This window comes from Zingiber officinale, chromosome 11A (assembly GCF_018446385.1).
Source record: "Zingiber officinale cultivar Zhangliang chromosome 11A, Zo_v1.1, whole genome shotgun sequence".
Lineage (NCBI taxonomy): Eukaryota > Viridiplantae > Streptophyta > Magnoliopsida > Zingiberales > Zingiberaceae > Zingiber > Zingiber officinale.
Genome location: NC_056006.1, coordinates 38,100,281 through 38,172,369, shown reverse-complemented (window position 1 = coordinate 38,172,369; position 72,089 = coordinate 38,100,281). Strand labels below are relative to the sequence as shown.

Below are 72,089 nucleotides of genomic sequence, written 5' to 3'. Positions count from 1 at the left end.
TTTGTTTGTAATATTTCATTTGCAGCTCACTATGTCTCAAGAGCACGGTGGCAGGATTGATCCGAGTGATGGAGGAGCGGCTGATCAGACTGCGATCATGCGGGCTATGCAGCAACAATTTGAGCGCATGAATGTCGTGTTCAATGAGATTCGAGATCGGCTGGATAGGCATGAGGATCGGCTCGAACAACTTCAGCAAGAGCCATTACCGAGGCCTCGGAGACCCGACCAGCGGCCACATTTTGCTCCAAATATCCCAGATGATGACTATGATGATGGGGCGAGCAATGAAGTAGTCTCCAATGCTACTTGGAGGAGGGCTAGGGCTATCAGACCCGAAAGACCAAGGCATACTCAAAGGCAACACCGAGAAAGGGAAGTCATAGATCGTAACATGGGCACCATCAAACTGTCCATTCCTCCATTTCAAGGTAAAAATGACCCTAATGTTTATATTGAATGGGAGAGGAAAGTTGAGCTAGTATTCGATTGTCACAATTATTCGGGGAGAAGAAAGTGAAGCTTGCTGTGGTGGCTTTTACCGACTATGCCATTATATGGTGGGATCAGCTGACCCTGAGTAGACGTCGAAACCGTGAGCTTCCCATCGACAATTGGGAGGACATGAAAGCCGTTATGAGAAGAAGGTTTGTTCCATCTCACTATTATCGGGACTTACATTTGAAATTGCAAAGTCTGAAGCAGGGGTCCATGACTGTGGAAGACTACCACAAGGAGATGGAGATAGCCTTGATTCGGGCTAACATTGAGGAGGACCGAGAGGCGACCATGGCTCGGTTCATTTGTGGCCTGAACCGTGAGATTGCCAATATTGTTGAGCTGCATCACTACGTGGAGCTTGACGATGTGGTACACATGGCAATGAAAGTTGAAAGACAACTCAAGAAAGGAGTGCGATCATCTTCCAAGTATGAGGCTGCGAGTTCATCCCCTTGGAAGCAGAAGTGGGGATCATCAAAACCAACTGAGAAAACAGTTTCAAAATCAAAGGAGAGACGAATGTGGCCAAGACACAACCTAGCAACAAAGATAGGGGTAACGCATCTTCCCAACCTCAAAGAAATCGTGACATCAAATGTTTTCGTTGTTTAGGATCAGGTCATATTGCTTCTCAATGCCCAAACAAGCGGTCAATGATCATATTGGATAATGGGGAGATCGAAACTGAAGAGGAGGATGAAGGAAATGAGTCCACTCCATCAGTTGAAGATACTAGTGATGTTGAGCTTGCTGTTGATAGCCAAGCTCTTGTTGTGCTAAGAGCTCTCCATATGCAAGCCAAAGAAGACGATGATGGGCTGCAAAGGGAGAACATCTTCTACACCCGCTGCCATGTGAAAGATCGAGTATGCGGTTTGATTATTGATGGTGGCAGCTGTGTTAATGTTGCAAGCAAGTTAATGGTGGATAAGCTTGGTCTACCTACCTTGAAGCATCCAAAGCCGTATAAACTCCAATGGCTCAATGGCAGTGGAGAAATGAAGGTAACCAAGCAGGTCCTTATTTCGTTTACGATTGGAAGGTACACGGATGAGGTTCTGTGTGATGTTATACCCATGCAAGCTAGCCATTTGCTTCTTGGAAGGCCATGGCAATTTGATAGACAGACCACACATGATGGGTACAAGAACCGCTACAGCTTTAGCAAGGATGGTAGGAACATTACACTTGCACCTTTGACACCTCGTCAAGTATTTGAGGAACAGATCCAGATCAAAAAGTCTATTGCAGCAAGAGGAAAAAGTGTGGCTGAGATAGAAAAAGAAAATGAGAGTGAAAATGAGAAAAAAGATGGTGGAATGAGAATGAAAAAAGAGAGTGGAAAAAAAGAAAAGATTGAGAGTTCAGCCTTGAAAAAGAAAGAAGAAAGAAAAATGAGCTTCTATGCAAAAGAAAGAGAGATCAAAAGTGCTTATAACTCCGATAGACCGATGATCTTGTTTCTATACAAGGAGGCCTATCTTTCTTTGGCTGACCATAATGTTTCTTTGCCTAGTGTTGTGATGTCTCTTTTGCAGGATTTCAAGGATGTCTTTTCCGAAGATACGCCACCTGGGTTACCACCCAAAAGAGGAATCGAGCATCAGATTGATCTCATTCCGGGAGCTTCCATTCCAAACCGACCAGCTTATCGAAGTAGTCCAGAAGAGACCAAAGAGCTTCAAAGGCAAGTTGAAGAACTTATGACTAAAGGACATGTTCGTGAAAGCATGAGTCCCTGTGCTGTGCCTGTGCTGCTGGTTCCAAAGAAAGATGGGACATGGAGGATGTGCGTGGATTGTTGAGCTGTAAACAAAATAACGGTAAAGTATCGTCACCCTATTCCTCGCTTAGATGACATGCTTGATGAATTACATGGATCCACTATATTTTCTAAGATTGATTTGAAGAGTGGGTATCATCAAATTCGAATTAAGGAAGGGGATGAGTGGAAAACAGCTTTTAAGACAAAATAGGGGTTATATGAATGGTTAGTGATGCCATTTGGATTGACAAATGCTCCTAGCACATTTATGCGTCTCATGAATCATGTGCTACGTGCATTTATTGGAATATTTGTTATTGTTTATTTTGATGACATTCTGATCTATAGTAAGAGTTTGCATGACCATATTGATAATTTGAAATGTGTGCTTGAAGCTTTGAGGCATGAAAAATTGTTTGCTAACCTTAAGAAATGCAGCTTTTGCGTAGATAGGGTTGTTTTTCTTGGATTTGTTGTTAGTTCCAGAGGCATGGAAGTTGATGAGGAGAAGGTGAAAGCTATCAGGGAATGGCCTACCCCTAGCACCATCACTGAAGTAAGGAGTTTTCATGGTTTAGCCGGGTTCTATAGGAGGTTTGTGCCAAATTTCAGCACCATAGCTGCCCCTTTGACGGAAATCATCAAGAAGAATATTGGATTCAAGTGGGGAGACTCACAAGAGAAAGCCTTCAACGCATTAAAAGAAAATCTAAGTACTGCTCCTTTACTACTTCTACCCGATTTTACTAAGGCTTTTGAAATTGAATGTGATGCTTCTGGTATTGGTATAGGTGCCGTTCTTATGCAAGAAAAGAGGCCAATTGCATACTTCAGTGAGAAGCTCAATGGTGCAGCATTGAACTACTCAACATATGACAAGGAGCTCTATGCATTGGTGCGAGCTTTGGAGACATGGCAACATTACTTGTGGTCCAAGGAGTTCATCATTCACACGGACCATGAGTCACTAAAGCATTTGAAAGGCCAAGGTAAGTTGAATCGTAGACATGCTCGTTGGATTGAATTCATTGAAATGTTTCCTTATGTGATCCAATACAAGCAAGGAAAAGAGAATGTGGTAGCAGATGCTTTGTCACGTAGGACGCCCTTATCTCTACCTTAGGGTCAAAGTTTCTTGGATTTGAGCACCTGAAGGAATTATATGTGAATGATGCTGACTTTGCTGATATCTTTAAAGCATGCGAAAAGGGTACATTTGATAAGTTCTATATGCATGATGGTTACTTGTTTCGAGAAAATAGACTTTGCGTTCCCCGAAGTTCTATGCGTGAATTGCTTGTTAGGGAGTCACATGGGGGTGGATTAATGGGGAATTTTGGAACTGTGAAAACCTTGGACATTTTAAAAGAACATTTTTTCTGGCCTCATATGAAAAGAGATGTTGAAAGGATTTGCATTAGGTGCATTGCATGTAAGAAAGCCAAGTCTAAGGTGCAACCACATGGATTTATATGCCTTTGCCTGTGCCTAGCCACCCTTGGACTGATGTGTCAATGGATTTTGTGTTAGGTTTGCCTAGAACTAGGAATGGCCGACATACTATTCTTGTGGTTGTGGACCGATTTTTGAAAATGGCACACTTTATCCCTTGCCATAAAACTGATGATGCTACACATGTGGCAAATTTATTCTTTAGGGAGGTGGTCCGTTTGCATGGGGTCCCTCGAACAATTGTTAGTGATCGAGATGTAAAGTTCCTCAGCCATTTTTGGCGAGTCTTGTGGGGAAAACTTGGGACAAAGTTGTTATTCTCTACCACTTGTCACCCACAAACTGATGGGCAAACCGAGGTCGTTAATCGAACCTTGGGAAATTTATTGCGTTCTGCCATTGGGAAGAACTTGAAAGCATGGGAAGATTGCATACCATTCATTGAATTTGCATACAATAGGGTTACACATTCTTCTACTAAGTATTCACCTTTTGAGATTTTCTATGGTTTTAATCCCTTAACTCCATTAGATTTAATTCCATTACCTGTGGATAAGATTGCTAGCCTTGAAGGTCAAGCAAAGGCTGATTTGGTGAAAAGGATCCATGACAAGGCAAGGCAACACATGCTGAGGAGGAATGAGCAGATTACAACCCGTGCCAACAAGGGACGAAAGCCGATTACGTTTCAACCTGGAGATTGGGTCTGGGTTCATTTTCGAAAGGAGCGATTTCCGAAACGAAGGCAATCCAAGCTGAACCCACGTTGTGATGGACCATTTCAAGTACTGACGAAAATCAACGACAATGCATACAAGTTGGATCTTCCAGGTGAGTACCAAGTGAGTTCAACCTTTAATATTTCTGATCTTTCCCCTTTTGTTTCAGATTCGAGGACGAATCCGTTTGAGGAAGGGGGGGATGATACAACTCCAGATCAGCTCCAAGCCAACGAAACGGGACTGCAAGTCGAGATGTACGTCCCGAACCAAGAGGAGCATGAAGGGGACTTGCACATACCAGCTGAGTCGATAACGAAAACAGAGGTCAAGCAAGTTCAACGTGTTGTGCAAGCATTGACATCTCATATCTTGGAAGGGCAGGCTATGGAGTTACAGTCGATGCCATGCCGAATGATCAACTTCATACAAGTTGACCCTAAATTGGGCCAATCAGCTGTGGAAGAATGGAATATCATGATGCAACATGTTCCTAGTCAAATACCATACTAGAATGATGGGAAAACACACCATTTTGGTTGGAATTGGTGTGTCATTTAATGCCACCTACATTTTGGACGAATTCCCAAGTGGAGAACAGCTAGAAGGAGTTTGCATGAAGACTTGCATTCATTATCTTCTTTTTCCATGCCTTGGAAACTACCATTTTCAGTTCTATATAATGTCTTGAGTAGATATCAAAGGGGGCAGCAAACATTCTATTTTGAGAGAGTTTTCCTCCTTGTTGTTCTTCAGCAACTCTGTAGGGATTACGGGTGAGCACTTGTAATTTCTCAGCACTCTTATAATATCGGTTCTTGGTTTTGTTATAACTATTGGGTCGATATTCTCCATTTTCTCATAATATTGGTTCTTGATTCTCTATAATCAACAGGTCAATATTCCATCCCTCGAAACCTCCTTTGGATGATCCCGGAACTGAGTTCCAAATCTTATTGTTGCTGGGTCTCGCGGCATTGTTCGTCAAGATTCGCATCAAGTACACATAACCATATCTACTGAAGTCATCAGTAAATGTGATGAAGTACCTATAACCGCCTCTAGCAGCGACATTGAAAGGGCCACATACATCACTATGTATAAGTCCTAACAAATCAGTCGCTCTCTCGTTGTGCCCACTAAAGGGAGTCTTGGTCATCTTGCCTCGTAGGCATGACTCGCATACCTCATATGATTCAAAATCAAATGAGTCCTGCATACCATCCTTATGGAGCTGGGATAAGCGCTTGTCATTTATATGACCTAAGCGACAGTGTCAGAGGTAGGTTTGGTTCATGTCATTTGACTTGAACCTCTTGGTATTTATGTTATAGATAGGGCTCTCAAGGTCTAGAATATAGAGTCCATTTATCATAGGTGCACTACAATAGAACATATCGTTTAAAAAGACGGAACAACATTTGTTCTTTATTGTAAACAAGAAACCTTTCTTGTCCAAACAAGAAACTGATATAATGTTCTTAGTTAATGCAGGCACATAACAACAATCGACTAACTCTAGTACAAGCCCAGAGGGCAGAGATAGAAAGTAAGTCCCTACAGCAACAGCAGCAACCCGTGCTCCATTGCCTACTCGTAGGTCCACCTCGCCCTTTGTTAATGCCCTGCTATTTCTCAGCGCCTGCACATCAGTACAAATGTGAGAAGCACATCCAGTATCTAATACCCATGATGTAGAAATAGATAGATTGACTTCTATAACATATATACCTGAAGTGGAAGTCTCACTTCGCTTCTTCTTAAGATCCTCCAAGTATACCTTGCAGTTCCTCTTCCAGTGCCCGGTCTGACCGCAGTGGCGACCCCTCCATTAGGCTTCAGTGCCTTGCCTTTGCCCTTGGCTTGGGACTTTCCTTTGCCTTTGGGCTTGCCCTTGCCCTTATGTTTCTGAACCATCAGAACAGTGTTGGGCTTAGCCTTCTTAAGGTTTAGCTCAGCAGTTCTTAACATGCTAAGCAGCTCGGGCAGTGGCTTGTCAATCTTGTTCATATTGTAGTTTAGAACGAATTGACTGTAGCTATCCGGCAAGGATTGCAAAATCAGGTCTGTGGCCAGCTCTTGGCCAAGTGGGAACCCCAACCTTTGTAGGTTCTCTATGTACGCAATCATTTTGAGTACATATGGGCCTACAGGAGCCCCGTCTGACATCTTGCACTGAAACAATGCCCTTGAGATCTCAAATCTCTCATGCCTCGCTTGTCCTTGATATAGTTGACGAAGATGTTCAACCATATCATAAGCGCCCATTAACTCGTGTTGCTTCTGAAGCTCAGAGTTCATGGTCGCAAGCATTAGACAGGACACATCTAATGCGTCATCTTGATGCTTCTTGAAAGCATCTCGGTCAGCTCGCGGGGCAGTGGCAGGAGGAGCCTCCAGAATGGGCTGCTCCAGAACGTACAGTTTACGTTCCTAAGTGAGAACTATTCTCAGGTTCCTGTACCAGTCCAGGAAGTTTGCTCCATTGAGCTTGTCCTTCTCAAGGACAGATCGCAGGGAGAAGGTGTTCGTATTTGACGTCATGGTTATCTACAACAGAATAAAAGCATAAATAAATATCATATTCTTAATCATTTAATTAGGCCTTTAACTAAATGATGCTCCCACTGAATTCTATAATTCATGTGGGACAAGATCCACATCATACTAACCCTTGAGTTAGCTTTGGCTAATACGCCCAAGACTTAGTATGATCGGTAGGTAACGATTATCAATTACATCTCTATGCAACTCTTGTTTATAGGATGAAATCCGTATTTATATTAAAACTCGAGTTAGCTTTGGCTAATATGCTCGAGAATTAATATAAACGTGATTTTGTCCTACCTTTCCAACCATTGGAAGAATGCCTATAGTTGTACTCGATCCAACCGAGTAAACTAGGAATACTCAATCTAATTGAGTTTGTACTCGCTCATGCGTTGATAGGCGGGACCAAGATTTTCCCTCCGTACCCTACCAAGATAGTATGTGTTGCTCTGCTTTGGCAGATTCAACAACATCATGTGATCGAGGTAGTGGTAGGTATCATGGCATGGTAGGCATTTTGAGTTGTCGTGATTTAGATCTAATCTAAATGATGTTGTATCATATACACGAAATAGATCTAATCTAATCGATAGAGTGCATCTTGTACATGATGTAGATCTAATCTAATCGTAAGGGTGCATCTTGTGCATGATTTAGATCTAATCTTAATCGCTAGGCACTAATTAATTACTTAATTAAACATGCATCATATACACAAGTAATTAACTAAGTTTTGTGATTAGTCATGGCCCTACTACGATCTTCTCAAGCCAATGAGAAAATCGGATGGTCAACCTAAGGTCAACTTCTCAAGCGCCTTCCTTTTGACCACCTTGTGTTGCTCGCGCCTTCCTCGTAACTCCGTCATCATATACACAAGTGCATCTCGAGTGGACCTTCCACAACTCCAATTTTTGTACATTACAACTTTGAAACTCGAGTTACATTCGAGTCTAAATCTAATTTACAACCAGAATAAAAGAAAGGCACGACGCGCAGGTCGCGAAAAATAAAATAAAAATAAAATACAAGCACGCACATCACATAACGGCACGCAGGCCGTATTATGAATTACAACACAATTGTCCAATCGAATTGGGTCTTTGGGCCATGACTATCACAAAATTAATATATAATTCAAAATTATATATTTCTGTAATTTTTCATAATTTTACAGATTTTATGAGTAAATTTTTCCCGGCGGTCCCGATTAGCGATTTCGGGCGCAATCGCGGAGCAAATCCCCTTGCGGGGTTAGGGGCAGTGCCCCTACCCGCGATCTAACCATCGCGAGTTGCTCCTAAGCGATCCAAGAGCACCTTATCCCGCTGTCCCAAAAAGATTTGGGTCGAAACGATGCCGTTTTGGGAAAAACTTCTCAGTAGTCGAAGCCTACAAGTGTATAAACACTTGTGCTTCGCTTCTACGAGAAATATTACTCTTAAAACTATAAAATCCATAAATTTACAGAAATGTACAGAAGCTTTAATTTATCATAAAAATCAAATTAAACTCGTACAAGCTTCGCACGTGGCTCTGATACCACTGTTGGGCTTTTCGGGCCGCGAACCCCGCTTTTTCGCGTCGCGGAAACCCCGAATCACCCTAGCCAACAGATCTCGTGCGAAGAAAAATTCGAAAACATACGAGTACGAGTTACAAAACTTCTAGATCTACATGATGAAGATCTTTACCCTTGTTGCGTGCCCTTTTGCGTATCCCGCTCGTCCTCGGTACGCCGGATCTCGAAGTTGTCAATGTACACAACTCTCTACACGTATCCACACGAACACACTAGGTGGAGGTGACCAAAAACCAAGGTGTGCTAGCACCTATTGTTAGTTAGAGCCCTAGAGCCAATCATTTGATGATTGTATGGGCTCATTGTATCATATTCTTGTATATTAATAAAGGCATTTGTTTAGTTATTATACTTATTTGTATTAGTGCCAAATAGACTAAGTATAATAGCGTCCTTGAGTAGAAGGTTCATACCTATATCAATCGATTAGTTGAATCGATAGTGAGATGATATAGGGAACACTACTCTAAATCATTCCTAGTCGAGTATTAACATTCAGGGACAATGTTAATACAATAAGACTAGCATGTAGGTCAGCTCGATGACTTGATCTCACAAGTCATGGATATAGAGATATCAAGCTGACACATGGGTATGCATTAGAGAATGTATACTGAATGACCCACCATGAGAAAGTATCATGGATCGTTATATGAGTGTCATATACTTTCTCATGTGGCTATTAGTATGACTATTAGTCCTTAGACCTGAAGTCACCATGGATCCTTACATAAGGAGTTATGTACTTTGGTTTCATCAAACGTCACCCGTAACTGGGTGGATTATAAAGGCGATTACTGGGTATGTAACGAATTATGCAGAGGGATGTGAGTGATGTAGATGGGATCTATCCCTCCCATATGACGGGAGCGACATCGATATTCTTGATAGAGTAAGACCACAAAGTGTATGGTCATACCCAAATGAGTCAATATGAGATATTGAGCTCATTTGATTGAGTGAGTCTACTTGGAGTTCAAGATTTAGATTGGTCAGAGGATGACACGGTCTATGCCTCACATTGATCAATCTAGATGTCTAGGATAGAAGGACACTTGTCATATATTGTGAGGAGTCACAATTAATAGTCACAAGGTGATGTTGGATCTCAACATTTCTTGTAACTTGGGTAGCAATGATGTATTGCTAGATGCCGCTCATTGCTTATGTTTCTAAAGGAGTTTAGAAACATTACCAACGTTACAAGAACCTATTGGGTCACACACAAAGAACAAGTGGATGGAGATTGGGTTCATATGATGAACCAATTGGATTGGGTTCATATGATGAACCAATTGGATTCAAATTAGACTTATTGAGTTAGACTAAATTAGATTCAATTGTTGAATGAGTCTAATTTAGATTTGATTCATTGAGTCATTTATATTAATGAATTGAGATTCATTAAACTTAAATTGACTTGAATCAAAGATTGGATTTAACTCAACAAGGAAGAAATTGGTCAATTTTTGACTTGACCAAATGTAATTTGAAACATCAAGTATGACTTGATGCCACATCATAAGGATGACTCATCCTTGCCACATCACCTCCACCTCATGAGGTATGCCACCTCATGGGGGTTACACTCTCCCCTTGGTTTTAATGTGGCCGGCCACATTAATGAGGGGGTTACAATGTGGTGGCCGGCCACACTAATGCAAAGGAGGTTTTGGTTTTGTGGCAATTGATGTGTGGTAATTATTCTATCTTCTTCCAAGCTTTCTTCCTCCTCCTTGCTGCTGTTGCCGTGGACTTCCATGGTGAGGAGAAGATGGTTGAGTGAATCCAAGAGCAAAGGAAGAGTGAAGGTCACAAAGGAAGGATACTACTAGTGAGTGTATAAGATTTCTTTTATACCTTCTTCTTTTGTTTTCCTTTCCAATCCCATTCGAGAGCTCTAGAAAGTGCTAGCACACTTGGGGCTTTCTTCTCCATCCTTTGAGTGTGGGAGACACTCCTTGTTCATGTGGATATCATTAGAGGAGTGTCTACGTTGACACTCTTAAGATCCGGCAACTCCTTGGACGAGCGGGAACGCGAAAGGGCTCGCTTCGAAGGTATAACTCTCATCTAGTGTAGATCTAAAAATTTTGAAACTCGTACTCGTAAGTTCATTCGGTTTTTCCTTGCACGGATCTACGGCTTTGGGTGATTCAGGGTTTCCGCGACGCGAAAAGCGGTTTTCGCTGATGGATTGTCGGTGTTGGGTTCGTCGGGCCGCGAAAACCCCGAGTCACCCGAAGCCATGGATCTCGTGCAAAGATTCATAAACAAAACTTTTCGAAAAACCTTTTCTTGTACGAGTTTGTAAAAACTTTAGATCTACACTAAAGTTAAGATCATTACCCTTGATGGGCGCCCCACGCGAATCCCGCTCGTCCAAATGTTGCCGGATCTCAAGACCGTCAAGCGCACGGTCCTCTAGAAGTATCCACACGGACACACTAGATGGATGTGACCAAAAACCAAGGTGTGCTAGCACCTATGTGGTTCGGCCAAGGAAGGAGGAGAGGGAGAGAGCAAGAAGAACTCTAGGAGGAAGAAGAAGGAATGAATGATAGAATCAATTTTCAAAAATGAAAATTGTTCTCCACATTCAAGTGGCCGGCCACCTTCTAGGAGGTGTAACCTCCACATTAATTCCAATTAATATGGAGACCATTAAGAGTTGTAACCCCCATGAGGTGGCACTCTAGGATGATGTGGATCAACACTATTGGTCCACATCTTGCCACCTCACTAAATGACATGGCAACAAGTGTAACCTCCTCATTTAATGTGGGCCGGCCACATTAAATGCTATGGAGGCTTGTAACCTCCATGAGGTGGCACACATTGATGATGTGGAGCAATCCTATTGGTCCACATCTTGCCAACTCACTAGTGATGTGGCAAAAAGTCAAGTCAAACATGACTTTTTCTCTTCCTTGTGACTACCAATTGTGACTCCTCACAAAATATGTGACATTGTCCTTCTATCCTAGACATCTAGATTTATCAATATGAGGCATAGACCGTGTCATCCTCTAATCAATCTAAATCTTGAACTCCAAGTAGACTCACTCGATCAAATGAGCTCAACATCTAATGTTGACTCATTTGGGCATGGCCATGCACTTCGTGGTCTAACTCTATCAAGAATATTGATGTCGCTCCCGTCATATGGGAGGGATAGATCCCATCTACATCACTCACATCCCTCTGCATAATTTGTTACATACCCAGTAATCGCTTTTATAGTCCACCCTGTTACGGGTGACGTTTGACGAAACCAAAGTACATAACTCCTTATGTAGGGATCCATGGTGACTTCAGGTCTAAGGACTAATAGTCATACTAATAGCCACATGAGAAAGTATATGACACTCATATAACGATCCATGATACTTTCTCATGGCGGGTCATTCAGTATACATTCTCCAATGTATACCCATGTGTCAGCTTGATATCTCTATATCCATGACTTGTGAGATCAAGTCATCGAGCTGACCTACATGCTAGTCTTATTGTATTAACATTGTCCCTGAATGTTAATACTCGACTAGGAATGATTTAGAGTAGTGTTCCCTATATCATCTCACTATCGATTCAACCAATCGATTGATATAGGTAGGAACCTTTCTACTCTAGGACGTTACTATACTTATTTTATCTGGCACTAATACAAATAATCATAATAACAAAAAACCAAATGCCTTAATATATATACATGAATATGATATACATGAGTCCATACAATCATCAAATGATTGGCTTTAGGGCTCTAACTAACAATCTCCCACAAGCACTAGTGCCAATCAGTATAGGCTCTAAGGCCTAATGACCTAGTGTGACCATCATGCTTCCTCTGTGCCAAAGCCTTGGTCAAGGGATCTGCGATGTTAGCCTCTGTAGGTACTTTGCAAATCTTCACATCTCTTCTATCGATAATCTCTCGAATGAAATGGAAACGTTGTAGAATTGCTGTGAACTCTGCCAGCTCATAGCAGTACCATTCAAGCAAAACACGAACCCTGACTGCGATCGATAATCATCCTGATCGGTCTGGAAGCTGGCATCACTGTAACCCTTTACAGTTAGCTCATCATTGCCTCCATATATCAAGAAATATTCTTTAGTCCTTCTTAAGTACTTAAGAATATTCTTGACCGCTATCCAGTGACTTTCACCTGGATCTGACTGGTATCTGCTCGTCATGCTCAAAGCATACGAGACGTCAGGTCGAGTACATAGCATGGCGTACATGATCGATCCTATGGCTGAGGCATAAAGGATCTGATCCATGCGGTCTCTCTCCTCTCTAGAAGAGTGACCTTGAGTCTTCAAAAGACTCACGCCATGGGACATCGGCAGAAATCCCTTCTTGGAGTTCTGCATGGCAAACCGAAGGAGTACCTTGTCAATGTATGTACTCTGACATAGGCCAAGCAATCTCTTAGATCTATCTCTATAGATCTGTATCCCTAGAATGCGGGATGCCTCGCCTAAGTCTTTCATTGAGAAGCAACTCCCTAGCCAGGTCTTGACAGACTGAAGCATAGGGATGTCCTTCCCAATGAGTAGTATGTCATCCACATACAATATGAGGAAGACAACTATGTTTTCTACAACCTTCTTGTAGACACAAGGCTCATCTTCGTTCTTGATGAAACCAAACTGTTTGATCGCATCATCGAATCGAAGATTCCAGCTCCGAGAATGGCCTCTAGCCATTTCTCGGAATCTGGTCTCATCACAGCTTCCTGATAGGTGGTGGGCTCATCCTCTATGAACACAATGTCATCATGGTCAGACAAGAGAAATGAGTATCTCTCAGGCTGACGACGTACCCTATCAGACCTGCGAAGAGGTATGTCTACTTGAACTGGTTGTTGTTCCTCAACTCTTTGTGGAACAACATCATCCACAACACTTTGTGGTTCCAGTTCAATTTCCATCGAGGCATTAGTGCTATTGTTCACATCTTGAACTTCTTCAAGATCGAACGCGCTCCCACTAGTCTTTCTAGAAACAAAATCCCTTTCTAGAAAGACCCCAGTCTTTGCCACAACTACCTTGTGCTGACTGGGAATGTAGAAGTAATATCCCTTAGTTTCCTTGGGATATCCGATGAAATAGCACTTGTCGGATTTGGGTCCTAATTTGTCTGAGACTTGACGTCGTACGTAAGCCTCACAACCCCAAATCCTCATGAAAGATACCTGGGCATCTCTCCTAGTCCATATCCTATATGGTGTCTTTATCACGGCCTTGGATGGAATTCGGTTAAGAATGAAAGCTGCCGTGTCTAGAGCATATCCCCATAGATATGTCGGAAGATCTGTGTGACTCATCATAGATCGTACCATATCTAATAAGGTACGATTCCTCCTTTCGTACACACCATTCCACTGTGGTATTCCAGGAGGAGTGAGTTGGGATAGAATCCCACACTCAGCTAAATAGTCACGAAACTCATGGCTTAAGTATTCACCACCTCGATCTGATCGAAGTATTTTAATACTCTTGCCAAGCTGGTTCTGTACTTCATTCTTAAATTCTTTGAACTTTTCAAAGGATTCGGACTTATGTGTCATTAAATACACATAACCATATCTACTGAAGTCATCAGTAAATGTGATGAAGTACCTATAACCGCCTCTAGCAGCAACATTGAAAGGGCCACATACATCACTATGTATGTGTCCTAACAAATTAGTCGCTCTCTCGCTGTGCCCACTAAAGGGAGTTTGGTCATCTTGCCTCGTAGGCATGACTCGCATACCTCATATGATTCAAAATCAAATGAGTCCAGCATACCATCCTTATGGAGCTGGGATAAGCGTTTGTCATTTATATGACCTAAGCGACAGTGCCAGAGGTAGGTTTGGTTCATGTCATTTGACTTGAACCTCTTGGTATTTATGTTATAGATAGGGTTCTCAAGGTCTAGAATATAGAGTCCGTTTATTAGAGGTGCACTACAATAGAACATATCGTTTAAATAGACAGAACAACATTTGTTCTTTATTATAAACGAGAATCCTTTCTTGTCCAAACAAGAAACTGAAATTATGTTCTTAGTCAAGGCAGGCACATAACAACAATCAATTCTAGTACAAGCCCAGAGGGAAGAGATAGATGATAAGTTCCTACAGCAATAGCAGCAACTCGTGCTCCATTGCCTACTCGTAGGTCTATCTCACCCTTCGTCAATGCCCTGCTATTCCTCAGCGCTTGTACATTAGTACAAATGTGCGAAGCACATCCGGTATCTAATACCCACGAAAAATCTTATTTCTCTTCTTCTTAAGATCTTCCAGGTATTCTTTGGAGTTCCTCTTCCAGTGCCTTTCTTGTCCTTGATATAGTAACAAAGATGCTCAACCATATCGTAAGCGCCCATCAACTCATGTTGCTTCTGAAGCTTAGAGTTCATGGTCGCGAGCATAAGACAGGACACATCTAATGCGTCATCTTGATGCTTCTTGTAAGCATCTCGGTCTGCTCGCGTGGCAGTGGCAGGAGGAGCCTCCGGAATGGGCTGCTCCAGAACGTACAGTTTACGTTCCTGAGTGAGAACAATTCTCAGGTTCCTGTACCAGTCCAGAAAATTTGCTCCGTTGAGCTTGTCCTTCTTAAGGACAGAACGCAGGGAGAAAGAGTTCGTATTCGACGTCATGGTTATCTACAACAGAAAATTTGCAGAAATAAATATCATATTCTTTTAAAATCATTTAATTAGGCCTTTAATTAAATGATGCTCCCACTGAATTCTATAATTCTTGTGGGACAAGATCCACATCATACTAACCCTTGAGTTAGCTTTGGCTAATACGCCCAAGGCTTAGTATGATCGGTAGGTAACGATTACCAATTACATCTCTATGCAACTCTTGTTTATAAAATCAATATCCGCATTTATATTAAAACTCGAGTTAGCTTTGGCTAATACGCCCGAGATTTAATATAGATGTGATTTTGACCTATCATTCCAACTATTGGAAGAATGCCTATAGTTGACTCGATCCAACCGAGTAACTAGGAATACTCAATCTAATTGAGTTTGTAGTCACACATGCGTTGATAGGCGGGACCAAGATTGTCCCTCCGTACCCTACCAAGATAATATGTATTGCTCTGCTTTGGCAGATTCAACAATACATGTGATCGAGGTAGTGATAGGTATCACGGCACGGTTAGGCATTTAGAGTTGGTTCGATCAAGATCTAATCTAATCGAAAAGGATGCATCTTGTGCACAACTTAGATATAATCTAATCGCAAGGGTGCATCATGTGCACGACTTAGATCTAATCTAATCGTAAGGCACTAATTAATTAATTACTTATTAAACATGCATCATATACATAAGCAATTAACTAATTAATATATTTGTGATTTAGTCATGGCCCTACTACGATCTTCTCAAGCCAATGAGAAGATCGAATGGTCAACCTAGGGTCAACAGCTTCTCCAAGCTCCTCCCTTTGACCACCTTGTGTTGCTCGTGCCCGCCTCGGAACTCCGTCTCGTGTGGAGCCTCCACCGCTCCAATTTGTACATTATAATTTGAAACTCGAGTTACATTCGAGTCTAAATCTAATTTACAACCAGAATAAGAGAAAGGCATGACGCACAGGCCGTGGAAAAAATAAAAATACAGCACACACAATCATATGACGGCACGCAGGCCGTATTATGAATTACAACACAAATCCAATCTTATTGGGTATTTTGGGCCATGACTATCACAAATTAATATATAATTCAAAATTATATATTTTTCATAATTTTTCTGTAAATTTAAAAGTAATTTTTACAATTTTTATGAATAAAATTTCCCGGCGGTCCCGTTTAGCGGTTTCGGGTACAATCGCGAAACGGATCCCCTTGCGGGGCCCAGGGGCAGCGCCCCTACCCGCGATCTAACCATCGCGAGGGTTCCTTTGTCATCCAACAGCGCCTAAACCCGTTGTCCCAAAACGATTTGGGTCGAGACATTGCTGTTTCGGAAAAATCTTCCCGGTGGGTTCGTTTTTAGCGATTTCGGGTGCAATCGCGAAGCAAATTCCCTTGCGGGGTTAGGGGCAATGCCCCTACCCACGATCTAACCATCGTGAGTTGCTCCTTTGCGATCTAATGGCGCCCGACCCCGCTGTCCCAAACGGATTTGGGGCAAAACGAAGCCGTTTAAAAGAAAACTTTCCGGTAGCCGAAGCCTACAAGTGCCGAGACACTTGTGCTTCGCTTCTATGGAAAAATTACTCATAAAACTCTTAAAACTCAATTTTTACAGAAAATCACAGAAGGTATATTTTTCATAAAAATACAAATGAACTCGTACAAGTCTTTGCACGTGGCTCTGATACCACTGTTGGGTTCGTCGAAGTGCTAGCACACTTGGGGATTTCTTCTCCATCCTTTGAGTGTGGGAGACACTCCTTGTTCGTGTGGATATCATTAGAGGAGTGTCTACGTTGACACTCTCGAGATCCGGCAACTCCTTGGACGAGCGGGAACGCGAAAGGGCTCGCTTCGAAGGTATAACTCTCATCTAGTGTAGATCTAAAAATTTTGAAACTCGTACTCGTAAGTTCATTCGGTTTTTCCTTGCACGGATCTACGGCTTTGGTTGATTCGGGGTTTCCGCGACGCGAAAAGCGGTTTTCACGGCCCGAAAAACCCAACACCTATGTGGTTCGGCCAAGGAAGGAGGAGAGGGAGAGCTTGAGAGGAAGAAGGAAGAAAATAAACACTTGAATGAAAAATTGAATTCTCATTCAAAACAAAAGTGGCCGGCCACTCTCCATTGTGTAACTCCCAAAATTGCATTAAGTGCAATTAATGTGAAGCTATTAAAGATAATGGCTTTGTAACTTCCATGAGGTGGCACCTATGATGATGTGGAGTAACATCATTGGTCCACATCAATGCCAACTCACCAATGAGGTGGCATAAAGTCAAGTCAAACTTGACTTTTAATCTTCCTCTCAAGTCAAGTCAAACTTGACCAAATCTCTTCTATGGTTGATCGAATCCAACCATTTGATTCAAGCTAACTTAATATAATGAATCTAATTCATTTAATTAAATTGATTCAATGAGTTAAAATCTAAATTAGACTCATTGAACACATGAATCAACTTGAGTCGAACTCAAGTTAGCCCAATTAGGATTACTCTTAATCCAATTTGATTCATCAAATGAATCTTATCGTCTTGGTTCATCATATGAACCTAATCTCCATCTAATTGTCCTAAGTGTGTGACCCTATAGGTTCTTGTAACGTTGGCAATGCCCTAAACCCATTTAGGAGCATAAGTAATGAGCGGTATCTAGCAACACATCATTACTACCCAAGTTACAAGAAATGTTGAGATCCAACATCACCTTGTGATTACTAATTGTGACTCCTCACAATATATGACAAGTGCCCTTCTATCCTAGATATCTAGATTGATCAATATGAGGCATAGACCATGTCATCTTCTAATCAATCTAAATCTTGAACTCCAAGTAGACTCGCTAAATCAAATGAGCTCAATATCCCATATTGACTCATTTGGGCATGGCCATGCACTTCGTGGTCTCACTATATCAAGAATACCGATGTTTCTCCCGTCATATAGGAGGGATAGATCTCATCTACATCACTCACATCCCTCTGTATAATTTGTTATATACCTAGTAATCGCCTTTATAGTCCACCCAGTTGCGGGTGACGTTTGACGAAACCAAAGTACATAACTCCTTATGTAGGGATCTATGGTGACTTCAGGTCTAAGGACTAGTAGTCATACTAATAGCCACATGAGAAAGTATATGACACTCATATAACGATCCATGATACTTTCTCATGGCGGGGCATTCAGTATACATTCTCTAATATATACTCATGTGTCAACTTGATATCTCTATATCCATGACTTGTGAGATCAAGTCATCGAGTTGACCTACATGCTAGTCTTATTGCATTAACATTGTCCCTAAATGTTAATACTCGACTAGGAATGATTAAGAGTAGTGTTCCCTATATCATCTCACTATCGGTTCAACTAACCGATTGATATAGGTGAGAACCATCTACTCAAGGACATTATTATACTTAGTTTATTTGGCACCAATACAAGTAAGTATAATAACCAAAATCCAAATGCCTTTATTTATATAGAATATTATACAATAAGTCCAAAATACAATCATCAAATGATTGGCTCTAGGGCTCTAGCTAACAAGAGGAAGGGCCACCCACAAGGAATAAGAGAGGAGGAATAATAGATGTTTTATTGGGTGAGTCACCCCCTCCTTCTTTTTTATATTCCTTGGTCTTAGCAAATAAGGAAAGTTTTAAACATAATTAAAACTTCTTTATATTCCTTTGCCAATGACTAAAAAGGAAAGTTTTAAAATAAAAAATTAAAACTTCCTTTTCTTCTTGTCATGGTCGGCCACCCCTTTAAATCCAAACAAGGAAAGTTTTAAACATGAAATAAAAACTTCCTTATTTGTTTCCGGTAAGAAATTTTAATTAAAAAATTTCTTTCTTTAAATCCCTTGTTGGTTGTAAAAGGAAAATTATATAAATTAAAATATTTCTTTTAAAACATGTGGATGGTTGTTAAAAAGGAAAGTTTTATCAAAAATTAAAATCTTCCTTTTAACTACAAATAAGGAAAGATATCAAACTTTTCTCTTAATCCTTTGTAGAAATCTATAAAAGGAAAGATTTAAAATTTTAAAAACTCTCTTTTAAAACCATGGCTTCCGCGTAAGGAAAGATTTAAAATTTAAAAACTCCTTTTAATATTTATGTGGTCGGCCACCCTTGCTTGGGCTCCAAGCTAGGGATGGCCACAACTTGCCTCCCATCGTGGTTTGGTTTGGCCGGCCCTAGCTTAGGCTCCAAGCTAGGCTTGGCCTGCTACCAAGAGGTGGGTAAGAAGTTGGGTTTTGGTGGATATAATACTTTGTAAAAAAGAGGCTACAATAGTGACCGCGAGGAGGAATTGGTTTTGGTCTCCTGATGAGCTTGAGCTTCCCGTGTTCGGCCTGAACACCCAACTCATGTTCATCAATAATATCTGATTCTACTAAAGAGTTATTATTGCACTACCACACCAATCCCATATTACTATATGGGCTCCTTTCTTATCATGAGTGTGTTAGTCTCCCTGTGTTTAAGATATAGAATACCCACCAATTAAATGAGTTACTGACTACTCAATTAATATCTAGCTCTAAGAGTAGTATCACTCAACCTTATTGTCATGTCGGACTAAGTCCACCTGCAGGGTTTACATGACAATCCATATGAGCTCCTCAAGTGGACATCATCAACCTAGATTACTAGGACACAGTTTCATTTTATAATCAACAACACACCATATAAATAATATCATTTCTCAACTTATCGGGCCTAATGATTTAATGAACTAAATCACACCCTTTGATAAATTAAAGAAATAAATATTAAGTATACGTGCTTGTTATTATATTATGATTAAGAGTACGCACTTCCATAATAATAGTGGTTTTATTCTTTAATATAGTCAGTATAAAAAGAAACTATTTCAAATGGTCCTGCTCAATACACTCATAGTGTACTAGTGTAATTTATTGGTCAAGATAAACTAATACCTAATTACACTACAACCACTCCAATGGTTTGTCCCATTCCATCTTGGTTGTGAGCAACTGTTTACAATTTATAAGGAACTGATAACATGAACTTCTGTGTGTCTTCTCACACCATGTTATCTGCAATATAAATTAAATAGGCAACTACACTTAGCATAAATGTAGACATTTGACCAATGTGATTCTTATTTCTAAATAAATATTTATACAAAAAGCTAGACTTTTAGTATATATTTTAACAATCTCTCACTTATACTAAAAGACTATGCTACCATACACCCTGTCATACAGTTAATTCCCAACCTCTCAACATGCCCATCAAAAGCTTTCGCCGGAAGGGCCTTAGTGAAAGGATCTGCCAGGTTATCTGCTGATGCAATCTTGGCGACAACAACTTCTCCTCACTTTACAATGTCTCGTATCAAGTGGTACTTGCGTTCAATGTGTTTACTTTCCTTATGGGCTCGTGGTTCCTACGAGTTTGCTACTGCACCGCTATTATCACAATAAATTGTGATTATTTTGGGCAAACCAGGAATCACATCTTAGTTCATCAAGAAATTCCTGAGCCATAAAGTTTCTTTGGCTGCTACATACTCAGCTTCCATGGTCGAGTCTGAAACGCATTTCTGCTTAACACTCCTCCATTCTATGGCTCCACCTCCTAAAGTAAACACATAGCCTGTTGTAGATTTACTATTGTCCCTATCTGATGGGAAGTCAGAATCCGTGTAACCCACAGGAAGCAAATAATCTGCTTAGTAAACTAGCATATAATCTCTAGTCTTTCTCAAGTACTTTAATATATACTTTACGGTAGTTCAATGTCCCTGTCCTGAATTACTTTGATATCTGCTAACCATGCCCATGGCAAAATAGATATCCAGTCTCGTACACAACATAGCATACATTAAGCTTCCTATAACTGAAGCATAGGGAACTGCCTTCATTTCTTCTATCTCTTTTGATGTCTTCGGAGACATCTCTTTAGATAAAGATACTCCATGCCTAAAAGGTAGAAAACCTTTCTTGGAGTCTTGCATGCTAAAACGAGCTAGGATCGTATCGATATATGAAGCTTGGGATAAGCACAACATTCTTTTCTTGCGATCTCTTATTACTTTGATCCCGAGAATATGTGCACATTCTCCCAAGTCCTTCATATTGAATTTCTTGGACAACCATACCCTTACTTCCGACAACACTTTGATATTGTTTCCAACTAACAAAATGTCATCTACGTATAGTACAAGAAATATCACCACGTTTCCATCACACTTCTTGTATACACAAGACTCATCCGGGCACTAAATAAATCCATACGACTGGATTACTTCATTAAACTGGATGTTCCAAGACCTTGAAGCTTGCTTCAGTGCATAAATAGACTGATTGAGCTTACATACTAGATACTCTTTACACTTTACAATAAACCCCTCTGGTTGCTTCATATGGATGTTTTCTTCAAGAGTTTCGTTAAGGAAAGCTATCTTGACATCCATTTGCCAAACCTCATAATCCATATGAGCAGCAATAGATTAGAGTATCCGAATAGACTTAAGCATAGCTACTGGCGAAAAGGTTTTCTCATAATCGATTCCCTCTTTCTGAGTATGCCCCTTCGCAACAAACCTTGCTTTGAAGGTTTCTACCTTCCCGTCTGTCCCTCTTTTCCTTTTGTAGATCCATTTACATCCAATAGCTTTTACACTATTAGATGGTCCTACTAGCTCCCAGACTTTGTTAGAATACATAAATTCTATTTCTGAATTCATTGCTCTTTGCCAAGATGCTGCATCTTTATCTTGGAGTGCTTCGTCATATGTTCGGGGATCAGGTTCATGTTTACCTGGGATCAAGTCTGATGACTCTCCCAAAAACATGAATCTTTCAGGTTGCCTCACAACCCTCCCACTACGACGAGGCACTGTTTGTAGTTGTGTATCATTTGTGATACTTGTTGCAGTTTTTTTGTGATATTTCATCTTGCACTGTTGGTACTAAAGTAGACTAAGCTTACACCCATTCCATAATTCCATGGGAGTAGAGGGTACTGATTTAGAAGTTACCAAGTTCAAAATGTACACAGCCATTTCTAAAGCATATCTCCAGAATGAATTTGGTAATTTTGAATAACTCATCATCGATCTAACCATTTCCATAAGAGTCCTATTCCTTTATTCTGCCACATCATTTTGTTGGGGTGTACCAAGTGCAGACAATTGGGATTGAATCCCAACCTCTGATAAGTAATTTATAAACTCTCCTGAGAGGTACTTACCACCACGATCAGACCGTAGTGTCTTGATACTTTTACCGTGACGTTTCTCCATATCAGCCTTGTTCTCTTTGAACTTATCAAAGCATTCAGACTTGCGGCGCAACAAGTAAATGTACCCATATCTCGAATAGTCGTCTATGAAAGAGAATAAATATTCGAAACCACCTCTCACCTGGATAGTCATAGGTTCACACAAATCAGAATGAACCAATTCCAACACATCTTTTGCTCTATACCCCTTGGCCTTAAAAGGTCTCTTGGTCATTTTTCCTTCCAAGCAAGATTCACAGGTTGAAAAGTTTTCCAACACTAATGAACCCAAGAGTCCATCGGCTATTTTCCTTTGAATCCTACTCAAGTTAATATGACCAAGTCTTAAATGCCAAAGATATGTTTGGTTCATTTTTGAAGGTTCCTTTCTCTTATTAGAATTAGAGGATGTGTTATTAATTTCCATTTGTTGCTTTGTGGGAGTTATTGGATTTAGAGTATACAAATTGCCAACTAATGTACCAGAACAGATAATTACCCTATTTTTTTTTTACAACCACCTTGTCATCAAAAGAAACAGTATCCATTCATAAATAGTTTTGAAACCGAAATTAAATTCTTTCTAAAACTTGGTACACAAAGATAATTTCTCAAAATCAAAGTTCTATTCCTCTCGAATGATAAGTAGACGTCTCCCACTGCAACAGCCGCCACTTTCGTAGCATTACCCATGTAGACGGTTATCTCTCCCTCATATAGTCATCGGGTTTCCTAGAACCCCTACAATGTATTGCAGACATGATCAGTGGCTCCTGTATCTACACACCAGGTACTAGTAGATAACACCGTTAACCATGTTTCAACTTCTAGAGAATAAGATATACCTTTATTGTTCTCTTTCCTACGAGGACAGTCTGCCTTCCAATGCCCAGACTGCTTGCAAATGAAGCACTTGCCCTTTGACTTCTTCACTCCTGCTTTTAGTCTAGTACCTAGAGACTGATTCACTTTTTTTTTCTGAGCCAGCTTGTTTCTTCTTCTTCTTCTTGCCTTTCGGCTTAGAAGTAGAAACATTTTTAGTAAAGTGAATTTGAAAAATATGACGAAATAGCCCTTCTGTTGCCTGAAGTTCTGTCAGTAGTTCCGCCAATGAATAAATCCTTTTATTCATATTGTAGTTCAGACGGAACTACTCTAAACTTTTGGGTAGTGTTTGGAGAATAATATCGACCTGGGTTTCCCCATCGATTTCAGTTCTAAGGATTTGTATATCATTTAAGTAAGGCATCATTTTGAGGATATGATCCCTTACGGGTGTCCCCTCAGACATGGTGGTTGTCATTAAGTTTCTCATTGCCACTTGCCTAGAAGCCCGATTCTGGTGTCCGAAAAGTTCCTTGAGATTGTACATCATGTTATAGGCTGTAGGCATGGACTGATGCTGATGTTGCAACACATTTGACATAGAAGCCAAAATGTAACACCGCGTCATCTAATCTGCCTTGACCCATTTCTTATAATACTCAATCTCCTCTTCACTAGAATCACTAATAGGCTCATTAGGGTAGACCTCTAGCAGTACAAACTTATAGCCTTCAGCAGTTACGACAATGCCCAAGTTTCTTTTCTAATCTATGTAATTTGGACTAGTAAGTTTGTTCTCTTTCAGAATAATAGCCAGTGGGTTAAAAGTTATCCTAAAAATCATAAAATAAGTTTTGGTTAAGACTTTAGAATAATATTGAGTGCTCAAACAATATTATTTAAATTCACCAACACCTCAAATCATCGTGAATTTTGTATACCATGTTAGTGTGGACGTATACAAATTCAAACATTTGTAAGAGGAGGTTTTACCCATTAATTATATTCTTGTCAACCTAACTTTATAACAAATAAAATTAATAGTTGGTATTCCTTTGGTCACACAAATAATAGCATTGACTCCGATGGGGAGGATACTATTAAATGCGCCTAAGTGTATATCATTACTTGATACTTAGTCCATTAAATAAGATTGTGCCCCTTCAGTTGGAGAAGATCACACGCTCCTAAATAATTTCCTATAACCATCCATAAAGGAAGTTTGATCTAGTGATTCGCAAACAAACTCATCCAATGTGGAGAGAGGCGCTCAGAGCTAACGCGCAAGTTTGTTTGCATCACTTACAAACCAGTAATGGAGACCGTGGAATTTATTTATAAATCCCTCTCCCACTTAGTTATTTATGATGAGGATTTTTAACATGCACACACACACCTCACAACAAATAAAAGCAATAAATATGGAAAAACAATTTTCCAACTATTATGACCTCTTCCATCACTGTCCTCAGTGTGTTGTCAACCCTAGTTGCTGCCATCTTTAGCCACCGCAATCGGGTCTAGTCATCGCATCTATCTTGCCACTTTTTCTTCTACGCCTCTGGTCCTCAAATAGTACCACGCCTCGCAAGGATATGATCCACGACAAAAATAAAATTTTACATATATCGATCCAATATTCCACAAAGGAATATACATAGAGTCTAGATCGAACAATAATGTAAAATCCTAAAACTAATATAGCTCCTGCTGTATTTAATAAATACAATCATGCACAGACATAAAATGGCCTCGACATGTCCAAGGGTCCAATCACACACAATCACAATAGGTCATAATAGTTGGAGCCTGCAACCACTGAGTTAATCTATTTGAACATCCTACTATTATCCTGCCTAAAATATGTATGACATGTGCATAATTAAACTAAAACTAAACACACAGAGGTTAAAACCTAGCTCTGATACCAATTGTTGGTTGCTACTCAGAATACCGTCCTAGTTCCCCTGTACAAAAATTTGTATAAGTATAGAACTATCCTAGCTACCCATGTACTCTACTAAAGTTAAATTTGGATTGCAAACGATGCTTAACATTATTAATCCAAATTTTCCTTTAGAAGTTAAACTTGGATTGGGAATGAAACTTAACATTCTTAATCCATGTTCAATCGATGTGATCTTCGTAAGTTAAACCATATTACAGAAGTTATCAAATATCTATTTCTAAGATCGGCTTCCAGGTTAAATATGGCGAGGCACTGGGCCTTCCTAGACAAAGTCTCACAGAGAAATTGGATATTTAACTTCTTACAGTAAACTAGGTTTAACTATAGAGACCTCAATAGAAACACATTATCGAAACATGAAATCGAAAAATAAAATCGATAATAAAAATGATAACTTAAAAACCGATAACCTCTTGTGTTTAGTTTTTCAAGATCTATACAAAAGATGAACTAGTTATGATGTGGAAACTAATAACTAGTTATACCTTTTATAGCTGATAATCCTCTTGATCTTCTATTTTATTCCTCTCCTTCTCTTGTACGTCTTGTGGGTGACGATCTTCCAAGATGAAATGCACTCAAGCATTCTTCTTGATTTCAAGTTTCAGCCACCAACCAATCTCCAAGGGATGCTAGGAAACAATGTCTCCTTTCTCTTCTTCTTCTCCAAGCAAAGTCTGGCCACCAAAATCTCTCCAAGAAGGTGATGTCGCCGGCCACAAAGAAGAAGAATTGGGGAAGAGGAAGGGTCGGCCACAAGGAATAAGAGAGGAGGAATAATAGATGTGTTATTGGGTGAGGAGGAATGGTCTCCTTCTCTTTTATATTCCTTGGTCTTGGCAAATAAGGAAAGTTTTAAATATAATTAAAACTTCCTTATATTCCTTTGCCAATGACTAAAAAGAAAAGTTTTAAAACAAAAAATTAAAACTTCCTTTTCTTCTTGTCATGGTCGGCCACCCCTTTAAATCCAAACAAGGAAAGTTTTAAACATGAAATTAAAACTTCCTTATTTGTTTCCGGTAAGAAATTTTAATTAAAAATTTTTTTTCTTTAAATCCCTTGTTGGTTGTAAAAGGAAAATTATATAAATTAAAATATTTCTTTTAAAACATGTGGATGGTTGCTAAAAAGGAAAATTTTATCAAAAATTAAAATCTTCCTTTTAACTACAAATAAGGAAAGATATTAAACCTTTCTCTTAATCCTTTGTAGAAAGTTATAAAAGAAAAGATTTAAAATTTTAAAAACTCTCTTTTAAAACCATGGCTTCCACATAAGGAAAGATTTAAAATTTAAAAACTCCTTTTAATATTTATGTGGTCGGCCACCCTTGCTTGGGCTCCAAGCTAGGGCCGGCCACAACTTGCCTCCCATCTTGGTTTGGTTTGGCCGGCCCTAGCTTGGGTTCCAAGCTAGGCTTGGCCAGCCACCAAGATGTGGGTAAGAAAATGAGTTTTGGTGGATATAATACTTTATAAATAAGAGGCTACAATAGTGACCGAGAGGAGGAATTGATTTTGGTCTCCCGAAGAGCATGAGCTTCTTGTGTTCGTCCCGAACACCCAATTCAAGTTCATCAATAATATCTCATTCCACTAAACAGTTATTATTGCACTACCGCACCAATCCCATATTACTATATGGGCTTCTTTCTTATCATGAGTGTGTTAGTCTCCCTGTGTTTAAGATATAAAATGTCTACTAATTAAATGAGTTACTAACAACTCACTTAATTAATATCTAGCTCCAAGAGTAGTACCACTCAACCTTATTGTCATGTCGGACTAAGTCCACCTGCAGGGTTTACATGACAATCCTTATAAGCTTCTCAAGGGGACATCATCAACCTAGATTACTAGGACACAGTTTCATTCTATAATCAACAACACACCATATAAATAATATCATTTCCCAACTTATCGGACCTAATGATTTAATGAACTAAATCACACCCTTTGATAAATTAAAGAAATAAATGTTAAGTATGCGTGCTTGTTATTTTATCATGATTAAGAATAGGCACTTCCAGAATAACAGAGGTTTTGTTCTTTAATATAGTCGGTATAAAAAGAAACTACATCAAATGGTCCTGCTCAATACACTCAAGATAAACTAATACATAATTATACTACAACCACTCCAATTGTTTGTCCCATTCCATCTTAGTTGTGAGCAACTGTTTATAATTTATAAGGAACTGATAACATGAACTTCTGTGTGTCTCCTCACACCATGTTATCTACAATATAAATTAAATGGACAACTACACTTAGCATAAATGTAGACATTTGACAAATGTGATTCTTATTTTTTAAATAATTGTTTATACAAAAAGCTAGGCTTTTAGTATACATTCCAACATAATCGAGTTAAGTTAGGGTCTATAGACTTGATGTCTTATATCTAAGTATGTAGGATCCTAGAAACACAAGAAGTCGAGTGGAAGACACAGTGAGCGAGAAGGATAACACAAGAAGAGAGTCAACAAGCTCGATGGATCCAAGAGACGAGGAGCTACGAAAGAGTACATCAGTGGATGAGAAGGACGTGCGTGTCACACTTGAGGGATGAGAAGTCAGGGAGGAAGTTTGTTGGAGGAGAAGATCTGAGTTAGGTTTGGGTGAGCTTAACTCTGGATGACTGGAGTATCACCCAAGCGACCAGAAGAGAAAATGGTTACCTTATAAGTTGACCATTTCCAAGTACTTGAATCCCAAGTGCCCAAATTCCAAGCACCTAGATAGAATCCAGGAGCCCAAAAAGGATGACCATGTTAGTGACCCATTACCGAAGCGGATTAGCATAGTTGTCACATTAGCAGACTCTAGGCATCCAGATTGCTTCCAAGAGCCTAGTCATCAAGAGCTGTTGAGTTGACCGTTGCCAACACGTATAGGATTCAACGAATCCATGCACCCAATAGCTTCTAGTCACTCGGAGAGTGCCACATCACCAATAGTCATATTCGACCATCAAACTATAAATAAAGCCTTTGTGCTCAAGATTTTACAATAACACACTCTATTCTTAATCTCCAAACTCTGTAGTTTCATTTTAAGTGGTCATGCTTCAATTTCTTTAAGTGGCTACTCTATCTTCACAAAGGAGTTGTGATGTGCATAGATTATATATACTTTTATGCTTGTTTTGACGCACATCTACTTATATTTCATGAGTATAATCTATGTTTATTTCACCATATTTCATTATAATATCATATTTCTATTTATTTTATTCAGAGATCTACTTTTTACTTGTTCTGATTGATAGGACGTGTTTTCGGAGCAAACATGGAGTAAAAAGCCTTAAAATGTGAAGTTAGAGGAACGAGCATGCTCATATGAAACATACATGAAGGAAAAGGCTTTCAAAAGACATTCAAATTGGAGATTCAATTATGGAATATGATCTAGTCATGTTCCTTGACACGTGCATATTCCTACGGAAAAAATTTGAGGGAAATAGAGCTAAAACAGAGTCTAGAGCCTCTAAAGTGTCCGACCCATGCGGAACACACATGATCATGTGAAAACCAAGATTTTCCCATGCCACAACCATGTGGATTTCACATGATCATGTCTAAAAAAGGGCATAGCCGTATGGAATTTTATACACTATAGACTAAAAGTAAAATGACCATAACTTTTTCCTCGGTTAGAGAGATGGACTATTTTTATATCAAAATGTAGATAACATCAAGATCTACAACTTTACTGAAGGCTTTAACCAGAGAAAACCAAATCTTGATGGCATAAAAGATATTTCCATGAGACACAGTTATGTAGGGCCATGCAAGGGTCAAGTCATGGGAGTGTGGAGTCCACACAGCCATGTGGAATCCACATGGCCATGCCATATTTCCAGAGAAGAAGACATAGGCCGTGTGGATTCACATCACTGTGCCACTGGACCAGAGACCAAGCAGACGTTAGCCGTGTGGATTCACATGGTCGTGTCACGACCCAAGCAAGGGTCGTGTCTAGAGCCATAAAAGGGGGTTTTCTCCCATTTTTTCTGAATCTTGGATCTTAGGGAAGGGTTCTCCTCCTTGGGTGAGCCCTATGCTTCATCCTAGTTGATCTTCACCGATTCATCCACCTACAGAGCAAGGGAACACCTCCAAGGATGCCACACTTCAAGGATAAGCATTCTCTTCTCTCTCTATCTCCATGTATTGAGTTGTAGATGCTATATTTATCGCTATGGAGTAGATTCTCTAGATCTAGAATGTAGGAAGTAGTTGTGATGTGTTGTGATGTATGAACTATGCATTTGGACATTTTCCTGTGCTATGAAGTGTTTATATCATGTTCTATGTATATTGTGCCTTGTATGTATTTGATGAAATGTGTGTGATGTCAATTCATGTAGACATGAGGAATTTGTCTCTATATTAAGGTTACTACTTGACTAGATAACCGGAGGATCATTAATGATAAAGGATACACATTCAACCGGATATATTATGCCCTTAGTGACAGAGAACATCAATACTTACCCACTTTCTAGAGTCAAAAGATCTTAACATAGAGACTAATTCTTGTTAGGGCATTCTAATTGAAGTGGATACTCCAATACTACTGTTAGGAGTAATCTAGGAACGTATGACCGGGGGGGGTTCTAGTGACAGGGATTCCCTCTTAGCCGGACTTCCTAGGTACCTCTCTACTTAATAGCGTTAGAACTTGGGTAGACTCTCTGATGCAACCAATGCGGGGGGTTGTGCTAGGCTTTAGTTAAAATCCTTGCATGAGTGTAAGCATAGAGTTAGGTAGATGAACAATGCATTGAGATATTAACTAGTATTGTAATGAAACCGAAATCCTAGCATCTATCCATCCCTAAAATCCAACTTCACCTCCTTTCTTCTCTCTATTTATCTTAACCTTCTCTCCCTCTCTTCAATCACTCTCATTAGTTTGCAAGTGCCAATGCCAACTTTTGACTATCTAGATAATTTACTTTGTGACATCTCTAGTGTTTAATCAATAGTCTCTATGGGTTCAATAATCTTTTATATTATTGATGATGTAGCCATGCATTTGTGGCTTCGTAATAAGTTTTTGGTACCGTTGCCGGGGACCGTTCGTATAAATATTAGTTGATTAGCATATGAGTTACTTTAGACATTTTCTTTTTTCCTTTTGCATTTTCTTCCTTGTTTTTATTTTGCATTTACCTTCTTGTTTTTAATTCTGCTTTTTCTTTCTTATTCTTAATTTTTCTTCTTTTTTTGTTTTTTTCTCATAATTTTTTTAGATATCCATGAACACTAACATGTCAAGCAGGCCTTTAAGATAATTTTCTGCATCCATTTCTACAAGATTTACATCTTCGATTGTGCAATCTCATATCGAAGTAAAAAGTTTCCAACTAGACCCAGAGTTAATTATCAAGATACAAGGTCATAAATTTAGAGGAGAAGTATCAGAAAACCCATACCTACACCTTGACACATTCATAGAATATTGTAATATGGTAAACTGCGAAGGAGTGTCAACGGATGCAGTTCAATTGATGGTATTTCCTTTTAGTATCAAGGATAAAGCAAGGACTTGGCTATATTCCCTCTGTCCTCAAACAATTATAGGTTGGGAATAATTAGAGCAGCAATTTTTGAATTACTTTTTCACTCCAAGAAGAACGGTTTACATGAGGAATTGCATCATAAATTTTGCTCAAGCAAATAGAGAATCATTATTTGAAGCATGGGATAGATTCTAGAGTCTACAAAGACAGTGCCCTCATCATGGCTTAGAAAAATGACTGACTCTGCACATATTCTATAGGAAAATTTCTTTCTTAGATAAGTATTTCTTGGATTCATTAGCTGAAGGTTCTTTTATGAAAAAAGTATGGATGAAGCATATACATTAATTGATCAAGTGACATTGAATCTCCAAGAATGATCAGATAAAAATTGGATGGAATTTCCCCCAAGAACTTCAGAAGTGCAAGCCATGAAAGAAAAAAGAGCATGTCACACAAAATGTAGTTCAACGTTCCAAGATTTTGGAAAATCACAAGTCACGAAATAAGGGGTTCAAATAGTTGGAGACAAATATCGATAGCATAATTTCAAAATGGTTCAATATCACCTCCCTCCGACACAGACAAGGTCTAATGAACAGTATAATGATATTAAATTGAGAAGTAGCATGAATCATGAAGAATTTCTAGAGAAGGACTTATATAGAATTGAGGAGAAGAACAATAGAAAATTAAAAAAACTCAGTTTCATTACTTTAGAAAGTGTCCAAAGGCCACAAGTATCTTTCCCTCAACAGTTGATCACACTATCACTAGACAAGCAAGTTAAACCTCAGTCACAAGCTCAATCATTCCCAGGATCTCCGCTTAGGATTCCTTTTCCACAAGGGGTAGTTGAGGCCAATAGAAATAAAGATTTTGGAAAATTCTATGATTCTAATACGTTTGAGTGCAGATTTCTTGATGTGTATAAGATGAGGAGTGTATTGTTAATGCAATGGTTAGCGTGTTTTCAGATCCATATAATGATATTAAATTTTTAGTTGATGAATGTGATGAGGTAGATCCACTTAAAACTGCAAGTGAAGTTATTGATCCTCCTGTATTTGATTCTCCTACTGAAGATTTTGATGTTGGGATGTTCTTCACAATATGTGATGATGTTATTGATATGGAAGGAAGTGTAGGGAGCTGTGTTGTGGAAGCAACATTTCAAGAATCACCCCCTTTATCGACACAACCTTCTGAGATTATGAGAGTTGCAAGACTTGAACAAGTTGTGGATCTATGCGTAGGGACTTTTGCAAAGATAGCAGAGTCCCAAGAATCACCACCTTTGGTTGTACCAACCACCTAAGCCAAAGCTAGAACCATCAATTGATTTTGAAGAAGTCACATCCACATGTTTAGAACTTTCAGGTATCTCTCAATAAAGTAAGGTTAATATTTCTTATGATCTTTTGAATAACTTTATAGAGATACCCATCATTGACTTTATTGGATGTGATTTAGTTTTTATTACTTATTCATCTTATCTTGATATGATTATGGTTCTATCTTATATAACATGCTATGGGAGATTTGCTTTTCTTTTGGCTGTGCAGAGTTCACTTGGGTTAGAAATTGGAAGCTTAGTCTGAACCGTCTTTGACCAATTGAAAGAACTTTTAAGAAGATGAAGATGGAGAGAGAGAGAGAGAGTTACTTCACATTATAGCACCTATGTTGAAATCTCTCTCCATAATAAAATCCCTTGGTAAGAGGGTGTTGAAATATCTTACCCTTCCAAGAGCGAGATTTCGATGAATCTAATGAGGTGGTTGAGTTAATGACCTTAAACAAGCACTTCTTGAGAGGCAACCCAAGTTCTTCTTTCTTGTTTTCTTTATGTCTTTAGTTCTTTCTTGTTTTCATTTCTTTCTTCATAATAAGCTCAAATTCTCTACTTAATTTTTCTTGTCTCTCTTTACTTTATAAGATTCAAAGTTGTCGAGGAATATGAGCATTAGATAGAGGAGTATTTCCAAGCATATGGCATAGCCTTGGAGCAATCATTTGGTAACTTCTCTTACTTTAAAATCTTCTCTATATTATATTTCTAGTTTTCATTGGGACAATAAAATGTTTATGTCTGGGGGATGTTTGGGTTTAGTGTAGTGTTTACATATTCCTTAGTTTTTGCACATTTCTTTTTGCATAATAAAATTTTACTAGTTGCATCATTCATTACATCATGATTGTTTGTTTCTTAATGTAAAATACTAACACACTTATTCTGATTTCATGTGATTTATTGGTTATTTATGATGCTACTATGTTTATTCATCTATCTTTTTGTATTTATGATAGCAAGAAGTGAGCAATATTTTTACTATAAGAGTTTAAGTATTGACCTTGTTTTAAGATCTCTTCACACTTTGCCTTATTTTGTAGATAGATAACTCTGAAATAGTCATGATTTATAGAATTGGACTAGTACTTATATTTCTAATGTGACATTTTAATTACATTTTGGTTACTGGATGATCTTGGATCATGGCAACTCACTTAGAAAAATCAAAATCCCTGCATTTGCATTTGTATATTTGCATATGTGTTAGTGTTACATTTTTAAAACGCCAAAAAAAAAAGAGAAACAAATCATATGAATAAGGGATAAAAAAATAGTTGTCGTGAGTGGAAACTAACAATTTACCCCTTTGAGACCGAGTTAGGCTACTGGGAAAATAAATATTATATTTCTCTTGATTCTGAGTAGTTCTTTGAGGCCTTGTGTAGTTTTAGAGATATGAACCATGTGTGTGGCTGGTAAGTGCCTATCACCGAAAGCATAAGAAATATAATTTTATGACGACTTGACTAGGCTTAGGGATTGATACTTGATGACAAATTTATGCCACTATTATTCTGAGCACGCAGAACTATGACTTAGGCCATACTCAAATAACTTTTATATCTTGTACACCAATGAAATCATTTGATAGGATTAGACAAACTTGTTAAAGATTTTGATGCACTATTTAACCACATGAGTTTAGATGCAATTTTTTCTTAAGGACAAGCAAAGATTTAAGTATGGGTTGTGATATGTATAGATTATACACTCTTTACTTATTTTGATTGATAGGACATATTTTTAGAGCAAACATGAAGAAAAAAGTCTTAAAACATGAAGTTAGAGGAATGAGCATGCTCACATGAAACATAAATGAAGGAAAAGGCTTTAAAAAAACCTTCCAATTGGAGATGCAATCAAGGAATACACTCTAGCCATGTTTCTTGACACGTGCATGTTCCTAACAAAAGAAATTTGATGGAAAATGAAGCTAAAAGAGAGTCTAGAGTCTCCAAAGTGTCCGACCCGTGTGGAACACACACGACCATGTGAAAACTAAGATTTTCCCATGCCACGGTCATGTGGATTTCACACGGTCGTGTCTAAAAAAGGGCACGACCATGTGAAATTTTCTCTACTGTAGACTAAAAGTAAAATAACCATAATTTTTTTCTTGGTTAGAGTTATGAACTATTATTTATATCAAAATGTAGATGACTTCAAGATATACAACTTTACTAAGACTTCAACTAGAGAAAACCATATCTTTATGGCCTAAAAGACGTTTTCATGAGATACAACCATGAAGGGCAATGCAAGGGTCAAGTCATGGCGGTGTGGAATTCACACGACCATGCCACAATTCCAGAGAAGAAGAAGAGTTAGGCTGTGTGGATCCACACGGCCATGCCACCAGACTAGAGTCCAAGCAGACCTTGGTCGTGTGGATTCACATGGTCGTGTCATGGCCCAAGCAAGGGCCATGTCTAGAGCTATAAAAGGGGGGTTTCTCCCCTTTTCATGAATCTTGGATCCATCTTGGATCTTAGGGAAGGGTTCTCCCCCTTGGGGGAGCCCTAGGCTTCATCCTCATAGATTTTCACCAATCTGTCCACCTCCAAAGCAAGGGAACACTTCCAAGGGTGCTACGCTTCAAGGATAAGCATTCTCTTCTCTCTCTGTCTCTATGTATTGAGTTATAGATACTATATTTATCATCACTTGGTTGTTTCTCTTTTGCTATGGAGTAGATTCTTTAGGATGTGAATGAACTATGTATTTGAATATTTTCCTATGCTATGAAGTGTTTATATTATATTCTATGTGTATTATACCTTGTATGTGTTTAACTAAATGTGTGTGAGGTCAATTCATGTAAACGTGAGGGATTTGCCTCTATATTAAGGTTGCTACTAGACTGCATAACCAGGGGATCTTTAGTGATAGAGGACACCCATACTGTAGGACCGTTAGATTCGATAGAGGGGGGGTGAATATTGATTCGAAAATACAGAGTATAAGCGCAGCGGAAAAAGTAAAATAGACACAATGGTTTTACTTCGTTCGGAGCCTGTGACGACTCGTACTCGAAGGCCCGTACTCCTTGAGTACTTTCGTTGGGCAATTCACTAGCAATTCGGATAATTACAATTTAAGTACAAAAAGATGCTAATGAAAACTGAAAACAAATACCGACAAAAGGGAAAAGAACGGAGCGTAGTGTCGGAGCTTTGTTGGCGTCGCACTGAACGTTGAGCAGCAAGACCAGCAGTAGAAGAGTTCTCAGTTTGATTCATCCTAAAGCTCCTGTCTGGGGCTTCTTTTATATGCTGTTCCAGGTGCCTGGATCCCTTCCGGGCGCCTGGAATGTGACGTAGCTGCACAAACCATGATGCTCCACGTGGCGACGACTCGGCTGGATAGAATTCGCCTTCCGGGTGCCCGGATCCCTTCCGGGTGCCCGGATCCCTTCCGGGCGCCCGGACCTCCGGGCGCCCGGTTCCACTCCGGGCGCCCGGACCACCTTGTTCCAGAAAACTCCCTTTTCCTGCAAAACAAAGTTAGTCCGAGGCAAATGTATATCCTGCAAAACAGATTGTCAGCACAGTTAAGGTTCAACAGATAATTAAAAAGAGTATGACATAGATTCCGTCTTTCCGAGACCGGAATCTAGTCACGATCTCGACTTAGATATCCGAAATGGATCTAAGCCGGATCGACGCCTAATGTTCCCTTCCCGGGAACGCGTCCTCACAGTCACTCCCTTCTAGTGACTTACCTTGCTTACCTGCCAGACGTCCGGTCAGCCCGTCGACCCGTCTGGACTTCTCACCAAGCGTCCGGTCAGCCCGTCGACCCGCTTGGACTTCTCGCCAGCTATCCGGTCAGCCCGTCGACCTAGCTGGACTTCTCGCCAAGCGTCCGGTCAGCCCGTCGACCCTCTTGGACTTCTCGCCAGCTATCCGGTCAGCCCGTTGACCTAGCTGGACTTCGTGCCAGACATCCGGTCAGCCCGTCGACCTGTCTGGACTTTTCCTGCACACTTGATCAAAGTGCAATTTTTAACACCAAGTTAAAAAAATAGTCAAGTTGACTTGGGGGAGACAAGTAGTTTTGAAAAGTATAAATTTAAAGTTAATCAAGTTTAACTCTCAAGCGTGTGGAAATTTTCAAAATAGGTTTTTCAAATTTTTATCTACTTTTCAAAAAGGTAAGTTTTTCAACTTTGATTTTTCAAACCAAAAACAAATTAAGTAATTTTTCAAGAAAAAAAAAATTTTGTCAAAAATTAATTTTTAAGGCTAATTTGATAAGAACTAAATTTTGAAATAGTTAACTTTTCAAATCAGGTTTGAAAATCAGGTGGGATTAAACTTTCACATTTTTCAAATATTTAACTTTTTGTAAATCAATGTTCAAACATATGTTAGGTTTTTAAAAAACATTTTTCAAACACACAAAATTTGAGTTAATTCTCCCCCTGAACTTGATACTTAACTCTAACCAGCTGTCTAACCAATTAGGTACTAACTAACTATCAGAAGATAGTAGCTTTCACTTGGTTAGTCAGATTAAGTTAATTATAACCAGTCAGTGTTTGACTTGACTGATGAACTTTAAGCTGATTAATATCTGAATTGTATTTAACGTCCAGACTTATGCTGATGCACTGGAATAAGCATCTTAAGTCTAGACAGTTGGCCTATGCATCTCACCCCTTTCTATGTTTATCAAACACAAGCAAGGTAAACCTAAGGTGTTGGTGAGATGCTCAAGAACTAGACCTATGGGTACATGCTTTCTAAGGATTCAAAACTAGTCTAAGGCCAAAACTGTTTTTGAAAGTCTAAAAATGGAAAGTTTGAAAACAAACAAGTTTAGCCTATAAGTTGGTAAAATCATTTTTGAAAGTATTTTTGAAAGATCCTAGCCTATTAAGATAGAACATATTCAATGTAAGTTTGAAATGCCACTAGATAAATCCAAAATATTTTACAAGTAGTGTAGCTACAAAAGTAGGTCATCACTAAGGCTACTGAGATGATGAAGGGGGTGGTCCAGATCCCAAGGATCGAAGAAGTGCCATCAGCTCAGTGTGTCGGGTGTCTCCGGCAGCTCGTAACTCGGCAACCTCTCGCCGTATGTCCCGATGAAAATCAGAGTTCTCCTGCTGGAGACTCGCCATAGCTCTCTCTAGTCCGGTCATACGGTCGGCTAGAGTGCGGGGAGCGTGTCGTGGTGCTCGAGCTGGGGGTGGTGGTGGAGCCGGTGCGGCTTCCTTTGGAAATAGTGGTAGCATGAACTCGTCCACCTGTGCGTCTGGATCGGGCTGGTGTTGTGCCCCCCTCCGCCAAGACATAGTCCCGTCATCTCTATCTATATGGATGCCGGCTAGGGAAAAGTTCCGAGCGGCTATAACATCGAACTCGGTCATATGGGCAACGTCTCCCCTAGTGACATCAATGTGCAACGAGGACATATAGGCTGTCAAAATGTGACCAAATGGTATATGGACTCGACTGTCAGTCACAAATCCAGCTGAATAGATGATGGTGGAGAAGATATGTAGGTTGATGTCAATGTCTAACCTATGAATCAGGGCATAAAGTAAGAACGAATGGAATGGGCGCATCACAGCGATGTCCCGAGTAGTCAGTGGTAAAATGCAAAGGACTACAACCCTATAAAGAGCGTAGTCCTGGACTCGAAGTTCTACTGACCTAAACTGTGTCACCGTGGGATCTCTCTCTCCCCCGAAAAAATACGAATAAATCGTATCGAGAGTAATATGTGAGTAGGGATCTTCGAACGGTAGATCCCTCGGAGGATAGCACAAAAAGGAGCAAGTAGATGGACGCAACTCTAAAAACTCTCGGATAGTCATAGGGGAAAATACGATATCAGTGCCTGCTGCCCTAGTGGTATAGGTGAGATCGTCTATTTTTACTAGGTTATTGCAAAATTCGGCACACAGACCTATGTTTATTGGACTGGTACATTCGACAAGGTTCCTTAAGTTATAGTGGCCTATAACCTCTAAAGCAGAGGGACATGACCTTAGAAAGAACGATCTATCTATGCAGGTAGTCCTAATGGTCTTATAAATGGTGGACTCAAACTTAATCCTAAGTTCGTCCTAGGGTCTGTACTAGCATTGGAGGGTCCAGCACCAGTATTTGTTCGTTTCCTACTGTATATAAATAAAAGAATATTCTAAGAAGAAAAAAATTGAGAAGACAAATTCTAATAAGATGTTAGAGAGGGGAAGTATTTTATTTACCGAGGAGCCATCGAAAAATATAGATTTGACGACCTCGGTTGAATCGCAACAGCGTCTTCACCGCAAGAAAATGTTGATTTAGAGTACTTTCGCACTGAGGTTCAAAGTGAACCTTGGCAAAAGTGAGAATTGGTGGGGCAAAGGTTGGGGGCGCCTGCTGCCCCTTATTTATAGGGGACTCCGGGCGCCCGGATTCCTTCCGGGCGCCCGGGGTTGCTAGGGCGGGGCGCCCGGATCCCCTTCCGGGCGCCCCGGAGGGGAATACCAGGGGCGCCCGCCCCTGGTTTTTGACTTTTTTTTTTTTTTTTTTTGGAAATTAGGTTTGGAGTTAAGTTTAAAGGTTGAAATTAAGTTTAAAAATAAAATTTTTGAAATTAAAATTTAGTTTTAGAATTAAAATTGTAAAAATAATTTTTAAATTTAAAATTAAAATTTTGAAATTAATTTAAAAGTTAAAATTAAAAATTGAAATTAATTTTTAAGTTAAAAATTTTGAAAAAAAAAATTTGAAATTAATTTATAAGTTTAAAATTAAAATTTTGAAATTAATTTTTAAGTTTCAAATTAAAATTTTGAAATTAATTTTTTTAGTTAAAATTAAAAATTTTGAAATTAATTTTTAAGTTAAAATTATAATTTTGAAATTAATTTTTTTAAGTTAAAATTAAAAATTTTGAAATTAATTTTTAAGTTAAAATTAAAAATTTTGAAATTAATTTAAGTTTTAAAATTAAAAATTTTGAAATTAATTTTTAAGTTTCAAATTAAAATTTTGAAATTAATTTTTTAAGTTAAAATTAAAAATTTTGAAATTAATTTTTAAGTTAAAATTAAAAATTTTGAAATTAATTTTTAAGTTTAAAATTAAAATTTTGAAAAAAATTTGAAATTAATTTTTAAGTTTAACATTAAAATTTTGAAATTAATTTTTAAGTTAAAATTAAAAATTTTAAAATTAATTTAAGTTTAAAATTAAAAATTTTGAAATTAATTTTTAAGTTTCAAATTAAAATTTTGAAATTAATTTTTTTTAAGTTAAAATTAAAAATTTTGAAATTAATTTTTAAGTTAAAATTAAAAATTTTGAAATTAATTTTTAAGTTTAAAATTAACATTTTGAAATTAATTTTTTAAAAAAAATTGAAATTAAAATTTAAGCCTTATTCATCTTACCCGATCTATATTATCAATCAGGGAATCTTATGATTTTGTGAGATGAAATTGGTTTGATTACAGACTTTTGGTTTAACTTGTGTTAGATTCAGACTTAGCTTTGGTTTCCACAAATAGGCATTCTTCGGATAAACTTCTAAGCTTGGTGAGTCACAAGGACATCATTAGAAGTAACCAACCTTTCGAGGTTTTCCGAATAGTCCTATCCACGGAACTTAGTACTAAATCTTGGTCTAACTGGTTAGGATTCGTTTAAGGGTAGCTTCGGTCAGTTCCACTTGGCCAAATGCACCAGATCGAAGCCATATCTTTCTAGACATGTGATGCTCAAGCTTCCCTAACGTACTATCATCCAAAAATTTCACCAGTACCATGATTCAAGTTAAACTTGGTCTCTTTTTAACTAATCCTAATTACCCTGCCGGGTTAGTTAGTTTTGGAGGTGTCAGCTATTCTGGAGCCTCCCCTGAATTATTGGCCATTAATTTAGATTTTGGTTTTAGGCTTGTGTCGATTCTTTTTATAGTTATAGTTAACTTGGTGATAATTTTGTTGTTTTTTAAACTGTTTAGATTTTAAATTTGATTTTGTATTTCGGTTTGGTTTATTTAATTTTATATAATGTATTTTTTCTTTAGGTATATAATATTGATTAAGTCCTACTTGCGTGGTCAAACACGCTTTCGGAACCCAAGCTAGATTGGTTGACTTGTATTGGGTTATTAATGATTTGAAGGTTTTATTTGAATTCGACTTATATCCTAGTTCGGTTTTATTATAACATGTTTTTTGATTATTTAGGATTAAGTCTAAATTTTTTGATCTTATTGTGAATTTTTCTAACATCTCTTTTAAATTGTTTATTTCATTTTTTAATGATAAATTCTCTTCCTCAAGTGTTAGATCTTGAGTTGGATTCGAATTCTTTGATTGTTCCTTGAGGTTTTGATTTTCCTCAAGAAGTGATTTGTTTTCATTTTCTAATTTAGTTAATTTACTATTTAAATAGGAAATAATTCTAAAAAAAATTTTGTTTAAATTAAAGTATACCTCATTCGGGCCTTCGGAAACGAGTACGGACTCGTGGCTTGTTTCGGGTTCAGACCCGTCTTCATCTTCCGACTCGTTATCTGTTTCGGCTTCACGGGCCATCAGTGCGAGGTGGCTCTGATGTTTCTGCTCTTCTTCCTCCGATTCGTCCGAGGAGTCGTCCCACGTTGCTTTGAGTGCCTTCTTTTTGGTTGGTTTTGGTTTGTCGAACTTTAGTTTTGGACATTCATTCTTGTAATGTCCCTTTTTGTTGCAGCCGTAGCAAGTCACGTTCTTTTGTTCTGAGGGAGAGCTGATCTTTTGAAGATCCTTTTTGCTGAAGCTCCTCTTTCTCCTGGTGAACATTTTTCTTACCAAGTTCACCAGGTGTTCTTCGTCTTCAGAATCTTGATCGGAGTCTTCTTCAAGTTCAGGCTTGCTTTTCTTTTCTTTGGAGGAACCTGCAAATAGTGCTATACCTTTCTCGGCTCCATTAGTTTGTTCGTGTAATTCTAATTCACAAAACAGCTCGTCTAATTTTAAGTTAGAAAGATTCTTAGAAATTTTGTAGGCATCCACTATTGATGCCCACAAACTATTACGTGGAAAAGCGTTTAAAGCGTACCTTATTAAATCTCTGTTCTCCAATTGGTGGCCTATTGCATGAAGTCCGTTGAGGATGTCCTTGATCCTCGCGTGTAGTTGATTCGCTGTTTCTCCTTCCTGCATTTTTATATTAAAAATTTTATTTAGAAGCAGGTCTCATTTTGTTACCTTAGCGTCGCTCGTTCCCTCGTGCAGTTTGATCAGCTTGTCCCATAGCTCTTTAGCGTTTTTGTGTGGACCGACTCTGTTCAGTTCTTCTCTTGTCAATCCGCACTGTAGAGTGTTGATCGCTTTATTTTCTGTTGACGCTTTTTTCTTGAGATCTGCTGTCCAGTCTTCAGGATCCACTAGATTCCCAGCGTTGTCCACTGGAATTTTGTAAGGTTTCGTAATGCTCATCCACTGATCGAAGTCTGTTTTGAGGTAGACCTCCATGCGCTTCTTCCAGTAAGGGAAGTCGTCCCCATTGAAGAGTGGAGGTCGCACTATGCTGAATCCTTCTTTTTGGGACATTCTGTGCACAGGTAAATAACCAAAAAAAATATCCCAAGACTTGGTCTTGGATTAGTAGTGCGGGAAGAGAAAAAATAGAAAAAAATCTAGATTCGTGTTGCACTAATTTAAATTGATTAGTGAAATATTAAGTTAACGAAACACCAGTTTTAAAATTAATTAAAAAAAAACAAAAACAATTGCCTGATTGGTGGTTGCACCAAATCAGAGCGGTACCTGCTCTGATACCACTTGTAGGACCGTTAGATTCGATAGAGGGGGGGTGAATATCGATTCGAAAATACAGAGTATAAGCGCAGCGGAAAAAGTAAAATAGACACAATGGTTTTACTTCGTTCGGAGCCTGTGACGACTCGTACTCGAAGGCCCGTACTCCTTGAGTACTTTCATTGGGCAATTCACTAGCAATTCGGATAATTACAATTTAAGTACAAAAAGATGCTAATGAAAACTGAAAACAAATACCGACAAAAGGGAAAAGAACGGAGCGTAGTGTCGGAGCTTTGTTGGCGTCGCACTGAACGTTGAGCAGCAAGACCAGCAGTAGAAGAGTTCTCAGTTTGATTCATCCTGAAGCTCCTGTCTGGGGCTTCTTTTATATGCTGTTCCAGGCACCTGGATCCCTTCCGGGCGCCTGGAATTTGACGTAGCTGCACAAACCATGATGCACCACGTGGAGACGACTCGGCTGGATAGAATTCGCCTTCCGGGCGCCCGGACCTCCGGGCGCCCGAATACACTCCGGGCGTCCGGACCACCTTGTTCCAGAAAACTCCCTTTTCCTGCAAAACAAAGTTAGTCCGAGGCAAATGTATATCCTGTAAAACAGATTGTCAGCACAGTTAAGGTTCAACAGATAATTAAAAAGAGTATGACTTAGATTCCGTCTTTCCGAGACCGGAATCTAGTCACGATCTCGACTTAGATATCCGAAATGGATCTAAGCCGGATCGACGCCTAATGTTCCCTTCCCGGGAACGCGTCCTCACAGTCACTCCCTTCCAGTGACTTACCTTGCTTACCTGCCAGACGTCCGATCAGCCCGTCGACCCATCTGGACTTCTCGCCAAGCGTCCGGTCAGCCCGTCGACCCGCTTGGACTTCTCGCCAGCTATCCGGTCAGCCCGTCGACCTAGCTGGACTTCTCGCCAAGCGTCCGGTCAGCCCGTCGACCCGCTTGGACTTCTCGCCAGCTATCCGGTCAGCCCGTCGACCTAGCTGGAGTTTGTGCCAGACATCCGGTCAGCCCGTCGACCTGTCTGGACTTTTCCTGCACACTTGATCAAAGTGTCAGACAACAACATAACTAACTTAACCTATTTGTCATTCATCAAAACCTGGGTTAGACCGTTAGTGCTACCCGCACCAACACATACAATTAGACATATTATGCCCTTAGTAACATAGGGAATAATTCTTGTTAGAGAATTCTAATTGAAGTGGATACTCCAGTACTACTGTTAGGGAGTGACTGTGTAATCTAGGAATATATGACTGGGGGGGTCACAGGGATTCCCTCTTAACCGGACTTTTTTTCGTTAGATTTAAAATATTATTGCAAAAAAGAAAAACCCTTACTAGAAGGGGGCAAGCCTGACCTTCTAGTAAACTTTATTACAAAGACTCAAGCTACTTGTCAATAAAAACTACATTACAAACTTTACAAACCTCAAACTCAACCCTCAAAAATTCATAACCCAACACCAAGATACCAACTCAAAGCACCATCCTTCCAACAAGCAAGAACCATTTACACATTACCGAAATAGATCAACTCTCCATAAGATACACAAGAAAAACTGATACTCCACAAAGAGCCCAGCAACACCCATTTCAAATTGTACCATTCAATAATGTACCACAGAAACATATGCTCCACTAGAGCTTACACATAAATTTCTAGAATCAACACCTTTTGCAGCAAAATATGAAACCTCCAAATCAGCACCATATTTGGAAACAAGCATGCAGTAAATCCCCCTTCAAACAATGAGCCCAAGAACTCCACACATTCACACCTCCAATTCATACACATAAAATTAGCCAACAACACCAGATAACTCAATAATACCCTACCTCCATACCATAAACCTTCGAGTTCCACAGCAACCACAAAAACATAAAGAAAGATTATCAGAGCATGAAAGCAACCAGACTTCCTAGGTACCTCTCTACTTAATGGTGTTAGAGCTTGGGTAGACTCTCCGATGCAACCTACGCTGGGGCCATGCTAGACTTTCTCCACACATGAGTGTAAGCCTTTCTCCACACATTTTTAATAAAGACTTATAACACTAAGGGAATAAATCTTTGAAATCCTTTTGATTCAAAGTAATGTCTTCTTCTAAACCATTCTGAATTTCATCATCTACAAACTTTTGTTTATTTTTCTCATCATTTTCTTTTTCATTGTCCTCAAATGCACTTGATGAGAAAGTCAATAGATTTTGCTTTGATCAATCATTAAGATTTGATGTTATATGATAGATTATTTCATATGCTTCATCCAAACTTTTCTTCATAAAAGATCCTCTAGATGCCAAATCTAACTGACTCTTATTTTGGAAAGAAAGCCCAATATAGAATAAGTGTACAATTAACCATCTCTTGATACCATGATGCGGACATGAATATAGAAGAGATGAATATCTTTCCCAAGCTTGATGTAATTCCTCTCCGACAAGTTGCCTAAATTGCATAATCTAATTTCTCAAACGTATGATCTTTCGTGGAGGAAAATATTTGTTCAGAAATCTCAACTCTAACTCATCACAAGTTCTGATACTTCGAGGTTTCATGGTATTAAACCACCTCTTTGCAGCACCATTAAGACTGAAAGGGAAAACCATTAGTCGTATAGTATCAAATGGAACCCCCTCATATTTTAATATATTACAATATCTATGGAATTCCATGAGATGTGAATACGGATTCTCCGACTCAAATCCCCCAAACTGATCCTGCTGAATTTTTGAAATAAAAGATAGTCTAAGCATAAAATTTCTTGCTTGAATCTCTGGTTGAACAATGGGCCATAATTCTTGGACAGACTTTGTAGCTCCATAATCTTTCAATGGTCTAAATACTATATTTGAGTGCTCTTGTTTTTCTAGATGTCTTTACGAGGTTTTTTTCTATGAAAGGTTCTATCAATTTCCGGATCAAAAGGTAACAAATCTCCGCAAAGTTATATCTTCTCATACAAAGAACAAGATCACAAGTTTTTTTTTCTTCAAAATTTTCTCTTTACTTGAAAGACAAACTAAACTGAAATGCTACAAATATAAAATGCAGAATTCGAATTGCAATAAGAAAAATTATAGAAAAAGTAATAAGAAATGTAAGGTAAGATTTTGAAAATAGAATTTCTAAGACTAGTTACAACTATGTAATAGAAAAGAAAAGAAAAGAAAAGAAAAGAAAAGTTTTATCTAACTCAAATGATTATCTCTAATGTTATAGACGTAGTTCCTGGCAACGGTGCCAAAAACTTGTTACGCAACCGTAAGTGCACGGTTTCATCGTCAGTAATAAAAGATCATCGATCTCACAGGGACTGGCGATAAACACAAGAGATGTCTCACGTAGAATTAGTTAAACAATTAACAAGGTAAGGAATGTACAAAGTAAGCAACTAGAAATAGAAATAGGGAAGTAAATGAAGTATTTGGTTTTGTGAGTGTTCTAGAAATTTGATTTCTTTGTGATATTCGTTGATGCATCATGGTTCTCCAATTCATATCCTCAATTGACATGCATTTGTAGGAAGTTGCCGATTTTCTCCTGCAGAAGACAACCGGCAAGGGACTTTAATCTACACCTCTAGCAATTAAATAGTTATGATTCCTATGAAGTCCATTAGTGAGACAGCCTGTCACCAACGACCCTCGATCATACAACATAGAGGAACTAAGCGTATTCAACTATCCCACCTCCTTATAGAGACTAGCTTCACTTTTCAATGTGACCTCCTAGACGTCCGTTAGTGGGGCAGCTTGTCACTGACACCCCTTAATCATACGATTTAGGGGATCCCTCTACGAGATCCACAAGCATCACAAACAGTCAATCAAATATGATAATTAGGTCCAAACATAAGAATCCACACAATTTCAAATAGATACAAAACACACCAACATCATTAGATAGGAAATTGGCATATCCATGAGATCCAACATCAAATCACACCACAAATTCTCCCTTAGTCCTATAACAATGAATCTACTCCATAATACAAAGATAGAGATCCGAAGATAAAGAGATCACAAACATTTCAATCCCAATCGAGAAAAGAGAATAGAAATACTTATCTAGAGACGATGAGTGATCTTCGAAACCAATCCTTAACTTTTGGAGTCGATACGGAGATGGAAATGGATTTGGAAAGCCAGATCAAGGCTAGAGAAGATGAAGAGGAAGAACCTTGATCTCCCCAAAGTCAAATCCTTAGCTTTTGGAGTCCAATGTCAAATCACACCACAATCCCAAACTTGATCTCCCCAAAGGGAGAGCCTTCTTCCCTTTGAAAGAGGAAGAACACCCTTATATAGAGTAGGGCATGGGCACCACACGGCCCGTACCACGGCCATATGGCCTTCACACGACCTCACACGTTCTGCACTAGGCCAGGGTCACACAGTCGTGTGGCCTTCACACAATCGTGTACTGCTTTATATCTGGATGGCTTACACGGCAGTGTGACTCACACGACCTAGGAAATCATGCACGGTCGTGTGACACACATGACTTGGGCTTGCCTTCACTCTAGAAATGTTGCACGGTTGTGTAGATCTACACGACCGTGTTTTGGATACACTGTAGGGTGACAATGTCGTGTGGATGCACATGGCCATATCATGCTCCTCCTCTGGTGAAGCTACATGGGCTATCTGCACCACACGGCCAAAGTCATTTTCCTTCTTGCTTCTTTGGCATGATCGTGTGGCTCACATGGCCAGTGCTGTCTTCCTTCGCTTGTTTCCTGGATCGACCACAAATATTATTTCCTCTCCAAATTTGTCTCCTGTAAATAGAAAATACACAAGAGCATATCTCTAAACAAAGAAGAGTAATTATGCTAAAAGTAAGACAAAGAGTATGAAAGTACATAGACAAAGAATACGTAAAATATGTGAATATGAGTCAAAACATGCTAAGTAACTGTATATAATCTACGCATATTAGCGTTCAACTTGGTAAAGGCTGAACGAAGCATAACGCTCACATAGGGTCGACCAATTGTAAGCTTGATAGAATATAACAATTCTAAGATTTTATGATGAAAAAGAGAAATAGGGCGCTTGGTCAGTTAATAGTTGGTCAGACTTAAGAAGAATTCGGTCTGGAAAAGCCCAACCGAACGTAAGGCTTCCTATGGGTGCTCAACCGGGCAAAGCTCGGGTGGGCCTAAAGGCAATTAGCCTTATAAAACTCTTAACATACGTTCAGTTGGGTAAAGACTGAACAGACATAAGGTTCTCTGTGAACACCCAGCCGAGCAAAGTCCAGACGGACCCAGAGATATTTAACCTTATGTATATAATTCTCAATACGCATTCAGCCGGGTAAAGGCTGGACGACTATAAGGTTCTCTATAAATTCCTAGCCGAGTAAAGTTTGGATGGACCCAGAGATACTTAACCTTATATATAGTTCTCAAGACGTTCAGGTAATGGATGAACGGGCATAAGGTTCTCTGTGAACATTCGACCGGGCAAAGCCCGTGCAGACTTAATAATATTTCATCTCATAAAACTCTTTATACATACACTATCGTTCGGATGAGGATAGATTGAATATATGGCTCTCTATATATGCTTTATTATATGACTCCTCAAGTAAACTTATGACATAATAAGGCTATTATATTAGTTTTTGAACAAGTTCTTGCAGTATTTAATGTATGGTTAAGCATATTGATACAATAATAAGTAGTGAGACCGACTTGGTGGAACGACTGAGATGCATTCAACAGACAAATAGCAAACAACATTTTGACAGCCTATCATAATTGTCAAGAAATATTCCCTTGAAATCTCCTGTGAAAACTAATTGGTTTCCCATTAATGAGTCAATTATACAACATTCTCCTTCAACAATTTCAGTAATGTTGCAGAGCATAAATGATAAAAGAGGTACATCTGTAGGTAAAAAAAAAATCCTTGAAACTATCATAAAACACCCAGGTTGTACTTTCTTCCACTACCTAACAAACTCTAACAAACCGGGAACCACCTCACAATCAGCAGAGATTATGTGAGGTGGTATAAAAAGGGAAATTTTCTCCGTTGGCAAGGTACGTAAACATTTGCATCTAAAAATCCTACCTTCTTGCACTTTGGCTAATGTTCTTCTTCCACTTTCAAGAGAAAAGACTGACTTGAGCGTCGGAGGGCCTAGCTAGGGAATCCCACCCCGGTCTTAGGTCACTAATGCTTTGTTGGCTCGTCAGACTATGCGTAGAATTGTTGAGGAGTTTCCTTTATATCTCGAGAAACTCATTTTTCTTTGATCATCAGAACCAGCGCACCATCTCATAGCCTTCAGACAGGATCAATATACATTAAGTATGCACACTCAAATAGTGAATTTCTATTTATCCAATAAATAGTATATACTATAAGGTGATTACCTTAAAACATCTTTTAAATATAACATCCCATAGAATAAAAAGTCATGTTAAGGTGTCAATTAAAGTCAAGATATGATAAATGTCGATCCTAACACCCCTTTTGGCTTAATCCCATGCCCAACACCAACCCTCAGTCTAATCTCTCTATCTCGACACTTCCCTTGGCATGGAACCAAATCGTGGCATTCCCTCTTAGTCTCAGCAACAAACTCCCTCTCAGTCTCGGCCATAGACTCCCTTTTCAGTCTCGACTGTAGACTCCTCAATCTTGGCTACAGACTTCCTTTTTAATCTCTACTATATTGTCCTCTCAATCTTAACAACCTACAGATTTCCTTTTTAATCTCGACTATATTGTCCTCTCAGTCTTAACAATAGACTCCCTTTCAGTCTCAGCTATAGACTCTCTCTCAGTCTCGAGGACAGACTTTCTATCAGTCTCAACTATGGACTTCCTTTCAATCTCGGCTATAGACTCCCTCTCAGTCTCAAAGACAGACTCCCTCTCAATCCCCGTTGTCGTAGTTGTCATCATCCCCGTCTCAGACCCATTTGTTGACGCTCTCTCTCTACATTTAATCCCGACAACATCTCAATTTCGATCTCAAATCCTAATTTTGTTTATACTCAAATCCACTCCGCATTGACGATAACTTTTTCATCCTCAAGATAGGTCTTGGTCGTCCACAGGTTTTCTAACATTAGCTACAAATATTCTTGGACGTGTGTCGCACTGAAAATGGGTGAGCGATTACAAGGTTGGCAGATCTGGTCTCCCAAATGCCTCCCTATGAACACGTGACACTATATGAGCGAAGCGGTAGCTAATGACTATTGAATCTAGTCCCTTCATTGGCTTCCACAATAATGATATTTCAGATATTGTGGAGATGCTCTCCGAAGAACCATATAAGCACTCTTGAAGGCAATGACAAAGGATCCCCTAACTTCTCAAACCCCAAGACCAGGTTCTACCCTTTGTTTGCATATCACCTCAAGCCAACCCTGATTGAGCATCAAAGTGACCCCAAGATCCATCCTACGGTCAGTTTAACTCTCTTTTAGAGTACATTTCAAGCTTACTCATCTCAATCATCAGCAATCTCCAGAGAAAGCGAGAGTCAAGGAGTTTGTTGATTGGTGGCTTAACTATCCATGGAATTTGGCTAGAACACTAGCTTTATTAATTCATTTGGATTGCATGATTAATTATCTTAGGTGGTTTATATCCCACTCCATTCAGTGTTTTGTTGGCTTGTCCATTACTTTAGTTGCTCGGTCCTTCCTACCTTCTATATAGCTCAACCCTATAGGAGCAATCAACCTAGTTTTGATCATGATTTTGATGTGTATGTCAAAGAGTTTAAGTTAAGCTTTCATATTAGTTTGATATGTGTTTGAATCATGCAGGACTTGGTGAAACACACATGAGGAACTCATCTATGACTCGGGTTCTTGAGATCAGTGAAGGATGGTGCATTCGAGGACCGTTGGACGAGGAGCAACGGAGTGGAGCCGAGGAAAGGAGACTTCAAGGCAACGTGAAGGATGCATGGAGAGGAGCCACGGGCTCGAGTGCATCTAAGGGATGAAGGCCAAGGAAGAAGGCTGCAAGGGTGACTCCGGAGAGGATGAGTGTGAGTGTGTAACCAGGACCAATCGTCTGATGGAAGTTGCAGTCAACCGGTCCAGTCGACTGAGCGACTAGTCTAGTCGACTAAGAGAGAAAAAAAGCATTCTATTCACTCAGCCAACAATTACTAGTTAACTGATAATTTTACTAGTCGATTAGAAAGTGATCGTTGGTGACTGTTGGTAGAATCTTAGATTTTGAAAAGTAGGCGTTGGCTACGTCCAACGGTAGCACCAGTCGACTGATGGTTTTGCCAGTCGACTGGTGCGTAGGAAATGAGTTGATGTGTGATCAACTCTTTCCTCTCTATATATATAGGATGCTTGGGGTATTGAAGGAGGTTATTGATCTTATTGAAATATTCCTAGTCTTTGCCTCCAAGCTTCCAAAGCCTACACTCTTCTTCTAACACATAATTCCCAATCTTGTAAAGAATAAGAGCTTTTTTATGAGAGGTTTTTCTCCACCGAGAAGGAGCTCATTTAGTCGGAGATTGTTGGGGACTAATCCACCAAAAGATTAAGGGTTTGTCCACCTCAGGAACAAGCTGTGGAGTATGAGCAAGCAATCTCCGAACCACATAAAAGGAAATGTGTTAGCATTTGTATTCTTATTTCTTTCATTGTCTTAGTATTTGTATTTCCACTTGCGCAACTAAAGTTTGTAGAGAAGCAAAAGATTTGTGTGTGACTTAGCTATTCAACTCCCCTTCTAGCTGACCATCAATCACCAACAAGTGATATCAGAGAAAGAATGCCCTTCAACGAACTAATCGCCAAGAAGAGCAATATCATCAAAATGGTAGGCTCACACATCCAACCACTTAAATTCGAAGGAGAATTCTCTTGGTCGAAAAAGAGAATCGAGGTATTTTTTGATACCGATTTTGATATCATGCTAACAATGGAAAATGATTACGAGATACCTAGGGATGAAAACAACATGATAATCAACAAAGTAAGATGGGCCAAGAAGCAAAGGGAAGAGCATTTAGTAAACTCAAAGGCCTTACATCATCTACTAAATGCTCTTCCCCAATAAGAAGTTACAAGGATTGGAAACCACTCAAGCGCCAAGGAATTATGGGAAAAGTTAGTAGAACTTCATCATGGGACATCGGAAGTGAAATTAGTAAGGAGGTACCTTCTCCAAACTTAACTCAACAATATCAAACTCTAAAAAGGAGAAAGCATAGCAATACTTCATGCTAGAATTAAAGAAATTTTAAATAGACTAACAAGTGTAGATGAGAAACTTTCCAACCGAGATATTATGATGAAAGTCATCAATGCTTTCCCAAGAACTATAACTTGGAGCTCAATTGTAGATTCATTCTACATTTCAAAAGACTTAGAGAAATCTTCTCTAGATTCTTCTCAGCAATGGAGCTCCATGAAACTAGAGTTGAAGGCTTGGATGCAGAAGCATATAGATCAAGAGGATTATCCATTGTGGCAAACAAGAGATAGGGTAAAAAGAAGAAGTCTTCATCCCTACCATCATCCAACTCCAAAGAATCAAGAGCCTTAATGGATAGTAATCAAAAGGCATATATGGTAAGAAAAATGAGAAGAGCATTTAAACATTTTTCAACTAACAAATTTCATGGTAGGAGAAGTTCAAGGGGTAAAAATAGGACAAGAAACATCATTTGCTATAATTGCTAAGAAGAAGGACATATGAGGAATACATGTCCTCTCCTAAAGAAGAAAGAAGAGAAGAAGAGGGAAGAAAAGAAGAAGATAAAAGAAAGAAGAAAGTCAAAAATATAAAGGTTATCATCGGAAGAAGAACACCATGTATCCCATTTTGCCCTAATGGGCATTGATGACCTTGCCTCCACTTCATTCAAAAATGAAGAAGGGAAGAGCTCAAGTGAAGATGAAGAGGGGAGCTCAAGTGAAGGGGGAGGAAAATTTTTCGATTTGGACTTCTAGGTAAGTGAGATATACAATCTTCCTACTCGTGTCTTAATTAAAATTATTTCAAGTACAAATGAAGATTTTTTTAAGGCTAAAAGGAAAAAAATAAATCTTTGAAAAATGATATTAGTGTTCTAGAGGCAAAATTAGAATCCATGTCTTCTAACTTAAATAATTCCTCTAGTATGCATGCTTCTTCTAGAAGAAGAAAATAAGGAACTAAGGGAAAAGGTAGCGTACCTTAGTAAAGCCCTTAAAAATTCACAATTGGCTCCAATACCTTAAGCATGATCATTGAGAACCAAAGGGCAAGTTTCAACAAAAAGGGTTCAAGTTATAAGGAATCCAATAATGAAAAGTCTTACCTTTGCCTAATTGCTAGAGGCAACCCAAGACAAAGACAATAGATAGAAAATGAATTTCCAAGGAGTATTTGGTCAACCCAATTAGAAAGAATTTCTATTAGGTGCCAAAATCAATCCTTAAGGGTTAAAGGATTGTTGGGATAGTTAATCATAAAAGATTTAATTCAAATCCTTTGTAAATAGTTGACTTGAGACTTAAAGGGGAACACTTAGCCTTGGATATAAATTTATGATAAAACGGATTAAGTAGAGGTTACCTTCATTCCCTCTAAGAATGACTTGCATTATAATTTTACAATGTGAGATGATAGAATGATACTTATAATTCATTCACTTGTGCTTATGGCATTTTGATGGGTTATGAAATGTATCAAATTTTTAATGATTATAGACCAACTATGGGGAAAGCAAATGTTTAATTAATGGGCATCTTGCCCATAGGTTATAGTTGGACATTTTAAATGTTTTGAAAATAATTTGATCCTGTCCGAGAGTCGAGATGACGGGTGCTATGGATGTTGCACTCCTATTAACCGCGCATGGACCTCCGATAAAACTAGCCTGCAAGCACAAAAATGTCAGTGGCAAGCCAAGGAGTGGTTCCCCAACGATGGCCCTCCGACGCTCAAGTCAGTTCTCCGGTAAAAGCAGCAAGCAAGAAAAGCAAAGAAACGAAAGTGGCAGCGTAACTGTAGCTACAGTAGAATGAGCATACCTCCATCAAAGCCCCTGGGGTCCTTATATAGGGCTCCCAGGAGACACGTGCATGCTTCCCAAGATGTGCACGCTCCCCAAAGCATACCTTGAAAGGATGTGTTAGAAAAGCATGCTCGACGCCATACCTCAACAGCCTGAGCATATCCCTGACGTGACAGTGAAAGCTTCCACCATATGATTCTCTGTTTGACCATGCCACCAGTCATGCTGCCTGTCGGCGACACTAGTTCCTAGGAAGATATTCCCAGCTGCTCCCTTTGTCTGTTACTGGTTTGAGTGGGAGAGTGCCGAGCGGGAAAGTCGCTCAGCCGATCTGTGTCTGCCATATGGCTACTCTTCATGGGGGGCCGAGTGGGAGAGCCGCTCGGCTAACCGCCGATGTCCTGGCCCTGCCGTCTCTAGGGCCGAGCGAGAAGGCCGCTCGGCTACTATTTGACAGATCTGACCCCGGTTGCCGAACGAGTGGGTCGTGTCTCCGTGTTGTAGGATTCGGGACCTGGTGAGAGTCCGAACGGGACGGCCGCTCGGCACACGCTTCGGCGATGAACTTCTCTGAGCATCGGAAGCTCGGTACCTGGCCGAGCTATTGTGATGTTGGTCTGGCAATTCCTTGATCCGACCGGATGAGTAGGGCGTCCGCTCGAACGATGATCCAAGAACGTTGACTACCTCGATCCTGACCTTCCATGTGGCCATGACATTCTCCTGGGCGGGCCCCACCTTACCACAGGATCATAATTTTATGTTTTATTTATAGTGGTATAGTTATTTTAAAACATATGAATGCAAAACTAGGTTTCAAATTGATACACAATTGAATGTTTTCAAGGTTTTTGAGTTTTTGTCAAAACTTCAAAAATATATTAAATTTCCATAAAAAATATATATTTTTCCTAGTTAGAGGACATTAAAGGAAATATGTTTTCAAAATTTCATGATTTTTTAAATTTTATGGATTTTTTTATGTATTTCTGAAATTGGTTTCAAAAGACTGAAATTCGGATTGGCTCTGTGCCAGTCGACTGCAATTTTGTAGTCAACTAGTAGCTATTTTTCAGTACTTTCAAAAGTTGGGTTTGGTTAATTTAGTCTAAATTTAATGCTATGGTATACATCCTTTTGATGGTGCCAAAGGGGGAGAATTGGGAAGGCTTCAATTAGAAACTTGTATTTCTCCCAATTTGTATAAAAACTTGAAAATTAAATTAATAGAGCAGGCTTGGATTTATGTTTCAATGTTTACATTTTTCCTTCAATTTTCAAGTATTATTTATGTCTAACTTAAACATATTGCCACACATCAAAAGGGGGAAGATTGTAGAAGCAATCGACCTAGTTTTGATCATGATTTTGATATGTGTGTCAAAAATTTTAAGTTAGGCTTTTATATTGGCTTGATATGTGTATGAATCACACAAGACTTGGTGAAAACACATGAGAAGTTCATCCTATGGCTCGGGTCCTTGAGATTGATGAAAGATGGTGCATCCGAGAGACCACCGGACGAGGAGCCGAGGAAAGCAGACTTCAAGGCAACGCGAATGATGCATGGAGAGGAGCCGCAGGCTCGAGTGCATCTAAGGGACGAAGGCCAAGGACGAAGGTCGAGGAAGAAGACTTCAAGGGTGACTCCGAAAAGGATGAGTGTGAGTGTGTAACTGAGACCAGTCGACTGACGAATGTTGTATTTGATTGATCCAGTCGACTAAGCAGTAGACTAGGAGAGAACAGAAAGATTTTGTTCGCTCAGCTAGTAGTGACCAGTCGACTGGTACTTTTACCAGTCGACTGGAAAGTGACGGTTGCTGACTGTTGGCAGAATTGCGGATTCTGAGAAGTAGCTATTGGCTACATTTAACGGTAACACCAGTCGACTGATGATTTTTCCAATTGACTAGTCCACAGGAAATGAGTTAATGTGTAATCTACTCTTTTCTCTCTATATATAGAAAGCTTGGGGCATTGATGGAGGTTACTAATCTTATTGAAATACTCCTAGTCTTTGCCTTCAAGCTTCCAAAGCCTACACTCTTCTTCCCACATCTAATTCCCAATCTTGTAAAGAAGAGTTTCTTTGTGGGAGGTTTTGCTCCACCGAGAAGGAGCTTATTTAGCCGGAGATTACTAGGGACTAATCCACCGAAGAATTAAGGGTTCATCCATCTCAAGGACAAGCTGCGGAGTAGGAGCAAGCAATCTCTGAACCACGTAAAAGAAAATGTGTTAGCGTTTGCATTCTTATCGCTTTCATTATCTTAGTATTTGTATTTTGGCTTGCACAACTAACGCTTGTAGAGAAGCAAAAGATTTGTGGATGACCTAACTATTCAACCCCCCTTTTAGTCGACCATCGATCACCAACAGACTCATCCTCAATGTTGGGTTCACTAATGAATCCTCTTTAACTCCTGATTTTGTTCAGGTAAATTCTGAATTAGGTAACAGACAGACTGTCGTCGAGGAGATATTATTTTGGTTATCTTTAGAGTCCTTCATTTAGTTTTGAGACGTGCCTTCTTTCCTCCTGGAGCAGAAACTGAAACCCAATCTCCCTTTTCTTTTACCTGCTTCCCAATCTAAACCTTTTAACCATGATACCATCAACTTGCTTCTCAAAAAGCAACTAAGCTGGTTGTCCATTTATGCGCGCCAAGGACCACAAATCAGGCCACTGCACTCTCGATAGAAGCTAATTCTAACTTCACATTAAACTCCATGAACAATTCAAACACGGCATGCATGATTTCCACCTTGAATCACGCATCATTTATTTGTTTTCATCTTAACTATGTGCCTTCCAAGTACACACAACGGAAGACAGTATATACTAACTCATATCTGACCGATAGAGATAAAATAGAATTATTAAAATTGACCTGATCAAATTATCAAATTAAATCAAATTAATATTTAGATTATTCTAATAATTCTATTATAATTATTCTCAGAATTATTCTTAGAATAATTCTTTTATTTATTAATTAGTTAATTAATTAGATATTTTTTAAAAATTATATATTATATTATTTTAAGATAAATATCAATGAACAATAAATTTTATTATACTCTCATATTATTTCTTACTCTTTCCTTATTCCTCTTCTTACTTTCTCATATTATTTCTTACTCTCTCTTTATTCCTCGTCTTACTTCTTACACCATGTTCCTTGCGATGAACCAGCTAAGAGTGCATATATTATTAGCTGGAAGAACTCTCGCTGTAATTGAGAATTCCAAGAAATAATATTATTATTCTTCATACAACTTGATGCAAAACAACAAAAGCCCCATTAGTGCCTAAATGAAGCTTCACCCGCCGAAGATGGTACAAAATATAGAGACAAAGAAGGTTGACAACAATAGAAAAGAACAAATAACAGAGACCAGCCATCCATGTGTAACACAGAAAATTTATGCTTTTTTGTGAATAAGTACTGGCTTGATGTCGGCACTAACCAACAGAGCGAATGAAGTGCTTGGAGATTGATATTTCTCTCGCTAGTCATTTGGCTTAAGGAATGATATGATCTGATTAATCATCCTTTTGGTCCCCCTCAAAGAGATCCGACGACAAATTCAAAGATTGCATGCATTACTGCAAATTCAAAGATCGCATGCATCACTGATTAATTATCCTTCAGAAAATATAGTTAGTTAATCATTTTATTATGGTCCGTGGAGAAATGTAGATACATTCCATGATTTAGAGGCTGATAAGTCAAAGAAATTTGGAAGGGATGCGGTGGTGGGCTCTTCGGCAGCTGCACTGGCAAAGAAGAAGTGAAGAAATTGAGCTCATTTAACTTCTATATAAAGCGTATTACTCCACTCTTCTTCAGTGCACTGAACCTTATAGCTGCTCATCACCATGAGGAAACCTGCTTCAGTCGGTGCTTTGTTGGTGCTCATAAACCTCGCAACACTTTTGCTTCCTTCCCTTGCTTGCCCTTACTGCCCTACTCCAACTTCTCCTCCTCCGCCACCGCCAGCTACCACACCGTGCCCTCCACCGCCTCCAAAGAGCACACCTGCCCCTCCTCCTCCAAAGAAGAGCCCGAGCCCTCCGCCACCGCCGCATAAGAAACCAACGTCACCGCCACCACCGAAGGCAACTCCAAGCCCTCCTCTGCCATCAATATCGCCGCCACCACCACCCAAGGCAACTCCAAGCCCTCCTCATCCATCAGTATCACTGTCACCGCCACCACCGAAGGCAACTCCAAGCCCTCCTCTGCCATCAATATCACCGCCACCGCCGCCAAAGGCCACGCTAAGCCCTCCGCCGCCTAGCGCCGTGCCGTGCCCCCCTCCACCTCCGCTGACGTCATCATGCCCCATCGACACCCTGAAGCTCGACGCGTGCGTTGACTTGATCGGGGGACTGGTCCATGTCATCATCGGCGGGAACGTGAGGAGCGAATGTTGCCCGGTGCTGGAAGGGGTTGCCGACCTCGATGCAGCACTGTGCCTCTGCACCACCATCAAGGCCAAGGCCTTGGGCATCACCCTGCTGCTCCCCATCGCGCTTGAGGTGCTGGCAGATTGCGGCAAGCACGTCCCCTCCGATTTCCAATGTCCGGCATATTAAATGAATAATTATGAATTAATAAACTGAAACCTAATTATGTGTTGAACTCTGCTATTTCATATTTATATTTTCAACGATCAATATTAATAATTCATAATTAATAATAGAATAAGTATTTAGGTTTTCAACGATCAATATCAATATTATATAATAGAGAAACACTGGTGACTGCTAGATTTATGATTATAATAATTATTGTAGAATAATTTTGTCCTAGTGAGATCCGTGCGTGACACATGTTGATTTTGTTCGAAATCTGAGTCAGATGAAGATCGGGTGAGCTATTGCTGGCATTGACGAAGGGGCGACTGGGACACCTTTTTCGAATGCGCTTCCAAAAGTGGATTCTCACGTGGTACTAACGGACGATGATGCTGGAGCCGACGGTACATGGGCTCTACGCATACTTAGACAAACACACAGGCATTAGAGGCTAGAAACCAGGGAAAAAGTCTCTGGAGCAGGCCCTCCAACGGTCAAGTCAAGTACTTTTTCCCAAGAAGAACAATGTACGAAATAGAAAGAAAGTAGAAGACAAGTGTGAATGTGCGAGAGAGCGTACCTACAAAAGGGAGAGGTCCTCCCTTTTTATATGACAGTGCGTACTTTCTGGAACCTGACTGATGTCAGAGAATGTCGGATGTCAAGACTTGTCGGGTGCTGGTAGACACATGACATCCTCTTGTAGACTAAAGGAAGGTTCCATTCGCAGGTGATGGCAGACCGTTGGAATATTCCCTGACACACAATAATTCTTTGATAGGCGGTTACAATTCCCTGACTTTGTTGTCCTGTAGCACTTTGTAGACTGAAGGAAGGTTCCATTCGCAGGTGATGGCAGACCATTGGAATATTCCCTGACACACAATAGTTATTCTTTGATAGGCGGTTATGATTCCCTGACTTTGTTGTCCTGTAGCACTTTCTGTTCCAACCGAGAAGAAATAGGACAACCTTGGGTGATCACTCGGGTATAATGTCTGGCCTAAACCTCGGGGGGCTAGGGCCGTGGAGAGATAGTCCAAGCGTTGATCGGGAGTTAGCCGACCGGGAGTTAGCAGACTGAGCGCGTCGGGCCTAAGTACCGCCAGTTCCATGAAAGCCTAACCCATCAAATTCTGGTCAGTGCCATCCGACTGTCCTCCCAGGTATCTCAGATCCAGAGTCCCGGTCTGTAGGAACCCGATCGGGAACCAGGTTGCTGACGTCGTTCCCTGGTCTTGCTTCTTCTCCCCGTACCTGTTGACTGCCACATCCGCCTTGACTTCTAACTGTCACACCCCCTTAACTTCTGACTGCCCACTTGAGTCTAGTCGAAGGAGACTCAAGTCAACTGACTAAACTCAGGTTCCAGCTTACTTGTTCCACCATGACATTCTTTAACGCTTCATCTTTTCCCAGCTCCTCGGATATGCAACCTGATTAATTACCCGATCAACCTTGGGAGAAGAGCCTCATAAACGCCTTGAGGCCGACTCTTCCCACCTTCCGCTTTTAAAGGATTGAGTCCTCCGTATCATTGTACTTTTCTTGCTGACTTCTTCTAACCATAGAATCCACCTTTAATTCTAACGAGGTGTCACCTTTACACCAACAACTAGCTCATATGACTCAACTACGCCTACAAGGATACTACGTTAGTCGAGATGATGCAAAACATATATCTTCAGTCGCCCCTCCGCTAAGATATTGAGGAACTCAAGTTAGCCGCCAAGTCTCGGACCCGAGCTGAAGTAGCGCTGAAGAAGAAAGCTTAAACGGATCTGGAGAGCCACGCTCAATTTCTAATTTATATGAGAGAAAAACACGCTACTTCCCTAGCCCTTCTTCAAGAAGAAAATCAGCTCAAAGATGAAACCATTGCTTAGCAACATCGGCTTATTCAATCCGTCAGGGTAGAGCTGACTCAGGCGCGATCTTACTTAGAGTGGGCAGGCCAAGCGGAACACTTTGGATCAAGCTGTCCACCGGCTACTGGCCCTGAAACTACATCCTGATTACTTAGATATCTCTAATGTGGAAATGAGAGTTTGAGGGGCGTCCCCTATACTTCCTTAAATAAATGCAAATATGATCGGGCTTAAGTCTTTATCTCTTCTCTGATTTCTTCCCCGGTACTTGTTTGTTTGTTGATAACTCGCCCGGGACTTAGGGGTTCAAAGAGCGGACCCGTGAGTTATTAAGCGCGATAGTGTGATGCGAGGGCGAGAGTTTGACATCCTACCCGAGGGATCATTGGTCGTGAGAGCAAGCTCACTTATGACTCGCGCTGGGGCAAGAGTCTGGAGGCGTGAGAGCATACTCACTTATAACTCGCATCGGGGCGAGAGTCTGGCATCCCGATCGAGAGGTCGTTTGGTCATGAGAGCAAGCTCACTTATAACTCGCGTTGGGGCGAGAGTCTGGAGGCATAAGAGCATGCTCACTTATAGCTTGCGCTGGGGTGAGAGTCTGGAATCCCGACTGAGAGGTCGTTGGTCGTGAGAGCATGCTCATTTATAACTCGCGCTGGGGCGAGAGTCTGGAGGCGTGAGAGCATGCTCACTTATACTCGCGCTAGGGCGAAAGTCTGGAGGCGTGAGAGCATGCTCACTTATAACTCGCACTAGGGCGAGCGTCTGGAGGTGTGAGAGCATGCCCACTTATAACTTGCGTCGGGGCGAGCGTCTGGAGGCGTGAAAGCATGCTCACTTATAACTCGCTCTGGGCGAGAGTCTAGAGGTGTGAGAGCATGCTCACTTATAACTAGCACTGGGACGAGAGTCTGGAGGTGTGAGAGCATGCTCACTTATAACTCACACTGGGCCAACAGTCTGGAATCCTGACCGAGAGGTCGTTGGTTGTGAGAGCATGTTCACTTATAACTCATGCTAGGGCGAGAGTCTGGAGGCGTGAAAGCATGCTCACTTATAACTCGCGCTGGGGGCGAGAGTTTGTAGGCGTGAGAGCATGCTCACTTATAACTCGCACTGGGGCGAGAGTTTGGAGGCGTGAGAGTATGCCCACTTATAACTCACGTCGAGGTGAGCGTCTGGAAGCGTGAGAGCATGCTCACTTATAACTCGCGCTAGGGCGAGAGTCTAGAGGCGTGCGATCATGCTTACTTATAATTCGCACTGGGGTGAGAGTATGGAGGCGTGAGAGCATGCTCACTTATAACTCGCATTGGGACGAGAGTCTAGAATCCCGACCGAGAGGTTGTTGGTTGTGAGAGCATGCTCACTTATAGCTCGCGCTGGGTGCAAGAGTCTGGAGGTGTGAGAGCATACTCACTTATAACTCGCACTGAGGCGAGAGTCTGGAGGCATGAGAGAATGCTCACTTATAACTCACACTGGGACGAGAGTTTGGAGGCGTGAGAGCATGCTCACTTATAACTCGCACTAGGGAGAGAGTTTGGAATCCTGACCGAGAGGTTGACTGGGAGGTGATCAAGGGGCCTGCCCAGGACTTGATCTGGAGATCTAATTAGGAATGGATCGAGAGGTCTATCTAGGACTTGATCTGGAAACCTGACCAGGAATGGATCTAGAGGTCTGTCCATGCATGAATTTGGAAACCTGTCCAGACGTGGATCTGGAGGTCTGACGACAATGACTTGATCGGGAGACCTGATCAGACGTGGATCTGGAGGTCTGTTTCAGACGAGCAACTTTTGTGACTTGCAGGGATCGCGCTCGAGGACTTAGCTTAATACTCTTACAATCACAAGGTGAAATTCATAAGGCATTAGTCAAATTTAAACCTTACTCTGATTTCGAGGAGGCATAAAGGTGCCGAATTTGGAGTGACACTTCTCGCCACCTTCTTCTTCATTTCCTGAGGCAACAGCATGGAATTTTGAGTCTCCCAGGCATGGTCTTCCCAAGGTGAGACATTCCTATTCGCATATCCCCCTCCAGGATTTTCCTGACACTTCCATCATAAATGGCCTTTCCTCGGGAGATGGCACGTGTCCCACTAACTTAACTCGCCATAATGTATGTTGCACACTTTTTGCGCACGATCCCAAATAGCTTCCGCTTCTCGATCTGACGGCTGACGTGTGATATATCATTTCAGTTGTCCGTCTCACTTTTCAATGCCTCCTAAGGGTTTTGGTTTAAAACTCTAAGGTTGTCCGCTGTTGTTTCTTATCGCTTCAACTTCCTTCAGGTTTCCTTCTTCTTCTTGCTTTCCCTTGCTTGCCTCCCGCTTTGTGCACTTCCGTTGTCCCTCGTAAGTATTCTTTCTTCTTCCTTCCCCACTCCTTTCGATCTTGCAATTGTCGGTGTGATGAGGTGCCCTGGTATGCGTATTTCCGCTTCGATATGGATAATAACGATCTTAGGGCAATTCCGTCAAGTCTGGAACTTTCTAAGGCCTACAAGTTTTGTCCTCCAGGGCCGGACGACCATCCTTCCTCCCCTCCCGCCGATTTTGTATCCTTTTTTAAGGACTAGCTCCTCGGCGATCTTCGCTTTCCCATCCATCCATTCTTCTCTTCTTTGAGCAGGTATTTTGGTGTTTCATTGTCCTAATTCGCCCCCATCGCTTTCCGTGCCATGTGCGGAATGGTGATCTTGTGTCGTCTATATCGAATAACTTTGACCCCGCAGCTTTTTCACCATTTTTATACCCTCAAACGCTCGGAATCGGGTGTTTTCATGGTGCAGTCTAAGGTCGGGCACAAATATTTTGACGGGATGCCTTCTTCCAACAAAAGTTGGAAGTCTAGATTTTTCTATGTCCAACTGCCCGAGCCAGCATCCTAGCTAGCTGAGTGGCGCTATAATCTTCCCACTCCCTTTGAGCTATGCGACCACCAACATCAACCTCCCTGCCATACAACATCCGAAAGCTGGGGGGCATGCAACTGTGGATCCCTTTTCTGCTGCGAGAGAGCATGTTATATACTTTGGGCTCAACCCCATCCAGACACCTTTGGGTGCCCCTTTTGGTAAGATCCAATATCTCCACTTCCAGATCTTCGCTAACTGAGGTATTCTCCTTTTGTTTTACAGAGGCCGCCATGTTTCGTACCTTCACCGTCGACTCTTCTAAATTGTCCAACGATGTTTTGAAGAAACAGGGCCTGGAGATTTTGGAGGAACATGAGGTTCCTTATGCCCTTGGAACTAGGATGCCCGCAAACCAGCGCCTCGGAGGAGGCTTCCTTTCAACCGTTTGGGGACCTCGAAGCCCTTGGAATTGAAGGGACCGAAGAGATTGCGGAGGAGAGAGCCCCCTCTCCTCCTCCAGAGAAGCGCCTGCACCTCTAACGAAAAAGGAAGTGAGTTATCCCATCAGTTCAGTCTTTGCCATCGAGGCTTCCTCTTTCCTCCAAGGCTAAGGCGAAAACCCCTGCTCGGGCAACGCCCTCTCCCATAACAGATGCTACGGTTTCTCCTGTCCCAGTTTTTGTCCCGGAGCAGACCGTTTCCCGATCGGGAGACCAGCCCGACGATGCCGCGACCCCTTCTCTTCCACCCTCTGCTCCTTCGTTAGCACCGACCTCCTCTTTGCGCCCCAAGGAGCACATCAAGGGCAAGTATGCTTTTACCTCGTCCTTCCAGCTGCCTTCCCTGCAGGTGCAGGGTCCTATCCCATTGGCTAGCGCTTCTCCTCATTGTTGCCAGGTGAAATTTCATGGGACCCTGGCCGAGTCATGGAAGACCGCCACTGACAAAATTTTGGAAGGCCCACCTTTGGATCTAGCCAACCTGTTCTCCAATCGTCTAGTGTCGATGAGTTTCTTGTCTTTTTTCCGATCCTTGAGTTAATGCTAATCTCTCCTTGCCCTTGATAGGCCTGCGCCATGGGTCAAGTATATCACAATACGTGGTCGGCCTTCAACGAAAGAACTTGTCATTGAGGGCTCACCTTCAGGAGTTGGAATCCCTTGCTACCTCCGACCACATTTTTTACTTGACTGAGACTAATAACCTAATACAATCATGTCTTCAAATTATCGGGGAAAAAGCTCAAATCGCCCGGGACCTGGATCAGACAGAATCAGAGAAGGTGAAGACCCTGCGGTCGGCCCTGAAGACTAGTGAGTCCAAGTTCAAGTCTGAAGGGTTGAGGCACACCCAAATTTTGGTAGATTTAGAGGAAAAGGAAACTAAGGTGGCGAGCCTCTCCTCAAAGTTGAAGGAACTGCAGGAAGCGCATACTGCTCTGGCAAAAGATTTGGAGGCAAAAAAAGGCAGATCTGATTGCTAGTACTGACCGGTAAGCTACTCTTCGGAAGTAGTGGGAGGTAGGCTCGACTACCCTGAAGTCCCTCCAAGCAGACCTATCTAAGGCCAAGGACGAAGCTACTGCCACACACCAAGAGCTGATCTCGGTCTGAGTTGATGCAGATAAGGCCAAGGAGAGCTAAAAGATTATCAGGCCAGTGAGGCTACTTGTCTGGAAGCTTTTAAGGCTGCTTATCTTGCTTCCGGAGTATTTGGAATGAAGATAGGCAATCTCATTGATCGGATGATCTGTTACGGGGGTGTGGGGGCCCTGCTGCAGCTTCACAAAAAAGGCTACCTCCGGTCAACCCTTCCTGAGGATTTCTTGGATAGAGGTCGCCTTATACGAGAGCTCCCTAACGATGCCTTCCCCTCCTTCGATGATTAGCTGGCCCCTGTCTTTCTTCTTCGCGAATGTGTATTTAAACTTTGAAAATTATTATAGACATATGTCTAGGCAAATGCTCCTAGTGTCCTATCTCATTTACTGTATATGTTCATATATATCCCACATTACTCCCTGTTTACTACGTTCAAGTAGGTTGTTGACTACGCATCCTTCCTGTAGAGGGCTCGTTGACTTAGCCTTCGTGTAGGCGTTAAGGCATGCGATCAGTCAAGGTTTTGTTACCTGACCGAGCAGCTAATCTACCTGGTCTGCTTAATGTACTAACTGGGTTTAATGATAACGCGACCCGATTAGTTACTTGATCTTACCAATCTATTTAGGGTGCCCGATCGAGTTTCGCCAGGCCAAGCTACCCACCCAGTACTTGAGAGTTCCGAGAGAGAGCTAATGTACTGTCACCTATTCCCAAAGTCACAACCACCCATCATTTTCCCTTTATGTCTTTCGCTTGCACATTCTCCCACACGCCCCCACGACTCAATTTTCTAGAAGGATCCTACGACGATAGCTGCTCTTAGGTTTAGGCTGATGTCATCTACTTTGCATATGAACTGTCTGATGGGCGCTGATGGCGAGGCCCTCTATGCCTTCCTTGGCGGCTATAAATATCCTCTCCCCTCAATTTTACTGAACCTTTTACCTCAAGAGTAAGCCTTCCTTTTATTCTAGGTGTCTGTTGTGCTCTGCCCCTCGTGTTTTACGTTTGCATCATCATATGAATTCTCCTGCACCTAGCTACGCCCTAGGAGTTTCAACCTTTACTGGCGTGAATCTAGATGATCTCTACTTCACCTATGAAATCCCGAGGGTCATGCACATTATCATTCCCTCTAAGATCCACCGGGTTTCCTCACCCCTAGTAGGGTACACGACCTTCTTCAAGGAGCAAGTTGTTGCCGGCCTTCGCTCCCCATTCACCCTTTCTTTTCCCAAGTGAGTCGTTACTTCGACATCTCTCTTGGCCAACTTACACCTAATTCCATGAGGATCTTGTCTGGGTTCGTCGTCCTCTATGAAGTGTGCAATATACCCTGGACTCCCTGCCGATTCCACTGGTTTTTTATCCCTCGTTGTCACAATGAGGGTCTTTTCTGTCTCCAAGGCCGTACCCGAACCGCATTTTTTGTTCCTCTTCCATCCACAGACTCGTAATGGTCTATAAAATGGCTTACACAGTGGCGCTCGGCTTTACCTCCGGCACTGCCTCTGGGGGATTTTCAGACAGACCCCGACTTTATAGAGGCCTCCACATAACTGGGATACTGGCGCTTGGACCTACTTAGACTGCTGTCAGAGGACGTACTATTTCTATTCAGGCTGAGCCGCATGTTAGTTAGAGCCCTAGATCCAATCATTTGATGATTGTTGTATGGACTCGTTGTATCATATTCTTATATAAATAAAGGCATTTGTTTTGGTTATTATACTTACTCTTATTGGTGCCAAATAACTAAGTATAATAGTGTCCTCGAGTAGAAGGTTCTTACCTATATCAATCGATTGGTTGAATCGATAGTGAGATGATATAGGGAACACTACTCTTAATCATTTCTAGTCGAGTATTAACATTCAGGGACAATGTTAATGCAATAAGACTAGCATGTAGGTCAACTCGATGATTTGATCTCACAAGTCATGGATATAGAGATATCAAGTTGACAATGGGTATGCATTGGAGAATATATACTGAATGACCCACCATGAGAAAGTATCATGGATCGTTATATGAGTGTCATATACTTTCTCATATGGCTATTAGTATAACTACTAGTCCTTGGACCTGAAGTCACCATGGATCCCTACATAAGGAGTTATGTACTTTGGTTTCATCAAACGTCACCCGTAACTGGGTGGACTATAAAGACGATTACTAGGTATGTAACAAATTATGCAGAGAGATGTGAGTGATGTAGATGGGATCTATCCCTCCTACATGACGGGAGTGACATCAATATTCTTGATAGAGTGAGACCACTAAGTGCATGGCCATGCCCAAATGAGTCAATATGAGATGTTGAGCTCATTTGATTGAGTGAGTCTACTTGGAGTTCAAGATTTAGATTGATTAGAGGATGACACAGTCTATGCCTCACATTGATCAATCTAGATGTCAAGGATAGAAGGACACTTGTCATATTTTGTGAGGAGTCACAATTAGTAGTCACAAGGTGATGTTGGATCTCAACATTCTTGTAACTTGGGTAGTAATGATGTGTTGCTAGATACCGCTCATTACTTATGCTTCTAAATGGGTTTAGAAGCATTACCAACATTACAAGAACCTATAGGGTCACACACAAAGGACAATTAGATGGAGATTAGGTTTATATGATGAACCAAGAGGATTAGATTCATGTGATGAATCAAATTGGATTAAGAGTAATCCTAATTGAGCTAATTGAGTTGGACTCAAGTTGATTCATGTGTTCAATGAGTCTAATTTAGATTATGACTCATTGAATCAATTTAATTAAATGAATTAGATTCATTATATTAAGTTGGTTTGAATCAAATGGTTAGATTAGATCAACCATGAGAGAGATTTGGTCAAGTTTGACTTGACTTGAGAAGGAAGATGAAAGGTCAAGTTTGACTTGACCATTTGCCATCTCATTTGTGAGTTGGCATTAGGAGAACCAATGATGATATGCCACATCATCAAGGCTAGCACATGTGTGTGCACCTCATGGAGGTTACAAATCCCCTTTCAATTTAATGTGGATGACCACATTAAATGAAGAGTTACACATGTGGCCTGCCACTTTTGTGAGTGAATGAGATTGATTTTTCATTCAAGCCAATTGATTCCATAATCTTCCTCCTTGCATCTTCTTGCTCTCCCTCTCATCCTCCTTGGCCGAGACCCTCTAGGAGTGCTAGCACACTCTAAGGCTCTCCCTCCATTGATTTGTTCGTGTGGATACTTCTAGAGGAGTGTCTACTTTGACACTCTCGAGATCCAGCACCCTTTGGACGAGCGGGATTGCGAAGGGCAACACATCAAGGGTAAAAGGCTCTTCTCCTAGTGTAAATCTAGGCTTTAGTAAACTCATACTCGAATTTTTGTTTTATTTTACCTTGCACGGATCCGGTGGCATGGGAATCGGGGTTTCCGCAACGTGAAAAAGTGGTTTTTGAGGCCCGAAATTCCCAACAGTGGTATCAGAGCCACGTGCGAAGTCTTGTACGAGTTTATTTTGTATTTTTATGAAAAATAGAAGTTCTGTAATATTCTGTAAATTTCCTATTTTTATAGTTTTTATGGATATTTTTCTCGTAGAAGCGAAGCACAAGTGTTTTGACACTTGTAGGCTTCGACTACCGAGAAGATTTTTCCGAAACGGCAAGGTTTCGCCCCAAATATTTTTGGGACAGCGGGTTAAGGCGCTGTAGGATCGCTAAGGAACACTCGCGATGGTTAGATCGTGGGTAGGGGCGCTGCTCCTGGCCCCGCAAGGGGATTCGTTCGGCGATTGCGCCCGAAAACCCGCTAAACGGAACCGCCGGGAATTTTACTCATAAAAATTGTAAAAATTGTAATAAAAATTACAGAAAATTATAGAAAATACATAATTTAGAATTATGTATTATTTTGTGATGTTCATGGCCCAAAAAGACCCAATCTGATTGGAAATGTGTTGTAATTCATAATACGGCCTGCGTGCCGTCATGTGATGTGCGTGTTGTATATTTGATTCGTGACCTACGCGTCGTGCCTTTCTCTATTTTTATATTCTTGTTGTAAATTAGTTTAGACTCGAATGTAACTCGAGTTTCAAAATTGTAATGTACAAAATTGGAGCGGTGGAAGGTCCACTCGAGACGGAGTTACGAGGAGGGCGCGAGCAACACAAGGTGGTCAAAGGGAGGAGCTTGAGAAGCTGTTGACCCTAGGTTGACCATCCGATCTTCTCATTTGATTGAGAAGATCGTAGTAGGGCCATGACTAATCACAAAATTTAATTAATTGCTTGTGTGTGTGTATGTGATGCATGCTAGATTAGTAATTAATTAGTGTCTAACGATTAGATTAGATCTAAATCGTGTACAAGATGCACCCTCTCGATTAAATTAGATCTCAATCGCATCAACTCAAATGCCTACGGTGTCATGATACCTATCATTACCTCGATCACATGTGTTGTTGAATCTGCCAAAGCAGAGCAACACATATTATCTTGGTAGGGTACGGAGGGACAATCTTGGTCCCGCCTATCAATGCATGGGTGAGTACAACTCAATTAGATTGAGTAACTAGTTAACTCAATTGGATCGAGTTTAACTATAGGCATTTTCCAATGGTTGGTAGATAGGTCAAAATCACATTTATATTAATTCTTGGGTGTATTAGCCAAAGCTAACTCAAGTCTTAATATACATGCGGATCTTATCCTATAAACAAGAGTTGCATAGAGATGTAATTGGTAATTAGTTACCTACCGATCATACTAAGTCTTGGGCAATTTAGCCAAAGCTAACTCAAGGCGTAGTATGATGTGGATCTTGTCCCAGATGAATTATAGAATTCAGTGGGAACATCATTTAGTTAAAAGGACTAATTAAATGATTTAAAAGAATATGTTATTTACTTTCTGCTTTAATTTCTGTTGTAGATTACCATGACGTCGAATATGAACTCTTTCTCCCTGCGTTCTATCCTTGAGAAGAATAAGCTCAAAGGAGAAAATTTCCTAGACTGGTATAGGAACCTGAGAATAGTTCTCACCCAAGAACGTAAACTGTACGTTCTGGAGCAGCCCATTCCGGAGGCTCCTCATGCAACTGCCACGGGAGCTGACCGAGATGCTTACAAGAAGCATCAAGATGACGCATTAGATGTGTCCTGTCTGATGCTCGCGACCATGAACTCTAAGCTTCAGAAGCAACATGAGTTGAAGGGAGCTTACGATATGGTTGAACATCTTCGTCAACTATATCAGGGGCAAGCTAGGCACGAGAGATTCGAGATCTCAAAGGCACTGTTTCAGTGCAAGATGTCAGATGGGGCTCCCGTAGGCCCATATGTACTCAAAATGATTGGGTACATAGAAAACCTATAGAGGTTGGGATTCCCGCTTGGCCAAGAGCTTGCCACTGACTTGATCTTGCAATCCTTGCCGGATAGCTATAGTCAATTCGTTCTAAACTACAACATGAACGAAATTGACAAGCCACTGCCCGAGCTGCTTAGCATGTTAAGAACTGCCGAGCTGAACCTTAAGAAGGTTAAGCCCCACTCTGTTCTGATGGTTCAGAAACACAAGGGCAAGGGCAAGCCCAAAGGCAAAGGAAAGTCCCAAGCCAAGGGCAAAGGCAAGGCACTGAAGCCTAAAGGAGGGGTCGCCAAGGATGCTACCTGCTTCCACTGCGGTTAGACCGGGCATTGGAAGAGGAACTGCAAAGTATACTTGGAGGATCTTAAGAAGAAGTGAGGTGAGACTTCCACTTCAGGTATATATGTTATATAAGTCAATCTATCTATTTCTTTATCATGGGTATTAGATACCGGATGTGCTTCTCACATTTGTACTAATGTGCAGGCGCTGAGAAATAGCAAGGCATTGGCAAAGGGCAAGGTGGACCTACGCGTAGGCAATGGAGCACGGGTTGCTGCTGTTGCTGTAAGAACTTATCATCTATCTCTTCCCTCTAGGCTTGTATTAGAATTAGATGAATGTTGTTATGTGCCTGCTTTAACTAAGAACATAATTTCAGTTTCTTGTTTGGACAAGAAAGGTTTCTCTTTTATAATAAAGGACAAATGTTGTTCTGTTTATTTAAAAGAAATGTTCTATTGTAGTGCACCTCTGATGAATGGACTCTATATTCTAGACCTTGAGAGCCCTATCTATAACATAAATACCAAGAGGTTCAAGTCAAATGACATGAACCAAACCTATCTCTGGCACTGTCGCGTAGGTCATATAAATGACAAGCGCTTATCCCAGCTCCATAAGGATGGTTTGCTGGACTCATTTGATTTTGAATCTTATGAGACGTGCGAGTCATGCCTACTAGGCAAGATGACCAAGACTCCCTTTAGTGGGCACAGTGAGAGAGCGACTGACTTGTTAGGTCTTATACATAGTGATGTATGTGGCCCTTTCAATGTCACTGCTAGAGGTGGTTATAGGTACTTCATTACATTTACTGATGACTTCAGTAGATATGGTTATGTGTACTTGAAGACACATAAGTCTGAATCCTTTGAAAAGTTCAAAGAATTCAAGAATGAAGTACAAAACTAGCTTGGTAAGAGTATTAAGATACTTCGATCAGGTCGAGGTGGTGAATACCTTAGCCATGGGTTTCGTGACTATCTAGCTGAGTGTGGGATTCTATCCCAACTCACTCCTCCTGGAACACCGCAGTGGAATAGTGTATCCGAAAGGAGGAATCGTACCTTATTAGATATGGTACGGTCTATGATGAGTTACACAGATCTTCCTACATTTTTTTGGGGCTATGCTCTAGACACGACAGCTTTTATACTCAACCGAGTTCCATCTAAGGCCGTGATAAAGACACCATATAGAATATGGACTGGGAGAGATGCCCAGGTGTCTTTTATGAGGATTTGGGGTTGTGAGGCTTACGTTCGATGTCAAGTCTCAGACAAATTAGGACCCAAATCCGACAAGTGCTACTTTATTGGATATCCCAAGGAAACTAAGGGATATTACCTCTACATTCCCAGTCAGCACAAGGTAGTTGTGGCAAAGACTGGGGTCTTTCTAGAAAGGGACTTTGTTTCTTGAAAGACTAGTGGGAGTACGTTCGATCTTGAAGAAGTTCAAGATGCGGACCATAGCACTGAAGCCTCGATGGAAGTTGAACTAGAACCACAATGTGTTGCGGATGATGTTGTTCCATAAAGAGTTGAGGAACAACAACCAGTTCAAGTAGACATACCTCTTCGCAGGTCTGATAGGGTACGTCGTCAGTTTGAAAGATACTCATTTCTCTTGTTTGACCATGATGATGTTGTGCTCATAGAGGATGAGCCTACCACCTATCAGGAAGCTGTGATGAGACCAGATTCTGAGAAATGGCTAGAGGTCATGAGATCCGAAATGGAATCCATATATACCAACCAAGTATGGACTTTGGTTGATCCACCTGAAGGGGTAAAACCCATTGGGTGTAAGTGGGTGTTTAAGAGAAAGACTGACATGGATGGACTTATCTATAAGGGTCGCTTGGTAGCTAAAGGTTTCAAGCAGATTCATGGTATTGACTATGATGAAACCTTTTCTCCAGTAGCGATGTTTAAGTCCATTCGGATCATGCTTGCTATTGCAGCATACCATGACTATGAGATATGGCAGATGGATGTCAAAACCGCGTTTCTGAATGGAAACTTGCTCGAGGATGTGTACATGACACAACCTGAGGGTTTTGTAGATCCACAGCATACTAGCAGAGTATGCAAGCTGCATAGGTCCATTTATGGACTAAAGCAAGCTTCTCGGAGCTAGAATCTTCTATTCGATGATGTAATCAAACAGTTTGGTTTCATCAAGAATGAAGATGAACCTTGTGTCTACAAGAAGGTTATAGGGGGCATAGTTGTCTTCCTCATATTGTATGTGGATGACATACTACTCATTGGGAAAGACATCCATTTGCTTCAGTTTGTCAAGACCTGGCTAGGGAGTTGCTTCTCAATGAAGGACTTAGGTAAAGCATCTTGCATTCTAGGCATACAGATCTATAGAGATAGATCTAAGAGATTGCTTGGACTAAGTCAGAGTGCATACATTGCTAGGTACTCTTTCGATTTTCCATGTAGAACTCCAAGAAGGGATTTCTGCCGATGTCACATGGCGTGAGTCTTTCGAAGACTCAAGGTCCCTCTTCTAGAGAGGAGAGAGACCG

General features: G+C 40.5%; 1 protein-coding gene and 1 non-coding gene across 2 annotated transcripts; one reads left to right on the top strand and one right to left on the bottom strand.

Annotated features, from left to right (window-relative positions):
• Positions 1-30,948: 30,948 nt before the first annotated feature.
• Positions 30,949-31,054, bottom strand: LOC122033140. The gene has a single exon (XR_006126393.1). It is a non-coding gene; the product is annotated as a small nucleolar RNA R71 (small nucleolar RNA).
• Positions 31,055-56,754: 25,700 nt separating this feature from the next.
• Positions 56,755-57,627, top strand: LOC122032664 (36.4 kDa proline-rich protein-like). Its single transcript, XM_042591982.1, has one exon. It carries the CDS (start codon positions 56,862-56,864, stop codon positions 57,579-57,581), a length of 720 nt encoding a protein of 239 aa, XP_042447916.1. The 5' UTR covers positions 56,755-56,861; the 3' UTR covers positions 57,582-57,627.
• The last annotated feature ends 14,462 nt before the right edge of the window (positions 57,628-72,089 follow it).

Bases quoted from the DNA above. Each gene is read 5' to 3' on its own strand.
- LOC122032664 (XM_042591982.1), top strand. From the start codon at position 56,862: ATGAGGAAACCTGCTTCAGTCGGTGCTTTGTTGGTGCTCATAAACCTC.